At 36.7% G+C, this 72,089-nt stretch overlaps 3 protein-coding genes and 1 long non-coding RNA gene across 6 annotated transcripts; 3 read left to right on the plus strand and 1 right to left on the minus strand.

The window, feature by feature from the left end:
- The first annotated feature begins 25,317 nt into the window (after window positions 1-25,317).
- LOC113360393 lies at window positions 25,318-25,845 on the plus strand. Its single transcript, XM_026603905.1, has one exon. It carries the CDS (start codon window positions 25,318-25,320, stop codon window positions 25,843-25,845), a length of 528 nt encoding a protein of 175 aa, XP_026459690.1.
- A 1,563-nt stretch (window positions 25,846-27,408) lies between these two features.
- On the plus strand, window positions 27,409-30,858 carry LOC113358183 (ATP-dependent DNA helicase Q-like 1). Of its 2 annotated transcripts, none has more exons than XR_003364247.1 (10): window positions 27,409-27,579; window positions 27,846-28,249; window positions 28,348-28,608; window positions 28,799-28,962; window positions 29,161-29,257; window positions 29,349-29,392; window positions 29,531-29,645; window positions 29,720-30,073; window positions 30,212-30,473; window positions 30,654-30,785. XR_003364247.1 is itself a non-coding variant. In XM_026601716.1 (10 exons), the coding sequence occupies exons 1-10, from the start codon at window positions 27,468-27,470 to the stop codon at window positions 30,756-30,758; spliced, it is 1,881 nt and encodes a 626-aa protein (XP_026457501.1). In that variant the 5' UTR covers window positions 27,409-27,467; the 3' UTR covers window positions 30,759-30,858. The 2 variants fall into 2 exon arrangements, 1 of the variants encoding a protein (XP_026457501.1); XM_026601716.1 differs by having other exon boundaries at window positions 30,249-30,473; window positions 30,654-30,858.
- A 501-nt stretch (window positions 30,859-31,359) lies between these two features.
- LOC113360394 lies at window positions 31,360-31,953 on the minus strand. The gene has a single exon (XM_026603906.1). The coding sequence runs from the start codon at window positions 31,951-31,953 to the stop codon at window positions 31,360-31,362; it is 594 nt and encodes a 197-aa protein (XP_026459691.1).
- Window positions 31,954-39,128: 7,175 nt separating this feature from the next.
- Window positions 39,129-40,352, plus strand: LOC113361938. 2 transcript variants are annotated; one of them, XR_003365423.1, is made up of 3 exons: window positions 39,129-39,277; window positions 39,367-39,522; window positions 39,915-40,352. It is a non-coding gene; the product is annotated as an uncharacterized LOC113361938 (long non-coding RNA). The 2 variants fall into 2 exon arrangements; XR_003365422.1 differs by having other exon boundaries at window positions 39,370-39,522.
- The last annotated feature ends 31,737 nt before the right edge of the window (window positions 40,353-72,089 follow it).

Raw genomic sequence — 72,089 nt, forward strand, 5'->3', positions numbered from 1 at the left:
CTCAACCGTTGGATCGAAAGCTTAGCTTGTTACACACAAACGAAATGTCCAGTTTTGAATTTACGAACCGTTCCCAAACATTAACATTTGTTGGTTCAAAAATAGTTAACCAAATGGTTACCCATATGATTACTTTCATATCAACCATATTCTTCTTCACCATAACTAGTTCAAATGACTCAAATGAACTAGTTAGAGAGTTTTTCAATTGCTTAGATCTTATGTAACTACACAAGACATAATCGAAGCAAAAACGGTTTGATTCACTCGAATCGGTTCATGAACTTTATAGCACGGTTTGCAAAAGCATCCCTTAGTTTAAATAAACATGAGTTCAAGAACAACCGATTTTAGCTATAACCTGCTCAAGTTCGCGGACTGGGTTCGCGGACTTAAGCTCATGGAAGGAGTTCACAAACTCCAGCAGAAATTTTCGGGTCGAGAACTTCCGCCAGTTCGCGGACTTAATTCGCGGACTTGGCTCACGCCACTTCCATTTATCTTGATCAACAAAGTTTGCAAAATTTGGTTCAAGGAATAAGGACTTATACATATATGTGTTTCCACAACAATGTTTATATCCTACCAATGGTTATGTAATCTAAACTCTCATTTCAATCATTGAAACATTCTCAGAGGACGGATATAGCCGTTATTCACAGACCAATTTTCGTCGGAGCGATTTTCAAAGTGATTGAAACATAACATGACTTTCGTCACTAGGTAAAGTTGAATTCGGCTAATGCGAAAGCTTACCAACACATATTTCGAGAAATAGATATGCGAGATAAACTCGGCTCGAAATAGCAAATGTGCATAATGATAGTCTATATATCAAAACGAATTTTGTCTCAAGAGTAGGAGATATAATAGATAAACTTTTGAGTGACAAATAAGTTCAAGTCTCCACATACCTTTTAGTCGATGAAGATCCACTAGTTCCTTGAGTAGTCCTTCGTCTTGTGTGATGATTGCCATGGAGTTCTTGAGCTCAACTACACTTTTTATCCTAGTCCGAGACCTTTATCTATGTAGGCTAGAAATCAAGACTTATAGTTTTGATCACTAACATTGACAAACATGCTTGAGATAGCAACGCATGCGAGTTCGACCGAGCAATGCTATAACAATCTCCCCCTTTGTCAATTTTAGTGGCAAAACTATTAATACATATGGAATACAAAAAATAAATAAATTAACTTTTGTATCTCCTATTCCACATGCCTAATCTTCAACACTACTCGAAATCTTCGTCACTTCCAAGTACTCCAATGATCCCAAAGGTTGTAAGTTTAGCATCATCGTTGTTAAAAATCCGTAGCTATAGCAATAAGAAAACAATAGTTCTCAATTATTGTTATAAAGTGTCATAGTATCATTACACAGCGTCAAAGTCCAATTGTATCACAACTTCAACAACAATACTATGGTGATATGTATCACTCCCCCTTAGTCAATACTCCATCTCACATGGAAACCACTCCCCCTTACATAATGATCCGAAAACATATGTCTTTGTAGTGTGAACTACATATTAATTCTCCCCCTTTTTGTCAATAAAATTGGCAAAGGTACAAGAACGGGATCCTAATGAAATTTTCGAAAGAGACATTTCTTGACCAAAATAAAGAAAAAATATCAACTTGTTCTTTAGATGCAATCATAAAGCCGAAGCTAAATGCATTCGTCAAGGAGTTTATAAAGATACATGATAACCCCTATTATATTCCACAGCCGCATTCCCCACAAAGATATGGTAATTAAGCGCAAGTTCAAAAGAACTCTCCCCCATTAAATGTCATTCCCGAAAGAACAACAAGAGCGACCTTAATTTCGAAAGAAAAGAAGGATTTCTTTGGACATAACAGATCACATACAAGTATGAATTTGAATCCAAAAAGTTCAATTAAATTAACCACAAGAGAACCCATGATTAATTTAATCGACAAATGCTCAAACATAAGTTAACTTATGGAGACTTAAAAAATACAATTAGAGTAATTACAAGAGAACCCATAATTAATATAATTGAAATACACCAAACTAATCACAAAAGTAATCAATTTAATTGGTCATGCTCGATATAAGAAAACTTACGGAGCAACAACTAAATAACCAAACAAGATGATTAACTTAGTTGAAAATGCTCGACATAAAGTACCTCACGGAACAACAACATAGCTAATAAAAAAATAATAAACTTGGTTGTTTAATGATCAACATAAGACACTTTACGGAGCCTCACAGTAATACATAAAATATGGATCAGGGAAGATCAATTACTGCGGAATACACAAGGATTCATTCTATTTTCCATCACTATTTGCACAATGACATACAATAGACATAATCCTTGCAAACAAAAGATTTTAACCTATCTTCCATCAAAGATTGACAATATAGGCTTAACTTTTGTATTTGTCAAAAGTCCATTCATTCTTTTATCAATACATGCATATCGACATACGAAAGACTTTACTTTTGACAAGATATGGGACGATCAAGTTCGCGGGCGTAAACACACACATCCCATAACAATATTGCAATATATAAAACCATAAAGATTAATACTGCAAACATCATCTTCCAAACAAGTTTAGAATTTAAACCAATAAATCTAAAAACATGAAGATGAAAACGTTGGACATAACTATGTGTAATCACAATAATGGCTATTCCAAACTCTAGTTATTCGTCTAATAAAAACAGAAAAATAGAAGATTTACTAGAAATTAACAAGCTAAGGAACAAAATCAGACTCCAGTGCCATGTCCGAACACGAACTAAGGTCAAATAGACGGTTCAGGATCCTCACGAGTCTTGGAGTCTTTGAGCTTGTGATTAGCAGCATCCGTTGCATCTTCAGAGAAGAGATTCTCTTTATGAAGATCATTGATGTGAGATTTTATGAGACCAAGGTAATTTGAAACCTTTTTCAACTCAGTTTTCAATACATCAAGATTTTTCAGAGTATCAACGAGTTGCAGTTTTGCTTCCTCAAAATACTTAAGAAAGTCATGGACCACTTCAGTAGAAATCATATCATCCTTTTCAACATTCTCATGAGTGTATGCATAGTAGCACGAGGCATTATGATGATCTTTATCTACAAGGGTTCTTTTCTTCCTCCATTCGGATTCAAAACCAATACCTTTATCAAGAAAGCCTTTAGAAAAACCACACGTTTGTGAAGAGGACGACATTCTTGATAAACCAAAATAACCTAGAGTATGTAAACGTTACTCATAGGTTTGGTATTTATATGGTTTCTTAGGGAAGAAGACCTTTAGGGTTTACAAACCGTTGACTCGTGATGGTAACCCGTGTACACATACGAATACAACATGGCCCATAAAGACTAAAACAACAAAAGAACTTTTGCTACATGAGAAATGGCTCAACAAATTCCTTACCATAGGAGAAATTTAGAGCACACTTGTAGAAGCTCACAAAGATGCAAAAGAAATGCGAAGAGAAAAATGATAAAACAAAAATACATCCTAGGCAATATTGTCTGCAGGCACTAGTTTAGTTATAAACGATAAGAGGATAACTCAACTAAGCAGAACACCAAATTACCATAGTATACCTGATTTTTACACATCTTTCTCAACAGGATTTTTATGAGAAAGTTCTTAACCCTTGTGATTAATTAGCACAAGTATGAGCTCCGAGCTCATTAAAAGAACTGTGTTTATGATCGAGTCTCTTTTTCCTTATGAATCTAGAGAGAGATTCCCTTTTAAGTGAGAAATTATCATAAAACTTACTGTCATCAAAATACGAGACATAGTTAGAGTCCTTACCAGAAGAATTTTGACTTGCGGAGGATGATAACATGTTGACAATTTCTTTATATCCTTCCATTATCTCCATCAGGTTATCATCAATTTTTCTTCTTTCTCCTGGAATCTCGTTCACATTAAGGGAAATGTTATTTCCAGAGGAAACGATTTGATCCTTCCTTGGACGATTCTTTTTAAGACTACTATTCTGCTTTAGAGCATTTGAGGAACTCATTGACCTGACCTTCCTGGTAACATACACAGGGTAAGTACGAAAACCAACTGGTTTAGACATACGAATGTCAGTTACACCTTTGAGAATTAAGTCTAAGGTGTGTTGAAGTTGAACCAAGGAGGTTTTATTCAACCTAGAGTTTCTCTTTTGTTTAGCAGAGCCTTTTACATTGCAAAAGAGGCATACTTTATGATCACAAAAGTGATTAGACAAAGCAGTCTTAACAACCTCGTTAGGAGATTTCTTCCTTCCATGTGATGTGGAACATCCTTGATCAATAGGTAATTCAGACACATTTTTTGCAACAGGAAGGGACTCCAATTTTACTTCTGGAGCAGGAACGTTTTTAGGCTTGGCAGAAGTACTTGGTATATTAGACTGCTTAGAGCATCCTTTAATAGAGAGTTTACTCAACCGATGTTCAATTTCCAAAGCATCCTTTTTGAGGCTAGCCTCAAGAGTCATACGTGAAGAATGATCTTCAGTATTTTCTATGAAATTGCAGTCTCTAATTACACCAAGTAGAACATCGACATTATGTTTTAACCGATTAAATCTATCAGCTTGGATTATAGCAAGATTTAGAATCAAGACACTCTCTTTAGTTGTTTCCCGTTCATCTATAGAAATAAACTCTTTTGAAGGGTAATCGGAAATACTCATGTCGGAGCCTGTTTGTCCTGTTGGAATACATGGTTCGTCTATATTCGAGATTGAGAAATCTTTCTCTTTAATAGAATTAGACAAGACAGAGCCTTTATTTCTGGTGACGCATTTATCAGAGATACTATCGTCCATCCTCAGATCGCTACAAACACGGACTTGTAAGGTCTTAAACGTGTTTGCCTACTCTGATACCAATAGAAAAAGCGGGGGTACAACAACCACACCCAAAAATTCGATAAGCAATATGTATGGACAAACTCCAATATACTTTATAGAGAATCAACTAGACAGTCAGACTCAATCTAGATAAAAGTATATCAAAGAGTTTATATCTCAATCTCTCGATTTGATCTTTACTCAAGCAAATAGAAATCTGCGAGTCTTTATCAAAGAGAGATAACTTGGATGGTACCAAAGACCAATATCCAAGTGTTAATCAATTTAAATCAACAACCAAAAGGTCGGATATTCTAATTGATTGAACAACACACAACCTGTGATATTTCAATTATATGACAAAATATAATGCGGAAAAGAAATAACACAGACACCATAATTTTTTTAACGAGGAAACCACAAATGCAGAAAAACCCCGGGACCTAGTCCAGATTAAGCCGCTACAGACACTAGCCTACTCCAAATTAACTTCGTCTGGACTGTAGTTGAACCCCAATCAATCTCACACTGATCCAAGGTACAGTTATGCTCCCGCGCCTCTGATCCCAACATGATGCTACATACTTGATTCCCTTAGCTGATCTCACCCACAACTAAGAGTTGCTATGACCCAAAGTCGAAGACTTTAATAAATCTGTATCACACAGAAAAGTCTACGATAATAGATAAATCCGTCTCCCACGAATATACATACGAGTTTTGTTCCGTCTTTTGATAAATCAAGGTGAACATGAACCAATCAATAAACCGGTCTTATATTCCCGAAGAACAACCTGGTATTATTGATCACCTCACAATAGTCTTAATCGACGTAGCGAAAAAAGATATTGTGGAATCAGAAACGATGAGACGAAGTGTTTGTGATTACTTTTCTATCTTTCCTATCGGAGATATAAAATCTCTAGCCAATTATTATAATCGTACTCGTAACGATAGAAGATGCAAGATCAGATCTCACAACTACAAGAAAAGTAGTATCGGTCTGGCTTCACAATCCCAATGAAGTCTTTAAGTCGTTAACCTGGTTTAGAAGAAGAACCCAAAGGCTAAAGGAGAATCGACTCTAGCTATGCAACTAGTATCACACGTAAGGTGTGGGGATTAGGTTTCCCAGTTGCTAGAGTTCTCCCTTATATAGTTTTCAAATAAGGGTTTGCAATCAATGTTAGCTTGGTAACAAAGCATTCAATATTCACCGTTAGATGAAAACATGATTAGATTCAAGCTAATATTTCTCAACCGTTGGATACAAAGCTTAGCTTGTTACACATAAATGAAATGTCCAATTTTGGGTTTACGAACCGTTCCCAAACATTAACATTCGTTGGTTCAACAATAGTTAACCAAATGGTTAGCCATATGATTACTTTCATATCAACCATATTCTTCTTCACCATAACTAGTTCAAATAATTCAAATGAACTAGTTAGAGACTTCAAATGTTCAATTGCTTAGATCTTATGTAACTACACAAGACACAATCGAGGCAAAAACGGTTTGATTCACTCGAATCGGTTCATGAACTTTATAGCCACGGTTTGCAAAAGCATCCCTTAGTTTAAATAAACATGAGTTCAAGAACAACCGGTTTTATATATAACCCGCTCAAGTTCGCGGAATGGGTTCGCGGACTTAAGCTCATGGAAGGAGTTCACAAACTCCAGCAGAAATTCTCGGGTCGAGAACTTCCTCCAGTTCGCGGACTTGTCTCACGCTACTTTCATTTCTCTTGATCAACAAAGTTCGCAAACTTTGGTTCAAGGAATAAGGACTTATACATATATGTGTTTCCATAACAGTGCTTATATCCTACCAATGGTTATGTAATCTAAACTCTCATTTCAATCATTTAAACATTCTAAGAGGACGGATACAGTCGCTTTTCACAGACCATTTTTCGTCAGAGCAATTTTCAAAGTGATTGAAACATAACATGACTTCCGTCACTAGGTAAAGATGAATTTGCCAACACATATTTCGAGAAATAGATAAGCGAGATAAACTCGGCTCGAAATAGCAAATGTGCATGATGATAGTCTATATATCAAAACGACTTTTATCTCAAGAGTAGGAGATAGAATAAATAGACTTTTGAGTGACAGATAAGTTCAAGTCTCCACATACCTTTTAGTCGATGAAGATTCACCAGTTCCTTGAGTAGTCCTTCGTCTTGTATGATGATTTCCATGGAGTTCTTGAGCTGAACTACACTTTCTATCCTAAGCTGAGACCTTTAGCTATGTAGGCTAGAAATCAAGACTTATAGTTTTGATTACTAACACTGACAAACATGCTTGAGATAACAACGCATGCGAGTTCGACCGAGCAATGCTCTAACAGGCATTCCCTTCAAATACGGTTTCTAAGATATCCCGGTATCTTTAGACTTTAAGAATTTAGTCACATGATGCTGAAGATCTAGGGTAATAGCATGTATGATAGCATTTAATCCGTCAGAGTTTTGATTTGCAGCAAGGATTTCTTCTGGAGTATGTCTACCAATATCCTTAGGTCTAGACATATCGCCTTTTGTATCAACAGGAGGAGTATAGCCATTAACAACACGTACCCATGTTTGAAAATCACGAGCTTGAAGAAAAGCACGCATATCAATTTTCCACCACAAGTAGTTTGAGCCATTGAAGGCTGGCGGTACGTTTATGGAGATAGAATTTCTGTCCATAGAGTCAGATCGCTGCGAACACAGACTTAGGAGGTCAATAAACGTGTTTGCCTGCTCTGATACCAATTGAAAAAGTAGCGGTACAACAACCTCACCCAATAATTCGCTTAGCAATCTGTATGGACTAACTCCAATATACTTTTAAGAGAACCAACTAGACAGTCATACTCAATCTTAATAAAAAGTATATCAAAGAGTTATATCGCAATTTCTCGATTTAATACTTACTCAAGCAAATAAAAATCTTCGAGTCTAATTGAATATAAGAGAAATTCACTTGAACGGTACCAAAGACCAATGTTCAAGGATCAAGCAATTTCAATCAACAACCAAAGGTCGGATTTCCCAATTGACCGATTCAACGCACAACCTGTGATATTTCAATTATATAACAAAATATAATGCATAAAAGAAATAACACAGACACCAGAAGCTTTGTTAACGAGGAAACCGCAAATGCAGAAAAACCCCGGGACCTAGTCCAGATTGAACACACACTGTATTAAGCCACTACAAACACTAGCCTACTACAAACTAACTTCGGTCTGGACTGTAGTTGAACCCCAATCAATCTCACACTGATCCAAGGTACAGTTGCGCTCCTTACGTCTCTGATCCCAGTAGGATACTACGCACTTGATTACCTTAGCTGATCTCACCTACAACTAATAGTTGCTACGACCCAAAGTCGAAGACTGTAATAAAAAAATCTGTATCACACAGAAAAGTCTAAAGGAATAGATAAATCTGTCTCCCACAGAAATACCTACGAGTTTTGTTCCATATTTTGATAAATCAAGGTGAACAAGAACCAATTGATATACCGGACTTATATTCCCGAAGAACAACCTAGAAATATCAATCACCTCACAATAATCTTAATCGACTAGCGAAACAAGATATCGTGGAATCACAAACGATGAGACGAAGATGTTTGTGACTACTTTTTATCTTGCCTATCAGAGATATTAATCTCGAGCCAATTATTCAAATTGCACTCAACACGATAGAAACAACAAGATCATATCACACAACTACAGAGAAGATAGTTGGGTCTGGCTTCACAATCTCAATGAAGTCTTCAAGTCGTTAACCTACAGGGTCTCGGTAGAAACATAAGGTTAAAGGAGAATCGAATCTAGCTTATAAAACTAGTATCACACATGAGGTGTGGGTATTAGGTTTCCCAGTTGCTAGAGTTCTCCTTTATATAGTCTCCAAATCAGGGTTTGCAATCTAAGTTACCTTGGTAACAAAGCATTCAATATTCACCGTTAGATGAAAACCTGATTAGATTCAAGCTAATATCTTTTAACCGTTAGATCGAACTTAGCTTGTTATATACAAATGAAATGCACGTTCATTTAGGTTTGTGTAACCGTACCTAAACGTGTACACTTAGTTGGTTCAACAGTAGTTAACCAAATGGTTAGCCATATGAGCACTTTCATATCAACCATATTTATCTTCACCATAACTAGTTCAAATGACTCAAAATAACTAGTTAGAGAGTTTTTCAATTGCTTAGGTCTCATAGAAGTATGCAAGACACAATTTAATCAAAAACGATTTTGATTCACTCGAATCGATTCATGAATATTATAGCCACGGTTTGAAAATATGCATTCCTTAGTTTATATATGTCTTAGTTCACGAATAAACCGTTTTTAGGAAATAACCCACTCAAGTATGCATACCGGTACACATACTTAAGTACCCAGATTGAGTTTGTTTTCAGTTCACAAACTCCAACAGAAATTTACGGGATGTGAACTTCTGACAGTACGCGTACAGGTACGCGGACTTTAGTTCCGGTTATCCTAAGCAGCAAAGTAAGCATACTTTGGTTCAAGGATTTTGGACTTGCACAAGTAAGAGTTCACATACAATGTTTATATCTATTAAAGGTTATATATTCTAAACTCTCATTTCAATCATTCAAACATTCTTAGAGGATGTTAAATAGAGGTTATTCACACACTATTTTCATCAAAGCGATTTGCAAGATATTGAAATAATCAACATGACTTTCGTCACTTGTAAAGATGAACTTGGCCAAAGCGAAAGCTTACTAACACATATTTCGAGAAATATATAAGCGGGATGAACTCGGCTCGAAATAGCAAATGTGCATAATCGAAGTCTATATAGCAATACGACTTTTGTCTCAAGATAGGAGATAGAGTAGATAGACTTTTGAGTGATAGATAAGTTCAAGTCTCCACATACTTTTTAGTCGATGAAGTTCCACCAATTTCCTGAGTAGTTCTTCGTCTTTGTATGATGAACGCCGTGGATTCTAGAGCTCAATTCAACTTTGTATCTTAGTCCGAGACTTAGCTATTAGTAGACTAGAAATCAAGACTTATAGTTTTGGCAACTAAACTTGACAAACAAGCTTGAGATAGCAATGGTTGCGAGTTTGACCGAGGAATGCTCTAACATATGCATATAATGGGATCACACTTTCATCGCAAGGACTCTGATGAGAACGTGATAAATCCCACGAGTCTTATTTCTGAGTTTGAGAAAACATCTCTTGATCTTCATGAGCAGAAAAGTTAGGTTGGCGGTTACCTTTCCGTTTAGTGTGAGTATAGACTTCATCTTCCTTGTCGGGAATATGAATCTTGGAAGAAGGATTACTACCATCAGTATCGATCCAAATTAATTGTTGATAGCGTTTCCCTCAGAATGAATACATGTTGGTTCCTTTGATAGTTGATCCGTGAGGACTTTCAGAAGTGTGACTACTTCGTCCCGCGTCTTGACAATAATAGCTTGATGCTTAACAATATTATTCAGGATTTTCATCAAATCGTGAATGGTTGTTAAATATTAAGAATCCATAGCCTCAACAAGGGTTTTAAATGAAAGAACGGATTCAGGAATAATATGTGAGGTAATGTCGGTGTTGGGAGAAGTAAAATTGGGATTGAGAGTTTCTGAATTATTCCTAAGATCAACCATCTTAAGAAATTGATAAAATCGATAATGAAGTTAAGAAATTGATTTTGCAACCGAGAGATTAATCTCCCACCGTGGTCGCCAATTTGTAGTAGGGTAAAAACTGATTCTGCTGAAAGTAGTAAATTAGGTGTGTCGATGAGAAACAAACCTAAACCCTAAACAAATATTCTGCACATGAGTACTTTAGATTCGAGAGATCAATATGTATAATTCTGGCCTAAACCAAGAAATGGTTGTTCCAGTCTTGCTTCGGTCACAAAATGAAGGGGAAGGGTTGGTCTTAGGGAGGGAAGCAGAGGATGTGTTGAGACCAGGATGATGAACTCCGCGAGGTATGATTGTTTATGACTGAATTTCAGAAAAAATGGAACTTGCTTGCCGGGCGAAAGCGATATTCTCTGTATTCTCTAAATACTTGTCTGTTCTGTCCCAAAAAAATAAATTGAAAATATATTTTTATATCAAGTTATGATCGATCACCCTGATCTCTTAGGAAGTGGGAGTTGTGAAGTAGTGGATATCATGGGTGAATGGTGAAAACCGTGTTTTATGGTTATGGAAAGACTAGACGGTTTGTGCTCCCACTACTCCTCTACCTGTCACCTGTCCGCTATTCCAGACACTTTCTCTTAATGGTCTATGGGTCGACTGATCCACATGATTTATATGGTTTGAATGGATTAAAATGCCCGTTTCACTAGATTTTATTTATTGGAAAAGGTACTCCCAACTAGCTCAAACCTAAACTAAGTTTCAGTAGACATTTCAAGGTAACCGACAGGCGCATTGCACGTCGCAATGCTGTAAACCGCCATACCAATACCCTAATGATCATCCCCATTTGTGATATGTTTGATGTCTCGAGTATTTTGGTTGAAAATAGCACTTACTCATAACTGACATGATTTATATTACTAAGGATGCCAGGTAAAATCCTACTCATATAATTTGGTTTATCTGGATGAGGCCCATATGTCTCGAGTAAGTAAAGTCATAAGAATGGGACTTGTCGCGAATGATACTCAAAAATAGAACACAATGATCGTAACCAGACAGCTCAAAAACATTCGAGCAAGGCATCATTGTATATAACCTGTCAGGCTCAGTCATGAATATTTTAATTATTTTTGAAAAAATGCCTAGCACATGCGACCCACATGGTCGGTCGCATGTGCAATTGCCACGCTTTTAGGGCAGCTCGACCAGCGTCCTCTGATCGACCATGGTTGGTTTCACAGGACGACTATGGACAATGTGATTAGTCCATGAGGAAGAAGTACGACTTGGTAGCAAACATGGGACCTCCTTGTTCGCCCAGGTCTTAATCTAGATCAGACAAATTGGCCATCCAAGTTGGGTGGTTGAGATCGAATTGCGACAATCAAGGGTTGTCGTTGACCTAATTAAGACGCCTCTATGATGCTCGACCATCCCACTTTGGTTGATGATCCAGGGCAAAGTACATATGTTGCAGGCGTTCTGACTGGCTGAAATGGTAGTACGGCGACATGTCAACGCCCTGACACTTGTTTGGTTGCGCTAGGATGAATTTAGACCTGCTAACTCAACCGACTAAGTTGGAAAGTCATGCATATATAGCAAGACATATGGTCTCATAATCACATTAACTCACCTCTTGAATGAAAGAGTGAATGGAAGTTTATGTTAATATATGAAGAAATTCGTGAAATTCCATAGTCAGAAAATTCAGATGTGAGACCCTTCACTAAAACTAATGTTGAATTCTCATACGAACTCGTATTTTGATGATCCACACCTCCATTCTTATCAGAAAAGAATTTCATATCTTCCTTAGTGGGAATATTTAGGTTTTGATCTCGTTTAGGAGGTGTAAACTTCCCGACAGTAAAAACTCAGGAAGAATTTAGGAGGAATTCTGTCAGTGTTCAGCCATGACCTGGCTCGCCTATTAAGCTGTATCTTTTAGCTATATAATCCTATTGATGTGATTTTTTAGTATGTTATACTAGACATCTATACGAAACTTTGGAACATAGCTCATACTCAAATTATTTACAAATTGCTCTCATTTGTTCGTCTACTCTTTGGTGACCTTTTGGATATCGTCCGACCAAGTTGAAGAGATATGATTGGTCGGTGTGAATCCAAGTTGTCAGGTCAAATTCAAGTGTTCTGATTGGTCAGAATGGAAGAGGGGTGACATGTGAGCACCATGAGACATGCTTGTTGGGTCATGGGAGGAGCTAGACTAGTTAGATTGGCCGGATTGGAGCAGGTAGGATGTAAGCGATCTGATTGGATGAAATAATAGAGGGCCCGTCAATAGCTAATATGGAGCTTGCTTCTTAGAAGAAATGTGATTGTCCGATGGAAAAAGGGCCGACGGACAATAAATTGGAGCAAGTTCAGTCGGTTAGGGAGGCGCAAGTTAGGGCAAATTGGACGGACAAGTGACGCGCGGCTATGCCCTCTTTGCTACCGTCCATATTAGTCACGGTTTCCCTTTTCTTCCTATTTTCCCACTTTTGGTAGGATTTACTCCTACTAGCTCCATGATGAACCAATTTCATATCTTGCCTAGGTTTAGTCTCGACCAATAGGGATTGAGATATCGTGCAGGCTCCAGTTTTAAGCAAAACCCTTTTTTTTTGCAGGTTGGCACAAAATTAGGTTAAAAATTGAAAATTTTCAAATTGATGCAAAATCAATCAATTTAGGTATTTTGTATACTATCATAAAATTATTAATTTTTTTACTCTTACGAGCAGCGCAGCTCACAGCTTGCACGTTGATCAGGTACCTCCATGCATATCTCAATTTAGACACTTCGGGAAATTAATTTTACTCAGCTAAGAATGAACATTAATCGTCGTATCATGTCAAAATTGAGAGTTCATCTAAGAACACAGCTTATAATAGATACTCAGCAGGCTCCGACATTAGTAAATAATGCATCTAGGAGCTTATTATGCAGCAGGCTCCGACACTAGTGAATAATGCAGGTAGGAGCTTATTATGCAGCAGGCTCCGACATTAGTGAATAATGCAGCTAGGAGTTTAAATACTCATTAGGCTCTATACTATTAAAAAATTAGTACGATATGAAGATAGGCATAGGAACTCATCAGATTTTGGCATATTATTCAAATTCCTTGCGGAATATAGACACGTCAAGGTCTACTACTTCTGATGCCGAGTTAGGTAGACAGACTTTTACAGTTTTCGCCCTAAACTAAAAACCACCATCAACACCACCCCACAAGCACATTCTGAAGGATTGATCGTCATGTTGTACTTTCCAAGGACAGTAAAGTTTAAAGCAAATCTTGTATGTGTTATTTAGGTTCTTTGTTTTTCACGACCATATCGTCTGTGTAGCATTCCGTCGTACTTCCGATAAGATCTTTAAACATCATGTTGACCAACTTTTGATAAGTTGATCCTGCATTCTTTAGACCAAAGGGCATTACCTTGAAATAATATCCATCGTTCGTGATAAATGCAGTATGTTCCTCATCCTTTGGATTCATGGGTATCTGATTGTACCCTGAATATCCATCTATAAAGGATAATCTTCTGTACCCTAAGACAACTTCTATTATTATGTCTACTTTAGGCAGAGGATAATTGTCTTTGGGGAAGGCTTTAACTTTGTGAAGTCTATGCATACTCTTACCTTGCCATTCTTTTTCATTAAAAGCACAATGTTCGATATCCATTCAGGTTATTTGTTTTATCTTATCATTTTTGCTTCTAGCATTCTCTGAACATCAGATTTTACTGCATCATACAACTTATCTTCATTTTTCTTTTGTTTCACTGGATCGAAGTCTGGACTGATATTCACTGAGTGCATGGAGATGCTTGGATCGATTCCCATCATATATGATATTTTCCAAGCAAAGAGTTCCATATTCTCTTTTAGAAATTGTTGTAAACCCCTCTCTCCTTCAGTAGTGATATCTTTTCCCAGATAGGTTATCTTTGGTTTGTTCTTTTAACCCAGGTTTACTTTTTCCAGTAGTTAAACTACTTCTTGTTTAAATTCTCTGTATGGTAAATTAACCAGATCCTTTTGTTCTCTAGGCGTTACAGTTATGGCGTGGTGACCATATTGTTGTTTGGCTACCAGGTAATAAAGTTCTGCTTCAGGTTTCAGGAGCTTTGAGATCCCCTGGCAAGTTTAATTCCTATATTCTAGAACCTCCATGTGGGTTTTCTCGTTGAATGAGAGAGAGGAAGGATAGTTCTTTTGACACAAATTGGTTACCTTTGATGACATACTCACCTTGGTTTGTCATAAAACTTTAGCTTCCGATGATATGTCGAAGGAACAGATTGCATCGCATGGATCCAATCTCTTTCCAGGATCTCATTCTATGAGACTTGGTGTTGAGAACCAAGAAAGCCACATTTTTTTAACATGTCAGCTTCGATTATGAGAGTTATCTCTCCCATATGATATGTCTTTGATTCATTAAAGCACACAATAACTAAGCCATTACTCTTTAGAACACTGTCACGTGTCAACTTCATCTAATCAACTTCTTGATGATAAATAATGTCACAGGTAAACCCCTAATTAATTAGGATCATACGACAATCCCAACCATCTGTAATGAGCTTGACCACCAGTGTATCTGAATATGGGAAAGTAATCCAACTGGATCCTCTTTAGTGAATCATATGTCATCCGGTGGGAGGATCAATCCTTCGCAGCTAGGATGAAGACCTGTAATATTTACCTCTAGATACTTTTGATTTCTATCAACGGGTCTAATGGTAGGTTTGTCTTGAATGTATCATATTAATACATCCCTCTTGACTTGTAGTCTTGGGGGTTTTCCACTTTTCTCTTGCTCTTGGAGTATGAACTCTGTCAGACGTCCTTCTCGTGCCATGCTTTCTATGAACCTTATCAGATTCTTACAATTGTTGGTTAGGTGTCCATTTGTTTCTTGATAGGAGAAATACGAATTTCCTTTTCCATCTGTCGTCAGCTTCCTAGGTGGAAAGAAGAATATTTGCCTTTCATATATTGTAGTATTACTTCGGGTGTGGCATTCATCTTTAAAAATTTCTTTGGCTCTTCTTTTCATTTTAGCTCAGACTTTTCTCTGAAGTTTTCCTCCTTTGAAATGGTGATTCGGCGACTTAGGTGAGAGAGATTTCTTTTCTCCTGAAGTCTGTCCAACTGAGTTTACTTTGTGGTCTAAGCTAGGAAAATTTAGGTTAACTTGTTCCCTTCTTACGAATTTCCCAACTCTGGTATAGACTTCATCTAGAGACTCGAGAATATGACTTGTGAAGGAATCTCGAAATTTTCCTTGATGACGGGCATTCATGAATAATCTGCGTAATACCTTTTCACGTGCTTTATCAATTGGCGCAGCTGGTGCTTGAACTGTCTTAGGAAACCAGTGAAACTTTTGTCACTTCCTTGACTGATATTACATATACCATCTATAACATCCCCTTGTTTAATGTTACAGGAGTAATTCTGAATAAATAATGATTTCACCTTCTCGAATGTTTTGATTGAGTTCGATGGGAGGCATCTGAACCATGCTAAGACATCTTCTTGTAAACTGCTTGGAAAAAATCTTACCGTTATCCAAGTATTTTCCAGGTACAGAGTCATATTCCTCGAAGTTAAATATGTGTTCATTCGGGTCTGAATCTCCATTGAAACCTCTAAAAAAGTCGGTGAATAAAATTTTGGATAACTGAAAATGAAAAATCTCTTTTGATAACGGACTTCCTTGAACATATATGTTGGGTCAGTTCTTGATTTGATAACCATCAATTTGATCCTTTCTTCCTGAGATTTTATCATCTTATCAATTTTTGAATCTATAGACTCATGAACCAAGTCAACTGGTGAAGATTCATAAATTATGTATCTCGAATTTTGCAACTGATTAACGAGGTGTAATTCTTGATCTCTTATCCGAGGTTCCTCTGTTGTTGACTCGGTAATTGGTTCAATATGGATGTCTGAGTTGGCAGAGGTAGGATATTTAGATGTAAGTCTGACTGTTCCAGCTGCGTACCCTGTTTTTGCACAACTGATGCGGTAGTGCTCTGATTTGGTGAGGTGTCAGTTGATTGAATTCCTCAACTAAGGTATTGATAAAATATCATCAAGTCTTGTAGCATATCACCTGGCATTTGTACCACATGATTTGTATTAAGAGTTGGTGGTCTTGGTGGCCTCATGTATTGCTCAGGTGTTACAGTTGGACCAACTAGAATAACTTGTGGTTGACCACCTGCCCTCTCTATTGATGTTTTAATTGTCGGTGGAACAACTGTTACTATTAGTGTAGATGTTGTTGTGTTTCTAGCTTGTATTGTGCGCTTGATGGTGATAAGCTTATTGTTGGCACTTCCGGTGTGCTTACACTTAGGTGATTCACCATTGGTGTGGTTGGTGTTTATCGCAAAGGTGAGGTTACTCCTATTCTAGGTGGTAACAGTATTTGTTGGTGTTCCGTTGTATAACTTCATGATCACATAAATCTTAAGATGAGTATCTGCGAATTGTACGTTTTTAGTCAAGAAAAAAATCATTGACTAGATCCGACTGTTGAAAGATCACCTCCTTTCATTTAAGCGGAAAAACTTTTAATTTGGTTTATTTCATGACTTGATAATCATTGATTAAGCATTAAGTCGGATCTATAGGAAGAGGAGAGAGACGCTCTCCAACCGTCATCAGACGTCACCCAAACATTTCTTTCAAAAAAAACAAAAAACAAAAAAAAAAACCCTTTCCTTTAACCTCTTCTAATCCTTGTTATCTACCATATCGAATATGAGCTAAATCTCCTTACTTGATTCTCCTCGGCAGCATCCGTCACCGGAGTATCCCTGAAGGTAAGCACGCTAAAATTTGAGTTCCCTTTTTCTTCTAAATTTTCTCTGGTGTTTTACAGGTATTACTATTGGCACCCAGTTCTCTAATCTCGCCTGGTGCCTTGCCCACCTTGTTTCCTTATCTCTTCTGCTTCTCCCAATTTTAGCAGCCCTTTTCCTCGTCTGTCAGATCCTGTTTGTTTCCCTTTCTCTCGTCGTGTCGCTCTCTTATTCTCTGTTATTCCTCCTTACCTTATCTTATCTTCTCCCCCCGTTTTTTTCGCTCTTCCCTTTGTCATCATGAAACACAGTAAAAAAATCTTGGCAATGTTTAATGCCCCCAACAACCGTAATTACTGAGATCAAATTAGCTCAAAAATTTAAGAAGTGGTTATCTAGGCTTTGGTTATTTGAATTCACGGCTAGACTGTATGCGAAACTATTCAATATTTTCAAAAAATCCTCTGAACGTTTGGTCTGCCTGAATAACTCCACCATGATCAATGCCTCCTCCCAAACTTCAAATGCATCTCGCGAATCTGAAATGGTAGACAGAATGAATACCCAACTCTCGATCTCCCGATCCCTAGTCCTAAAGCCGGAAACAATTTTAAAGTGCAAAAACAACACGGATTGTATGATGCTGCAAGGATATTCTGCCCGTTTAAGCTGAACATCAAGAAAATGATGGAAATGCTCCAGTTTTTATTGGTGCTGGCTTATCAACCAATTGCAACTCTGGTCAACGGATCAACTGATGCAAACAAGTTCACCATTGAGCTACAATCACGTGTTAATTTCCAAAGAGCAATTCGATACTCACGAACAAAGTATGATGCATGGTTATTAGTAGTCAAGGCCTATCAATTTGTAATCCCACCGTCACTGATTAATATGACTCTGGTCAATTTCTGGGTTAGCTATCTGAATCTTCCGGTTGAGTTCTTTGGAGAAGGAATACCAGAAATGGTAGCAAACAGGATTGGAACTTTCATCAAAAAAGAACTTCCACAAGACTGTAACCATGCTCGACCGTTCATTCGATGCTTAGTCCAAATGGATCTCAATGAACGCTTCGATCCAACCTTCCAACTTATATTGGGATAAAATGATTGGCTGGATGTCATGCTGTATTATGAGCTACTGCCAAGATCTTTCTGTAAAATCTGCCGGAAAATAAACCACCCAAAAGAAAAATGTAGAGATCCGAGCAGTGATTACTCCACAAATATCTTGCTAGAACCAGAACATCAGGAAGAAGTGGACTTAAACTTTGTCAATGATCAAATGCAAAACTTTGATTATGGAGTCATGGGGTCAACATATGCACAACCAGCACCACAGAGAGTTTACGATGCAAGAGATCTGATAAGTCCTGAGCTCATCACTCCTCAAAAGTTTGGTGGCTCCTGCAATACCACCGAGTTTCAGTATGAATATCTCAGATGCTGATTTGAACTGCGCCTTTATAAGTCCCCAAATGAGCATAGCATCAATGAGCAGCTCGCATTCATCCAAGAGATTTTGGGAGGACAATATGGATAACTCTTCAAACAAATTCCAGAGGTGGGACATACCAATCGAAGAAAGTGATGCTTCAAATGGCTCTTACAACTTTATTCATGGACCACCACCAGACCAGAGCATGATTTGGACACCTGAGGAATCTTTTGCGGTGCCCAACGCAGGGTCTTTTGCCGAAAATAACCAGCTAGTGATATATTCCTATGACTGGCTACCACAAATGGTGCCTTTATCAAATTGCCTAGCTATAAGTGAAGACCCACCAGTGGAGCTAATCTCAAACACCAACAAAGGGAAATCGGCAATGACTCAAGAAGATGAATATGATGAGTCTAAAAGACTACAGTCTGAAAGGAAATCGGAAAAAGCTGAAGACATCATTCAGATATCAAATCCTCTGAAATCTTTGGAAGGTGGAGTGAAAAATCAATTAAACAAAGGGAAAATCCTCAAACTGCTGAGAGAGGAAGAAATGTCAGGGTATCGAATGGATCTAAACAAATCTCCTTTAGTGGTCTTAGAAGAAATCACAAACCATATCTCAGTCATATATTCAAAAGGAGTGGTCATAAATCAGATGGATAAACCAGCGAAAACCCAAGCAGAAAAAGGGAAATCAAATTTTGCAAAGGCTAGAAAGAATTGACTGGAGGAAATTTTGCTGAGGAAAATTATCCAAAATCTGATGGGAGCACAAAAAACTTAAAAGAAAAAGGGAGTTGGGAAAGGGAAAACAAAATCCAAGATGCAGAAGCATCAACCAATGGATTGCTTAATTCCTCCTCACCAATATTTTGGCAAGCCGGTGATGAATTGTTCCCAAAACCATTCTTCTTCTACTCATCAACCTCAGTTCTCCTTCCTTACCCAAAATCTCTCGGATAACAGTGTTGTTTCAACTTTTCACGGCCAACCCCAAAACCAAAAAGATATCTTTGTCCCACCTTTCATTATCTCTGCCCCTTTCAATGTTGTACCATGGCCAGAACACCAACCCCCTCAACTACCAACTTCCCTCTTCCACCCTTTTGTTAATGAGAATCCAGTGGTGTCAACTGGTGATACCGATACATCTGCTGGAGCAAATGGTGAAGGAAAAGGAGCTCATAACATGGAAAGAAAGAGCACTCAAGATACTAATAACATTGGTGATGATGATGCCTCTGCTGGGGGGGATCAGGTACTCTCAAAATCTCTAAACTATTTACAAATTAATCAGTTCATACCTCTGCATAAACATCTACAAAATAGGCATAAACCATCTCAAACACCACTGTATCTTATTTGGAAGATAAATTGTACTTCTAGAAAGCCCAAGTAAATCTACATTTGTGAAGTTGTTAGGCAGTTTACTGGGAATGATTCTGTTTTAGTCTGTAGCTTTATAGTGATTGTTAGTGCCCTGAGCATAACATCTAAGAATAATATGAATTTGAGCAGACTTGTTAACTTCAAGGTTTTATTCTTCTCTCATTACCATTTTCCTAGTTTGCATCTCGCTTTTGGTAGGAAGATCCTCAGTCTCCCACCTCCTAATAAGGAAATGTCTCTCAACATCCTCTCCTGGAATGTCCAAGCTCTAGGGAAACCCTTTACAAAAACTCACCTCTCTAATCTTGTGAAAGAATACCAACCAGATATTCTTTTCATCTCTGAAACTAAACATGATAGTACTCGTGTGAATAAGACTCTAAAAGGATTGAAATTCCCCAATGCTGAGATAGTGAATCCAAAAGGAGTCATTGGTACTGCTGGTGGATTAATCCTAGCCTGGAGTGACAAAATTAAAATTGACATTCTAAGGGCCAATGATAACCAAATCGACGCCATAGTTCATGAGGTAGCTACCTCTCACCAGTGGATGCTATCCTGTGTTTATGGAAATCCGCACAAGAAAAAAAGATCCAATCTTGGGAACCTTTCCATGAGTTAGCCAAGAGTGTAGATATTCCATGGATTATCATGGGAGATCTAAATTTTGTGTTAAACTCTGAAGAGAAAAGAGGAGGGAGCCAGATAAACCAAAATGAGTGTTTCTTTTTTAACTCCTTGATAAAATCTGCTAATCTGATAGACATAGGCTTTGTTGGCTACCCATTCAGTTGGTCAAACAAGAGATCAAGAAACCAATTTATTGAAGCAAGACTAGACAGAGATCTTGCAAATGATCTTTGGCTAAATTGTTTACCTTCTGCCAACCTTCATCATCTCCCTCCCATTACTTTTGACCATAACCCTATTCTTTTAAAAACCTCCCCAATTTGGAAAGATGGATCAAAACCCTTTAAATTTTTTGGCTTCTTTCTTGAAGATCCCAAGTGTTTTTAAGTTATAGAACAAGCTTGGAATATAGAAATACATGGGATTCCTGCTTTTGCTTTGATGTCTAAACTGAAGCATGTTAAAAATATGGTTAAAAATGGAATAAGGATTACTTTGGGAACATACAACATCATATCAAGAAAACCACAAAAAACATTGAGTTTGCAAAGAATATTAGGAAATTACCAGACAACTCTCACACACTGATCAACCTAAATTCTGAACTAGAAAAATTGTGTCATTTTGAAGAAGCAATGTGCAAACTCAAGGCTACTGAAAACTCTTTAAAACTAGGGGATCGAATACCGCTGCTAAACAAAATTACAGGAGATTAAGGATTGACTCCTTAAAGGATAAGAGTGAAAATTGGTGCAGTGATAGACTAGCTATTTTCGATGTCCTGTTCTCTCATTTCTCTGAGCTAGCGACCTCTGAGGACAACCCTATACCATCCCATATTCTTGATCTCATCCCTAGTTGCATCTCGGAAGAGGAAAATGCGGCTATGATAGCACACACACCCCAGCCCCCCAGCGAGGAGGAAATCAAGTTTGTGCTCTTTGGAATGCACCCAAATAAAGCACCAGGACCTGAAGGTTTCCCGGCTATCTTTTTTCAAAAAAACTGGAATCTAATGAAAAATGAAATTGTCTCCACCATAGATGATTTTCTTGAAAATAGGACCATTCTCAAAGAGCTAAATGCTACTTTCATTACCTTAATCCCTAAAATCAAATTTCCTACCTGTCCAGGAGACTTCCGGCCAATCTCGTTGTGCAGTACTATCTACAAGATCATCTCTAAGACCTTAGAAAATAGATTGAAACCCCTCCTAGATAAGTTAATCTCACCTTTCCAATAGGCTTTTGTCTCTGGGAGACAAATTGCTGATAATGTTATAATTGCCCGTGAGATAATACACACTATGAGAAGTAGGAAGAAACTGAAGAAAGGATATATGGGGTTGAAGATAGACATGTCGAAAGCTTTCGACAGAGTGGAATGGAATTTTCTAGACCAGTCTCTCAAAAAACTAGGATTCAGTGATCATTGGTGCTCCCTCATCTCTCAATGCATTGGTACCACCTCTGCGGCAGTGCTCCTTAATGGCTCTCCTACTTTTTTTTTAAACTTTCTAGATGGCTTCTTCAAGGTGACCCTCTGTCGCCCTACCTTTTCATTCTTTGTATGGAAGGGTTATCGAGAGTGCTAAAAAGTGAGGAAGATAAGGGTAATATCCATGGTATCAAAGTGGATAGAGGGGCTCCCTCTATTTCTCATCTCCTATTCGCGGATAATTGCCTAATCTTTGCTAGATCCACTAAAAAGAAATGTAAAAAATTAATCTTCATACTTGAATCCTTTAGCAGTGGATCAGGACAACTGATCAACTACCACAAATCTGGCATCTTCTTTGGAAAGAGTGTAGGAAACAGGGAGGCGAGGAAAATAGTTGACATCATGAAATTAGGAAGAATTAAGCTTGAGGATAAGTACTTAGGCTTACCGTTGTTCACCCATAGATACAAGACTCTGTGTTTTGGTTCTATTCTTGAAAGCATAAAAGGTAGATTGCCAAGATGGAAGGGTAAACATCTTACCCCTGCTGGGAAAGCTGTCATGATTAAACATGTTACAGATTTTTTAGCAACCTACCAAATGACATGTTTTTTCATTCCAAAAAATATCACCAAGAAAATGGATTCCCTGAATAGAGCTTTCTTTTGGGGTCACAAGGAAGGAAAACTAAAGGTCTCTGCCCAAAAAAAAAATGGTCGCATCTCTGCCTCACTAAGGAATTAGGGGGCCTGGGTTTTAAAAAGTATGATGAATTTAATTTAGCCATGATTACTAAAGCGGTGTGGCGCCTAATCCATAACCAAAACTGTCTGTGTGGAAGAATAATGAAGCTAGGTATTTCAAAAACTTACCGCCTCTTCTCTTAACAAAGGATAATCCTCCCCCAAATAGTTCCTGGCTATGGAAATGTCTTTGGAAAGGTCTAAAGTTAATCCAAAAACATGTTGTTTGGAGAATAGGGAATGGTGAATCCATCAACTTATGAGGAAACAATTGGATCCCCATAAACCATCCAAATAGCATCACTAGAGAAGATATTAAACCCAAAATCCAAAACTCTTTGACTAAAGTTAGTGAACTAATCTCTCAAGAGACAGGAGAATGGAACTTTGATTTCGGTCTTTGAACAAGCTGTGGCAGAAAATGTAAAACACACTCCCTTAGATGAATGTAGGGATGAAAATGATAAACTTGTGTGGTTAACAAATTCTAAAGGGTAAATTTCTGTGAAAAAGGTGTATAACCTTCTGGTGACATCTACCGACAATAAACAATTATTAGAAATAATCCCAATACTTGGAAAAAGGTTTGGAATCTTAAAACAGTTCCCACAATACAAATGTTCATGTGGAAAGTCATTCACGACATCCTTCCAGTGAATAAAAACCTAAACCAAAAAGTCAAAGACATAGCTTCCATCTGTTTGATGTGCAGAATTGAGGAGGAAACAGTTAAACACACTCTTTTTGGTTGTAATTTTAGTAGAGCTATTTGGTTTGGATTGGGCATAAACCATAATATCAACCAATTGGCTAGTAGGACTCTAGAAGAATGTTTCCTCTCTTGGTACGATAACCATTTATAAGATGAATTCCCGGAAAAATGTGCAACAACGTGCTGGCATATCTGGAAAACTCGATGCCAAAACTGTTTTGAAGGAATTGTCCCAAACCCACAGACCACCATCACCCTCACCAAGCAACATCTCAAAAATCAAAAAAACTCTCTGGTAAAGGTGATTCTCTTGAGAAACTTAAATTTGTCCCAAAGAGATGCTATGCAACTTTGTCTACCTGATGAGAAGTGCTACATTTCAATACAGTCTGTCCTAAACAAAGAAAAAGGAACTGCGACTAAGGTTCTCATTTTTACTAACACAAATGAAACCATTTCAGAAAGTGCAGGAATTCTCACCACTACCAGGAACCGAAACACAACCAAATCAGTAGGGGTGGTCGCTGCGCTAGTGAAAGCTCAGAGAAGTCATCGGAAGGAGCTCCAAATCACGGTGGAAGACAACAAAGTTAGAAGCCAACTAATCAAACATCTGCAGAAGAACAATCAAGACTCTAGAAATCTTATTTTCAATTCTATAAAAAAATTAATTATGTATTTTAGTTTAATAATAAGTAATCGTACTAATAAGCGATCTAGGCAAGTCTTACCTAACAGTGCTCAAATGTTCCTAGAATCCCATGAACTGGGAGCAAATTGGAATACTTTGATGCATGGGAGCTCGTTTATGTCTAACTGTAATGCTAGGTGGGAGGATCTTCCTCTCACTTAGCTTTTCTCCTAATCTAGTTGCTTTTCAAAAAATAAATAAATTGTTAAGCATTATAGACATTAGTACGAATAAACTACTAAAATTGCGACTAACAATCATATTAACAGAGTATTTCATTCTTGGATAAAGAAAAATTTCGAGATTTAAACAAATCAAGCATTTTATATTGAATTAAATTAACAGCTAGCATGCGTTTCACACCTTTTCTATTCAGAATAGTTTACCATCAAATATTTGTTGGTGAAACCTAACAACGGATGAATTTTGTATCTTAACTGATTTATAAGCATATAGAACATAGATCCGAGTAAATCATACGTAATACCGTCACGATACAGTCGAAATGAATCTAATGCCTTTATAGATTCTTAATCAACAATATAATTGTATATTGATTTCATCAAAATATCTATTTAATCTAATCTGAGATTATTGTCTAAAGATCATGAGACAAGTAAGGTTTAGAACATGAAATTATTAGGAATGTAGAAGATTCTAAATCTATATCTAGAATTTTAAATTTCTTTTTTATCAAAATTTTTACTATTGATCTTTAGATATGATCATGAAGATTATGTTTATAAGATCAAATTCTTCAAAAGCATCAATTTAAAGTTCGATCTTATTCAAAATCATCATATTATGAGGTGACAAGTATTCTTTGTAAAATTGATATGGAAAAAGCTTTTGATAACACTATTTGGGAAACACTTTTTTGTATTCTTCATAAACATGATTCTGGAGAAAAATGGATGGACGGATTAAATGGTGTTTTGCTTCAACTCGGTTATATGTACTTGTAAATGGTGGGTCTACTAAGAAATTCCAACCATCAAAAGGTTTAAGACAAGGTGACTCATTGTCACCCAATTTGTTTTTGTTGGTAGTTGTTATTCTTTCTAAATTAATGGATGATGCTGTTGAAAGGGATCAGATTCAAGGTTTGAAAGTGGCTGATACTGAAAGCATGATCTCTTATATACAATTTGCAGATGATACTCTTATATTATTAAATGCTTCTTCTGATGAAGTTACAAGATTATTCATTATTCTCTCTATCTTTGAAGTTCTTACTGTCATGAAGTTAAATCTGGAGAAGAGTACAATTTTTAGTGTAGGAGCTGATGAAATCATTGATATTCTAGCAAAGGAATTGGGCTGTAAAACTGAGACTTTACCCATAAAATATCTTGGGTTACCAATTGGTGCTAGTTCTAGGTGCATTTCCATTTGGGATTCTGTCTTGGAAAGAATTGAGCAAAATTTGGCTACTTGAAAGAGGAAGTACTTAAATAAGGCAGGAAGAATAGTTCATATCAAACATTGCCTTTCAAGTTTACCAATCTATTATCTTTCTCTCTTTAACCTTCCAGTTTGTATGGAGAAGAAGATAGTGGCTCTTATAAGAAATTTTCCGTGGGGATCTACTCAGGAAAAGAGGAAGATGGCATGGGTAGGATGGCCTAAGATTTGTAGATCAAAATAGTGTGGTGGTTTGGGTGTGAGGAGCTTAAGACTTTCTAACAAAGCACTTTTGATTAAATGGGTTTGGAGATATTCTAGACAGAAGAAGGCTCTTTGGAGAAGAATTGTTCAGCAAAAGATGAAAAAAAAAGAAAATTTTATCAGCAAATGAAAATTCAACTCAATACAGGAGTCTTTGGAAAAATGTCTCAAGAATGGTTCCACAGATTCAAAATTTTACAAGCTTCAAGTTGAGGAATGGAAAATGAGTTAGATTTTGGCATGGCAAGTGGCTCACTAATGGCTGTCTGAAGGATTTGTTTCCAGTTATATTTTCTGCATTATCAAAGATGGAAGATGGTTTAATCAGTTTAAATCACCATTAAATGCAAATGAGAAACTTGAATGGGATCTGCTAAGAAGGGACTTGGGTTTTATACCGCTTTTGACAGATGGGGAAGATGAAGTTGACAATCTAGATAGTTTTTCAACCAAAAACTGTTATATTGATTTTTCAGGTAATGAGGAGGAATGTTCTTTCAGCAAGTTTTTTGGCAAAAGGATATTCCATCCAAAGTTAATTTCATGCTTTAGGCAGTGTTTAACAGCTCTCTTCCAACTCGAGATATGTTAAGGCATAGAGGGGTGATGACTGACAGTACTGTTTGTCCTATGTGTAATCTGGTAGATGAATCAACTGATCATCTTTTCCTGCACTGTCAAACAACTTTTGAAGTCTGGGACTACTTCATTAAAGCATTTCATATCGCTTGGCAACTACTACTGTATTGCAGCTTTTTGAAGCATGGAAATGGAATGTGCTAACTGGCAGATGCAAAAAGGTGTGGAATATTCTGCACTATGCTCTTTTATGGAACATTTGGAAGGAGAGGAGCAATAGAGTTTTTGGAGGAAGGCATAAATCTGTGTATGAAATGATTATATACATCAAACAAACTATTATCCCGTGGAACTGTGAGTTAGAAACATTTAGGTTTGTAGATAATACACAGATTCTGCAAAACTAGAAAACAATTATGCATATATAACTAAGACTTTAAGTCTTTTGCTTTAAGACGGTGATGGCAATCTGAGTTTGTAGTGTTGAGTCTCATATTTCATTCTACGTGGATTAGGTGGAGTCTAAATTATTGTAACATCGAGTTTATAAATTAGATTCACATCAATTAACCTAAACACATGATATTGCCCAAAATATCTTTTCAATGTAACCTTCTTAATTCAAAAAAAAAAAATCCTCCTTTTTGCATCAAAAAAATAAAAATAAAATAAAATACTCGAGCATCCCACGAGTAACGACCATTTCATTCTTCACCTAAAACGAAGGAGTTTTCAGTCATTTGCTCAAACCAGGTTTTGTATACAAGCACTTCTTAGCGCGGGAGATTTTCAGTTTCTCCGTGATTCTCAAAAATGGGCCGCGATTTAGATGCAGAAAAACTTCGTCTAATCACTTTAGCTCTGGATTTTGGTTTCGATGAAGATTCTTCTAAAAAATGCTTAGATCGGCTCATAGATCTATACGGTATATCCTCATACTCTTTTCCCTCTTTCTTTTCAAATTTCCCCCCAAAAATCACGCCCAAATCTTAAACTTGTCTTCGCGAATCCGATTTCATGAACATTAATGTTTTTATCAATTGAACACAATTAATTAGTTCTATTTGTATGAATTAAATTGCATTCGGCTGACTCAGATTTTTATGTAGAATTAGTGGTTAGGGTTTTAATTCGGGAATTTCGTTTATGAAATTTACTTGTATAGGTCGGTCTGTTTTTTCTTGTATGTAGGCGAAGATGGGAAAGATTTTGTTACCGTGGAGCATTGTGGTGATGATTATCTTACAGAATTGGCTGAGTTTATGCAAGATAGTGAAGATTGGGATGATTTACAAGCGGTGGAAACTGAAGCATGTGGGGTTTTAAGTGAGATGCTTGAGACTGAAGTTGATGCTCGTGATTACGTACCAGAAGAAGATAACGCCACAAGGGATTATATCGACGTTATTGAGGATTCACCTGAGCCGAAGAAGAAAAAGCAATTGTTAAGGGTAGATTCTTCTAGTGAGGATGAAGACTTGGATTTTGAGATTTCCACAAGGTTGGGTTGTAAAGCCAATCCTTCGATATCTCTTGATAAAAAGAGCTCGCATAACAACACGGGAAGCTCGGCGAACCGTTCTTCAACATCTACTGTAAGTTGTTTGTCATCAAAGTTTTTCTACTACTAAGGCTTGTTTGTTGATGTGAGTAACATAATGAGACGTTTGTTTCTTATGTGTAATACTTCTAGACGTGCAGAAGCAGTATTTTTAAAGATTCAGGCTCTTCAATATCCAGCTTGAAAAATTGTCCAAGAGTATCAGATCAAGACCAAGTAACTCTGGGATATGAAGATTTACGAGCTCTTGATGATATTGAATTAGCTAATGTGGTCATATTTGGTAATAAATCATTTCGCCCTCTGCAACATCAGGCTTGTAAGGCATCCCTGGAGAAGAGAGATTGCTTTATTCTTATGCCTACGGGTGGTGGCAAAAGTTTATGTTACCAGGTTAATCCCTATCCTTTTTATACAAGTGTTTTTTGTGTGGCAGCATAGTGAATGTGTAAGGTTATCATTCGCAATTTTGATGCTGCGGTTTTGTTGCAGTTAAAATTTATTAGCAGTTGAAGTTGGAGAATTCTTGTGTTCTTAAACTATCACATCCCTTCGAAATTTATCAACTTTGTTTTCTGTGCAGCTCCCAGCAACTCTACAGACCGGGGTTACTATTGTTGTGTCCCCTCTGCTTTCCCTTATTCAAGATCAGATTGTTACATTGAACCTCAAATATGGCATCCCGGCAACATTTTTAAATTCCCAACAAACTTCTACACAGGCAGCAGCAGTCTTTCGAGAGTTGAGGCAAGCACTCCTTTTTTTATTTTATTTTTTATACCCTTGTGATTTTCTTGCGGTTGTATCCTCTTTCTTAAAAATAACTCTTCCAGCTGGTATCTTGCATTCCATAATTCTTACATTCAGCATGTGATTATATGATCTTTCCGTAGGTCTTTCACCATCCTATTGACCCTTGCTGCTATTTCCTTTTCTGGGTTCTAGGTCAAATAAACCGTCATGCAAGCTTCTATATGTCACTCCTGAAAGGATTGCTGGAAATGCATCTTTTCTTGATATATTACGATGCCTGCGTCAGAAGGTTGGCTTTTCAATTATGAATTCAAATTACTAATCAATTCCGACTGGGGATGAGTGCTGTATACATGAGGCTGACCATTATATCATAACAGGGGCAACTAGCAGGATTTGTCGTTGATGAAGCACATTGCGTAAGGTATGTCTTCCTTCTTCTTTATGGATAACTGTTTGCGTGTGTTTAGTTTTAGAACTACTTAATATTACTCTGCATTCTTTTAAAATGTTGTTGATGCCTAACCAAAAAGACTCCTCTTTATGTTGCTGGTGTTTCCAGCCAATGGGGATATGATTTTCGTCCAGACTACAGAGCATTAGGATGCCTTAAACAGAATTTCCCAGATGTTCCGGTGATGGCATTAACTGCAACTGCCACCAAGTCAGTCCGAAAGGTGATAAACTTTGTAGCACTCAGTCAGTTGTCGTTTTCATTTTAGGTTGTCTAACTTCATTTTATGTTACGCAGGATATACTAAATGCTCTTAGGATCCCTTATGCCCTTGTTCTTGAGACAAGCTTTGACAGACCAAATTTGAAGTATGAAGTGATCGTAAAAACTAAGGATCCATTGAAGCAGGTCGGTCAATTATTAGAAGACCGTTTCCATAATATGTCTGGAATTGTTTATTGTCTTTCGAAAAATGAGTGTGAGGATGTTTCCAAATATTTAAACGAAAAATGTAAGATAAAGACGGTGTATTACCATGCTGGTTTAACTGCTCGCCAAAGAATGGAAGCTCAGAAGAAATGGCACACAGGACAAGTCCGTGTTGTGTGTGCTACCATTGCCTTCGGGATGGGGATAGACAAGCCTGATGTTGTAAGTTCAAACCTCTAATTATGATTACAGGCTTTCCGTTTGATTTTCCATCCTGCAACAAATATCTTATCGAGCACATGTTACTAGTTCTTGGTGCACGATCTTTTGTAACATGAAATTCTCTGAATTGTTATCCAGATCATAACCTCACTTTGCACTGTTCACAATCTTCCAGCGTTTTGTTGTGCACAACACCATGTCCAAATCGATAGAAAGCTATTATCAGGAATCAGGGAGGGCAGGAAGAGATTGTCAGCCAGCTGTGTGCATTGCCCTTTATCAGAAGAAGGATTTCAGCCGCGTTGTGTGTATGTTACGAAATGGACAACGAGGAAAATCTGAAAGCTTCAAAGCTAGCATGGATCAAGCACAGAAAATGAAGTTTTACTGTGAATTGAAGGTACTTTATTTTATCAAATTTTTCTTTTACAATTCCTATTCGCATAATCTGTTTCAAGTATAACCTCAAAATTCATTTTGCTGTTACTAGTTTGCATCTTTGTTTCCATTGGTACATCAGTGTGAACAGGAAATATGGAGGTTACTGATAACAAACCTAACTTCTTGTAAACTTTTTTAGACTGAATGCAGGAGGCAAACACTTCTCGAACATTTCGGCGAATCCTTTGATAGAAATCGTTGTCAGAATGGTCCGAATCCTTGTGATACTTGCATTAAGGAATGAGCATCACTTTGTTTGTACCCTGATATATACTGAATCAAATCAAAAGCCATGAGCCTACCGACAGAGCACCTGGTGCTGAACATCCAAGCCTAATGCAAATTGCCTGAATGTTTCCTATACTATAGATACAAACATAAGGCCATTTTTCTTTTAGCATGTAATTTGATGAGTTGTGATCTTGTTTATGTACTTGTTGAGGGAAACTTTTGAAAAGAAAAATGATAAACATTTAAGGGGAAATCTTAAGTTATTTGTGACATGAATAGTTTTATCAACATTTGAACTGCAAAAACGTGAAAAAAAGAAGAAAGAAGAAATAACAAAATACTTGATAGTGGCGGAGGCCTAACCCAATCTAGGGGAGTACCTGTTGTGACAAGTTCTATAGCCAATGTCTTCGTTCTTTGCCTGGTGCAGTGACGAAAAACCAATTAACAACCGTAGTGAAAAAGCAAGAGCATGGTGGTTCATGCAAATTGTTTTGAACCAAAGATTTAACAGCGATCGTAATACAGACATTTGGCACCTAAGTCCTAATATAATTCTTTCGGTTAACACACCTCACAGATATTTAATTAAATCCCACATACTACTTAGTAGTTCAAAATTCATGAAGCGAAAATCTTATGCTATGATCATCAAGAGATTTTGATCTTTGAAGCCTCATTTGCTCGTAAAAAAGTGCGATGAATTCCTCAGCTCTAGCATCAATCATAACGTCTCCATCTTCATCTATATATATCTCATCATTACTGCTGTATTCTGCACCACCACGCTCGCTATTATCAAGCTCTTGCAAGTTCTGGGCGGAAGCATATTGGCTCGTGCAACTTGGTGATTTTGGCGAATTCGAAGATGAAGAATCAGATGTCACTACAGGCTTGACAACAACATCCGCTCCTGCCATCTTTATTGAAAAACGAGGATGGTAGTCGCGACTTTCATCAAAATGCAGTTGATCATTGTGAAATGACTTCACTGCGCTCACAATTCTTTTCCATAAACTAGTCTCTTTTGAAGTAGTTGACGTCTGCCTTAACATGAAAATTGCAACTTTGATCATCTTTAACAAACTCCTTTTCTTCTTCTTCTTTTTTGAATTTGTAGTATTCCTGAAAACATCCCGGTGTTCGGGTAGGGGTGGTGGTGATGGTATAATTGGTTCAACCTTTTCAGTTTGGGTTTCTTTCTCCATGTCAATGGTGTACCTCTCTTTTCCACCTCCAAACAAAAAGTGAGAGACACAGAGAGAAAAACAAAGGTTATATTGAGAAAGAAGAACAATATATTGGAATCTATTTAGAGGATGGGTGGTAACTAAAACTCACTAAAAATGTATTAACATAAATGCTATGAATGTTCAAATGAAATATGTAGGACTGTAGGAGGTGTTGCATAAAACACGGGCCCTAAAGTAACGCTTCGTCTCTCGTCTTGCCTAGATTTATTTCCAATTTGATGTCTCTAAATTTATGGGAACTAATTGTACTTAACGTGGAAAGGAATTCAGGGCTTTGAACTAATGTTTAATGGTATTGTATTTTCTGCATTTGTAAGAAGCTACGGTATCTTGTTGTCGGCAATAACATCTTAAAATAGTAGGGTTTTGATTTATTTCTATGATGTGGTGGGGAGTAGTTAGAACATCGGGTACATATTTAGTCTCGGTACCAGATTTAGTTAGTTTTGGTTGGATTGAATGATTTGAATCCCTTGTTCATATATTTCCTACCCCTTAGTGTCGAACAAATAAAAGAGTAATACCTGTTATTTTGTAGTATGTCCTTAGGTTAGTCATTTCCCAAATTTAAGCTTAGAAAAATTCAAACCGAAAAGGTTCCACCTATTTGCCACCCACACTTTTTCTAATTGTCACCTTGATTACTTGTCACCCCCACTTATCCTATTGACTTTATGTTTACACCCAATAATAAATCATTGCTCACTAGTAGAATTTCTTGACCATATAAACATTTCCTTTTTAATTGAAATACCACCTGAAACGTCTATATTGGAAAAGAAAAATATATAAGAACATCCATATTTGAACTGATCATATAAAATCGATTGGTGGAAATACTGAGTGATCATATATATCAGAGTTTATCGTTTTTAGTGGGTTTTTATCGAGAACATGGAGAAGAAGACAAACTAATAGTGGGATAATTCTGGTTAAATTCAATTTGACTTTTGTAGGTGATAAGTAGGAAAATGTAAAATTGAAAAGTAGAATTACTTTTAACATTTTGAAGGAGGTGGCAAATAGGAAAATCGTGGGTGGAAAATAGGTGAAACCGTAAATAGGACATAAGGTAAAATATACAAGGTGTTAAAGTAGAAACAAAATACGGAAGAACAGGAGAAGAAAAACTACATAGGTTTAAGCCTCTATACATGGGCTATGAGGTAAACCCTGGTTACATCTATATGGGCCGCACACACATAAGCCCAAAGTCCTACAACACTCCCCTTGTGCGGTTTGATAGTATTATTCACATATAGTTTTTTCCTTGATGACCAATGTGTCTAAGTCTATTGCCTTAATTAAAACTTCACCAGGAAAACCCAAAGGGATAAAGTCTGAACTGACAAAAAAGAGTACTAAACTAAGAAAACTTAGGACAGAGTTGGACTCGCATATGTTTCATCGTTAAAACCTTGACAAGGGAAAAGTCCAGTGGGATAAAACCTTGATGAAGCGAAAAGAGTACAACGCAATAGTTCAGAAGTATGCCTTTGTCGAATACCAATATATATAGTATCCTTTCTACGTCTCGTGAGTGACTAGTGAAAAGGCAACATTGATGTGTAGTAGTAATATCACTATTACTAGTTGACTTGTGTTGGAAACTGTTGTGATACTCCGTGCTTTGTTGTTACGATTCTAAAAGTGGTTTCGCTTGAAAAATTATTGCAGTTCATTATTGATTCTGATATTGTTTAGTAATATCAATGTGATCTGCAGGTCTTCAACATTCGGCATGTACCTAGTGTAGATGTTGTCGTCCACTAAAAACCTTATCGAGTAACAAAAATCATGTGGGAAAGATTAATCTCGATCGAAGGAAAAAATAGTACGACACAACTTCACATTTTGAAGTAAAATATGTTGACATCATATCCTTGATCCTCCCCCTGATGTCAGCATCTCCCCCTAATTCCATACAGAGGAGTTTCTAGACAGTTTCTTTAGGCATGTACTTTCCGAAAGTGAATAAAGGTAATGACTTAGTAAATAAGTTAGTTATGTCTCCCTCATTACTTTCGTGGGAGAAAAATTTATTTTATTTGGATTGCATTTCCTTTAGAAATCATCTTTATGTCTTGGCATGGATTAGAAAACAAAAAAAAAACTTAGTCAATGGTTCCTTTTAAGTATATGGTTACATTCATTATACTGTTCCAAGGAAGCTGCATCAGCGCTAAGCTATATCTAGCTAACAAGTTTACTGAGGATGAAATATTTGGTCGAGTACATTATGCTAAGTACAACAACGCTCTATTACACTTAGATAGGGGATTTCATCTCCCAACACATCTTCGTCATCTTCCTTTATACGAAATGGTCATTTACTTACATTTGAGCCTCAACTAATCATGGAATGCTAGCAGTATGCATGTCCTTGTTAAATTGCCTAATAACTTTGGGCATATGCAAACTGGTGGAGTAATATATACCACAAGATCGGTGTCCGATTGAGCTTTTCTCAGATTTTCATCTCAAATTCGAATTTCAAACAGCTTGTAAAATCTCTTTCCGGTATCACTCTAGTACAATGGTAAAGTCATTGGGAGATGATACAAGTGACCTGAGTTCCAAACTCGTCAGCACCAAAAATTTCTACCGATAAAAAAAAAAGAAGAAGTAAAATCTCTTATTTCATTAATAGTATATACTATGTCCATACCATCGACATAGGTAGCTATAATTCCAATTAAATAACTTCTTTTTGACGCAGGGCAAAATATCTTACTTGTTTATTCTTTTCCCAATTAAATAGACACTTGGACAGTTATACCAAATCCACTGATTGTTTCAACCCATAAGTGAGCATTAACGCACTCCATGGTTAGTTATTTGATTTGGGCGACAAAAAGGCTATTATAAACTTTTGTAAATATGTTTATATCCTACAAAGATAATTAAGAACCACATAAACAAGCTGCATTTCAAGTACTTTTTAAACCACCAAGCTAACTAAGCATAAAAATGTTATAGCGTTCATTACAAGAGAGTAAAAAATTCTAGGGCTTTGTGAGAAACCCCGCGTCACAAGACGAGTCTTTGTACTTGGATACTTCATTCTTCGTACTACGCTTTTGATGAATAATCATGTATGTCCCATAGGGTTTACACTTGGTTGGTTAACACTACCACAACAAATACCAGTATATTTGTCAAAGAACCAAGTTCTACCTGGATTTTATAGACCAAATATGCTTTGGTTGATATAAAACAATAAAAAGCATGGTTTGATCTCATCGTGCTCTATTTCCTTAAGCAACTTTTTATGAAAATAATAATCTTCAGTATACTCGCATGATCTTTCGATTGACTAGTTGTGTTACCATAATCCTATAAGATTTCATTTTTCTATGGGATCATTAAACTTCGGAGGGTCCTCCAGTTTGATTTATGAACATTAGTATAACACGCACGGCGATGCGCCTTCCAATCCATTAAAAACAAAAATTCAAACTATTTATTTCAGATAATTTTCTAGTCCAGGTGAAAAGAAACATAAAAGAAAATCAACCATGTTCTACCATGTTCCTTTCACACACCCAAAGGTCTGACATCAGTTAAACTAGTGCAAGAATTTGATATTTATATCAATTACTACAGACACAGGGCATCCAAAAGATAACAGGAACTGCACAGAAAAATTCTTTCGCCTTTTTAAGTTCATATCGATTGCCAAGCTGGTACTCTCAATGTATGTTGCCATTTATTTTCATCTTGAATGCGACAGCATAGTCATCCCATCTTGGATACCTTCACGCTCTGCTCTGAGCTCATTTCCAAAAGACACTACGAATAAATACCAATACAAACAACATCAGCGCAAGTTAGAAGTATAATCAAGGAAAAAGAAGTAGTGAGAAACTAACACTAAATAGCAGAGAGTAACATACCTGCAGATAACCCTCACTAATCAACCACACATTGACCCACAAAAACAAATACAACATTAGAAGGAGCACAAATATTCTACGTTTTGTCAAAACGGAATTTTACTTCCACCTTGCGGTGAAGGCAGAAATGGGCAGTCGACTACACGTTCATCTTGGCACGCATCCTGGACCCTCGAACAGAAGTGAAACCACCTCCTTTCTTCACCCAGCAGTTTTCTGCAGCGACTTGGATCTCAGGACGCAGTGAAATTTTTACCGAGGTAAGGGACACAAATGGAGCAGGGACAAATTTTGTACAAAATATATTCCAAGTCCCAACCACATTCGAGTAACTTTAGTATTTAATATGCATGCAACTGCAGCACCATTTAGTGTGTCAACCATTTTGTTCGCTTAGTCCTTTCTTCCACTACGAAACTCCACAATTACATAATTGTGAATTTACAATTGTTCAGAAAATCCCAAGAATTAATTGCTCTACTAAAATGTCACATCCATATTGATCAACCAAATAATAAATATATAGTGATATAAATTTTTCTGTCTACTACACTGATGCAAGCCACGCCACACATTAGTTTCTATGACTTATGCACATGATACTTAAAAACTTAAAGATAACAACTGCGAGACAACCAAAATATCATAATAACATGAGTAAGTAATATCACTTTATAATTTGAGGCATTGCTCAATGCTTCTATTTTTTCAGATTATAGAGCTACTATGATGCCGCACACCTGCATTTTAAAGTCAACATTTTGGAAAGCATTAAATATATAAGATTTATTACTCTTTAGACACATATTGTTACTTATTTGTCATTTCTAATCTTGTGTAGTTAGTTGAAATTCATTGAACCTATTTTTTGTTATACATAGGTCCTGACATTCTCCCCAAAATGTTTATAACATAACCAAGCACTCCCCTACTGCACATATAAATTGTATAAAAAGCATCTTTCCGAATAGATGTACAAACATGTCTAATAATAATAATAATAATAATATATGTGTAACTTGGATTTTGAAATCGAAAAAAATACATCAAACACAGAATTGTAATATCAGTTTGATGGTGTCTTCTACAACCCATTACAGTTTGCAATCCAAAAATCGATAAAAATGAACTGATTAGGGCGTATTAAATGTTACCAAGAAACAATCAAATTCCACAAAACTCGCATAAAAATAAGAAACAGATTTCATATTGCATCTACTCATAACTTAATTATATCGTAAACCCAAGACACAACTCAAAATCCAAACTACCAAACTATCAAAAATCCGAAAATAGTTTAAAATTACCTTCAAAGGCCGGAATTATTGTTAACTACCAGATCTTTTTACAAACTGAAATTAAAACCAAAAAAATAAAAAAAATCAGAAACTTTAATAAAAATCATTAAAAAATAACTAATTTGTAAGCAAGATATTAAACTCATTATCTAGGCACGAATTCTCCCACTTTCTTTCAGAGCCAAGACTTTTTCCTCTTTCTTTTGGTCCCACCACTTAAGCTCGCCTCACCTAACTGAATAAGCAAGTTGGGTATAATATGGAGCAATTTATACTTCCTTAAGCTATTATTTCTTTTCAGTATGCACATTCTCTTGGAAGAATCCAAATGCTCAATCAACTTCAAATATTTTTTAGACTCACAATTGTTAGCAATTTTGCTATTTTTCATCAACAATGAACTGGTCCAAGCTCTCTGGTCCGCAACATCAAGAAATTTTGCATAAAGTATATCATATAGATATTGCATATATTGTTAAGCATTAACCGTAGAAAACACGACCAATATGAAGATGACTAATGGCCTAAAATTACGAAAAAGTTCATCATGGATTTACATATTGATAAGGCAATGTAATCTTCTGTGACAGTCAAGTAGAGGTAATCATATACTATTAGTGGATTCAAGCATAGGTTATTGAAATATTGATAGTGGTTTCGTATGCTAGTTTTCTTATCCATTTCATTTTTGCTTTATATCATGAGTTCTTATCCAGTCTCTGATAGAACGTATATTGTAGACCAAATTTTCTCTTATTTTCTCTCTACTTTTTTGAAACCCATCACTGTTTTGAGGGTAATTAACTTCATATCACAAATTGCAGAGCTATGGAGCATAACAATGACTAATCCATATTGTAATTGAAATTGTAAACAACAAAGAAGGAATAAGTTTAGCATCTTCAACAATTGGCCCTAAACTAACCCTAGAATTTGAAATTACACAATCAAAAGAAACTTTCAGCGACAAACTGGCCTTAAACTAACACTAGAATTTGAAATTAAATAATCAAAAGAAATTTTCAGCCACAAGTTGGCCCTAGATCATGTCTAACACTTACTTGGGAAGTCTCTTCGAAGTTTCGTCGTTTTTTCTTGTTCATCTGCTACCACCTTTGTCATGGATGATTGGTGAGGGGGGAAAAACCCAAATATTTGTTTTGCTGTATTTTTGTTTTGGTGATACGAAGAAGATGCTTTCAACTCACTAATCTCCGAATGAAGATGAAAAAGTTTTTCTTTACTTTAGATACGAAAGAAAAAAAGTGAAAATTGTATAAATATCCCTTGTTTTGATGGGCTTCACAAATACCCTTATCATACAACAAATATACCCTTCCCCATCTATAAGCCCATTTGGGTCCACTAATGTTTTTCTTCTTTTCATTTTTACCCTTCATCTTTTAACCTTCGTTTAGATCGAAGCACTTCTTGAAAATTTTATTTCTTATTGTTTATCTCCTTCCCTTTCCACCACCACCACCTCCGCTGCCCCCACCACCACGTCCTCTGTTGTTAGCAACAGATCTATTAATGTGTTTGTGTTCTATGTCAACTGATTTGAACCTGTTATTTATTGTTCTTCATCTATTGATTTTCCAGATTCAGAGATCGATAAATTTGATTTTTGATTTCATAGTTTTATCTCTATCTTTGTGTTCGATTTTAACCTATTTCAACTTCTTATGAATCGTTCTTCATTTTTCAAGGTTAAGGATTGAATAATTTTGATGATCTGTTTATGAATTTATTGAATAATTACTATTAAATATCATCAATTAAAGAGAAGAATTGATGATTTCAATGTAATTTGAAGTATTCATTTTCAATAACGATTGAACTGAAAGTTTCAATTGATCGAAATTACTGAAACCTAATTTTAGGTTTTTAAAAAATTTATGATTGAAGGTCGTTGACTGGTGGTGGTGGCGGAGGATATTAACTTTTTGTTCATTTAGTAGATGATGATGGTAGTGGTGGTGGTGGCGGTGGTTGAGGAGGATATCCATTTTTTTTACTAGTTGATGGTAGTGGTGGTGGAGGAGAAAAAAATTAGTGAAGATGTACCAATATTATTCTTATCAGGTATGCATTTTGATTTAGATTTACATTTTAATTTAATGATATTTATAGAGACTGTTGATATTTAATTTGTAATCTTGCTCTTGTGGTAGTAGTGGTGGTGGAATGTGTTGTTGTAGCGCTGGTGGTGGATATTGCAGCAATACTACTGGTGAATGTCGTTCTTATTCTGGTCGTGGTGGATGCTTGTTGCACGGCGGTACATTTTCTGGTGGTGGTGAATGTAATTGAAACCCAACTCACAATAGGTAATTTCATTTGTCGTGTCCTCGTGTTTGTGAACGGTAGTAGTTATAATTGATACTAAAAAATAATATTGAGTTAATGGCATGAACTGATATATGGGTGCATAGACATCAAATTATTGTTTCCATTTTTTTCATTTTGTGCACTAGTACTATGGTACGATTAGCGCTAGTTTTTTCTACATCCATTAAGATTCATTTCTAGTTGTCACAGTTCTGATGTTGAACTATTAATAATGAAATCTATTTGATAGCTTCTAAACTTTTTAGATTGATGACCTGCACTGTATTAAAGTCTTTTTTTTTTTAGTTTTATGTCTGTATTTCTTCCACCAACGTATTTCTCATTTATGTCGGTCTTGTATCATTTAACTTAGTTAGGTTCTTGTTTTTAGTTTATGGATGCACAAAACAAAGGTGAGAAAAGTTAGTGGTGTTGGAGGTAGTGAAATGGAGATATCAAGAACTTTTGTGTGATGGAGATCCTTGTACGTCTCCTCAACCTTCTGGTATCAAGGAGGGAAGCCAAGACAGAAACAAGTACTATTGATGCTTACACAGAAATCTACATCTGGGGTAAAGGCTTTAATGTTGTTCTAATGTTGTGTGAATTGTTATTTCTTAGAACTCAATAATGTTTATGGCTCGATGCATGTTGTGATAATTGTTCTTATGGGTATAGTGATTTGCTTCCTAGTCTACCCTAGAAATAACACTATTGATAACATAGCTTAGTTCAAAATAGAAAAAGAAAATTGTACTCATGCTCTGATGAATTCGTTGGACTAGGAAAACCATTGTCTTGTTTATCATAAGTTTCTTATATTTTTAAATGTGTTTCCTCGTACAGTTCATGATCTTTTGATGCACCTGTTGTATTATATCTTCAATTTCCAGTTTAAGAATTTAGTCATTGTTTAATGCATCTTGTATAGTTCAGGAAGTATGAGTATGCCTTTTCATTTTGGGACTTTTAAAGTTTGTCCACTTTAAATATATAGGTGATGCTTTGTATGCTAATTGATCAGTTTGTTTAATATACTTTAGTTGAACTCAGGTTGTAGAGTCTACCTGCCTTTTGAGTATTTTTATTTGGATATTAAATGCTCGATGTCTGATGAGATATTTTATTATACCGCAAGAGCACGCTTGTCTATTGGACAGTATGCAAGTACGATTCGTTCCACATGGACTAAATTTGTTACCTTCAATTTCTAATTAAATAAAGTGAGAAAGAAAATGATATAAGATAAAAAATAGTTAAAACTAAAAGATAAATAAAGAAAAACCTAGGGTTCCAGCAATCCACCACTATTATGTGTAAATCATTCAACATTTCTCTATAATCTTTCTCATTAACACAAGACGATTTAGGAAACGGGTACGTCTCGGATGATAAAGCTTTATAATCAATAAATTCTCAAAATACTAATAATTCTACCCATTTAGGTGCTGGTCTCTAATTAGAAAATGATTACAAAAAAACAAGCACAAGGACATATGAATAAAACTATTATCGTTAACGCACGAGAATATAGGACCAAAGATAAAGTATTATTAAAAATGAGTTGAAATCTCTAACACATAATAGGGTTTCATGAGTGACCCTAGTGGAGAGATTACTCCATTACAAAAGAAAAGAAGAATAAAAAAAGAAAAAAATGAAAACTCTATTATTTTTGCTCTGGACTACGGGCAACGGACCTCCCTATTCCATCTGCTTCAACCAGTATTTATAGTTTTCAAAGGAAACCACTTTCCTTCATCATATCCATTACCACATCATCATCAAATGAAAGTATGCCACGTGTCAAATAATATAAAAATCCTCCAATCAGAATGTGCCATGTGCCAAATACTGCAATCAATATCTTAATTATTATTTTCAATCATAAAGAATAATATTCTTTCCCAAATCTTCATATATTCAATTACTCCACATCATAAGGAAATATTTTCTTCAATAAACAAAATATCTTCAGATATCCTTTATCATAATTAATATCTTTCACATGGTTTCCACACTTCTACACACTCAGTGGAATTCTTACCACACTCCCATTTTCACATAATTTGACTTAATAAAATGATTCTCCATGTAATTCCTTTGGGCTTGGCCCAGTTAATCATAAATCACTTCATTTCCTCCATTTTACCCGCAGATTTCCGTATTTTAGTCCATCGAGCTTTATTTCCTTCAAAACACTTAAAACAAGATTATTAGCAATAAAATGAGTCATACCTAATGTAATTATGGGTGAAAAAGCGCCGCACTTATATTTTGCTAGTCCTCGAGCAAAACAGAAAATAAATATCCGCTTAACAGCTGGGTAAAGGGTGATGTCTGTTAAACAACTAGACGAAACCACTAAACAGTGGTATAAAGATGTTTGCTAAACAGCGAGACAGATCCGCTAAACAGCTAGATCGAGAGATGTCTGCTAAACAGCGAGACGGATCTGCTAAACAGCTATATTGAGAGATGTCTGCTAAACATCTAGACAGAAAGACCCGCTAAACAGCTGGTCATATTATGATTTATTTTTTTTTTCTTATTATATATATATTTTTTAGAACCGCTCAACAACTGATCATATAATTTTTTTTACGTGCAAAAATGCCTTACAATAGACCCGCTTAATTGCTAGTTATAATATGCAAGAAAATAAAATAGACCCGCTCAACAGCTGGTCATAGTATGCAAGGAAATACCAAAAAGGTAACCGCTCCCCCGCACTTAAATCTAACATTGTCCTCAATGTTTCTAATGAAAGCATAGTACCAAAATCATGAGGAATCCGTCAAGAGAGATGTGAGAAACATAGTACCTGGATGAAGCATAGCAATCCTTCCATGGGGAACAATAAATAACAGAATTCCACTAATGTACAACAACACCAGGGTTTCCTCCCTAAAGCGCTAAGTTTATTGTCTTCATCCAGACTTCGGTAGAATTATTAGTCACCACATAAAATCATAAAGTAGTAGTCGGAACATATGTGGGTCATCAAAACTAAATAAAGCTACCGCAAATAAAAGGAATGCCAATAAAATGAACAAATAAAGCACACCCTTATCTAGTTTCCTTTTTAAGACAACTATATCTAGCTATGGTTCGGGCTCAGGTTCTATGAAAGGGTCTGAATAAAATATTTTCATGGACCAGGTTTCCTCATTGGTAGGATCCGGAGGATCAGATTGCAGAGTCTGGAAAAACACAAATAAGAACTTAGAAGCACATATTAATAATCTGAACAATTGTGGATCCTCAAAGTCAACAAGATTTGGCTTACATAGTTGACCATAATGGTGGTGGTCATTCTTAAGAAGATGTCTCAAAATTTTTAATTTCCTAAAATAATTAGGTTTAGTTCTCAAAACTATATAATGACACATTTCAAAATGAGATACTCCCACATTTGGTAAATAAAATCTTGGTGGGACAACAAAATCAATTATGGTATCATGGACCGGATTAACCACATCAATTAGAGGATGGGTTTCTATCAACTGAGTTTCTTTTTGTACATAACCAGGTTCAGGAAAACGTGCATGAAGATAGTCTCTTAAGATGGTAGAGGCACAAACGTCAAGTCCCAAATTAGGGACCTTCGTAAGAGTCAAAGGTAAACCATGGGGAGAATGATATTCACCCCCAAACTTAGAATTGTCAATATCCTTGGATAAACTAGTCACAATTTCCTTAATTTCTAAATTATCAAATTTAGGAAAATGGTCTTTCATTTATTCTAGGTTGTAATTGTGTGGTTCTATATTTCTATAATCCTCAGAAGGGACTATTGTTTCCAAATCACTAGACTCTAAAACACTAGTCTCAGGATAGACTCTTTCCTCTAAGCCGTCCTCGGCTTCATAATCACAATGATATACTACACCATCTAAAAAAATGGTATCCCTAGTCAAATCCTCATCCTTCTGAATAGGTGAATAATTATCAACATTATTAGGATTTGAACTAGAAACAACATTATAATCATAAGGCTCAATTGGTGTAACAACTTCCCCATCTTTATGACTACATATTTCAAATTCTTCATTAACAAGGTTTTCATTCTTATCTAAACGTGTAGTAAGTTCACTGACTGCCACACTTAACCCTGCAATTCTTTTGTTCTTTTCTAAGGCATATCTTTGTTCGATTTCAATTGATTGATCAAGCCTTTCAATTAGTTGATCGAGCCTATCATTCAAAGAATTAATCGAAGAATTGATAACAGTTTCATTAATTTGTGCAGTTTCAATAAAATGCCGGAGCATATCTTCTAGAGAAATAATTTTGTCATAAGAAGAATTAGGTTGCAAAGAGCATTCATTATGACCATTATAATATTGCTCAGTTTCTCGTTCATATGATTGACGCACGTGTGAATAATAATTGGGATCACCATGGTATGAACCATAACCTTCAGAAGGTCGGTAGTGTTCCCAAGTATTATCCACACTATGGTAATGTCCATTTTGAAATTCAGTCGGGTATTCATTGTATTGGTCCTCATAATACCATGTCGACATTTTTTTTTTGTGTGTGCACGTGCAAATGCAGGGTCGACTAAAATTGGTAGGCTCAGGTTACCTCAGCAAAATATACCTACAGGTACGAGGCTGAGGCTTGTGGAATTTCGGCTGGTAACTCCCATAAGTCCCAAGGCACGGGTTCAGCGTACTTTTCCACGGGTTTTCCTAAAATCGTTTGTCTGACGATGCAATTGGTGTGTGCAACGTGTTTTTTATATAAAAAGAAAACAAAAAAATTTACAAATAAATAAAATATCTAAAGAATCAAAATATTTCCTAAAATAAATATTTACAAAAATAAATAAAAATTACAAATCAAACTTGGATACTTACCTGTTTGGTGCACAAACTTATTTTCACTTTAGATCTTCAATTATCCTGCACACCAAAAATAAAAATATACCCAAGTAAAATCTAGAAAGAAAAAAAATTAAATAAAAAAAAAAATTAAACTATCCTAATATTTACAAATTTAAAAATAACAACTATTAGTCCCCGACAGCGACGCAAAAAACTTGATGAGTTATTTTATTATACCGCAAGAGCACGGTTGTCTATTGGACAATACGCAAGTACGGTTCGTTCCACGGGGACTAAATTTGTTACCTTCAATTTCTACTTAAATAAAGTGAGAAAGAAAATGATATAAGATAAAAAAATAGTTAAAACTAAAAGATAAATAAAGAAAAACTTAGGGTTCCAGCAATCCACCACTATTACGTGTAAATCATTCAACATTTCTCTATAATACTTTTCTCATTAACACAAGACGATTTAGGATACGTGTACGTCTCGGATGATAAAGCTTTATAATCAATAAAATTCTCAAAATACTAATAATTCTACCCATTTAGGTGCTGGTCTCTAATTAGAAAATGATTACAAAAAAACAAGCACAAGGACATATGAATAAAACTATTATCGTTAACGCACGAGAATATAGGACCAAAGATAAAGTATTATTAAAAATGAGTTGAAATCTCTAACACATAATAGGGTTTCATGAGTGACCCTAGTGGAGAGATTACTCCATTACAAAAGAAAAGAAGAATAAAAAAAGAAAAAAATGAAAACTCTATTATTTTTGCTCTGGACTACGGGCAACGGACCTCCCTATTCCATCTGCTTCAACCAGTATTTATAGTTTTCAAAGGAAACCACTTTCCTTCATCATATCCATTACCACATCATCATCAAATGAAAGTATGCCACGTGTCAAATAATATAAAAATCCTCCAATCAGAATGCGCCATGTGCCAAATACTGCAATCAATATCTTAATTATTATTTTCAACCATAAAAAATAATATTCTTTCCCAAATCTTCATATATTCCATTACTCCACATCATAAGGAAAGATTTTCTTCATTAAACAAAATATCTTCAGATATCCTTTATCATAATTAATATCTTTCACATGGTTTCCACACTTCTACACACTCAGTGGAATTCTTACCACACTCCCATTTCCACATAATTGTACTTAATAAAATGATTCTCCATGTAATTCCTTTGGGCTTAGTCCATTTAATCATAAATCACTTCATTTCTTCCATTTTACCCGCATATTTCCGTATTTTAGTCCATCGAGCTTTATTTCCTTCAAAACACTTAAAACAAGATTATTAGCAATAAAATGAGTCCTATCTAATGTAATAATGGGTGAAAAAGCGTCGCACTTACTTGCCTATCAGTGTCGTAAAGGATCATAATCTGATAAAGGATCATTATTCATGTTTACTTGTAGTGATCTATGTATGTTATTTAGATGCTAAAGTAGGGATCAACTTTGGTTGTTGACTCCGTTCACTGTGATCAATTTCCATTGTTGATACAAAAAGGCTAGAGAATTTTTCAGTTACTGTGTTAACTTGTCAACTTTGGTTGCTGACTCCGTTCACTGAGATCAACTTCCATTGTTGATGCAGAAAAGCTGGAGTGTTTTTCAGTTATTGTGTCAGTTTTGGTTGTTGACTCGATTTTCTGGGATCAACTTCCTTTGTTGATACAACTGAACTGGAATATTTTTCAGTTATTTGTGTTCACTCACTGGGATATAGGATGTGAGGTTTTGATTGAGTTAGTTTAGTGCTTCATTTTTGAGGTTGTTGTGATTCTAGATGGTCGTTATAATCAGTATGTTATATGAAGAAAATGATATTTATTTATTTGTTTCTCTAATATTGCTGTTGATATCAAATTTTCCTCTCTTTTACAAACTTATTAGTTCTCACCATCTATCAACTTATTAAATAACAGTTGAATTTGACTTGCATTTCTTAAGTCAGGCACATGTGACATGTCTCCTATTGTTGTTATATTTTTGTTCTGTCGCATGCCACAGTAGTAATTGAACCTAACATGTCAAATACTTTTTTCTTTTGCTTGGAATAAAGTATAAGTTCATGTGGTTGTTTCTCGTGGTGATCTATGTAATGACATATGCAACAAGCTTATCCAACTTTCTGGTGACCAGTGCTACTTTGTTGGTTGGAATCTCTTATATATTTCAGGTATACCCTCTCTCGATGCATTTATTATATTTTATTTTATTGAATAGTGTGAAATTGAACTGTACAAACACCTAGTAGCTATATTAGACGAACTTATGGTGCAACGGAAGCACAACTGACTCCATGTCAGAAAATGCATGTTCGATTCACGTCGGGTTCAATAATTTTAGTACATCATTTTTGGGGATCAACTTCTGTTGTTGACACCAGATTTTGGGATCAACTTCGGTTGTTGATCACACCATATTATTTTTTCTTGTTTTCTGCTTTTTGTTTTGGGAATCAATTTCAGTTGTCGACATCGCACTATTATATATTTTTTTCTTCTGATTTTTGTTTTGGGGATCAACTTCGGTCACCATATTTTTTTTCTTCCTATATCTGAATTTTGTTTATGGGATCAACTTCGGTTTTTGACATCATATTATTTTTTTTTTATTTTTTTTTCTGATTTTTGTTTTAGGAATCAACTTCGGTTGTTGACACCGCAGCCACCGGTGGCGGTGGTGGCGGCGGTGTCGGGGTGGTGTTCTGGTGGTGGTGGAATATTAGTGGTGGTGGCGGTTGGTAGGTGGTGGTGGAATGGCAGTTGAATGGTGGTGGTGGATACGTGGTGATGCTAGTGGTGGTGGAATGGTGGTGGTGGCGGTGGTGAAGTGGTGGTGATGCTAGTGGTGGCGGTTGGTAGGTGGTGGTGGAATGGAAGTTGAATGGTGGTGGTGGATACGTGGTGATGCTAGTGGTGGTGGAATGGTGGTGGTGAAGTGGTGGTGATGCTAGTCGTGGTGGTGGTGGCGGCGGTGAAGTGGTAGAGAAAAAAATTTGATGTTTTTTAAATTGTAGGGATATATTTATTGTTGTATAAGGATATATTTTTTTGGGTGTCAAAATTAGGGTATATAATTAATGTACTAAAAAAAGATGAAAAAAAAAGAAACGAAAAAACGGAAGTTAAAATGTGGATAGCAGGATTCAAACTCGGAATCGTTAAGTCGACGTTTTACATAACTGACCTCTCTGTATTTTTTTTACGTAACATTTAGGAAGAAAAACAAAAACCCGGAGGGGCATTTTTTAAAAGAACGAGGGTACAAAAACCACACCCAATATTTCGCTTAGCAATCTGTATGGACAAACTCCAATATACTTTCTAGAGAATCAACTAGACAGTCAGACTCAATCTAGATAAAATTATATCAAAGAGTTTATATCTCAATCTCTCGATTTGATATATACTCAAGCAAATATAAATCTGCGAGTCTTTATCAAATACTAGAGAGATAACTTGGATGGTACCAAAGACCAATATCCAAGTGTCAATCAATTTAAATCAACAACCAAAATGTCGGATATTCTAATTGATTGAACAACGCACAACCTGTGATATTTCAATTATATAACAAAATATAATGCGGAAAAGAAATAACACAGACACCAGAATTTTGTTAACGAGTAAACCTCAAATGCAGAAAAACCCCGGGAGCTAGTCCAGATTGAATACACACAGTATTAAGCCGCTACAGACATAGCCTACTTCAAACTAACTTCGGTCTGGACTGTAGTTGAACCCTAATCAATCTCACACTGATCCAAGGTACAATTATGCTCCTACGTCTCTGATCCCAGCAGGATGCTACGTACTTGATTCCCTTAGCTGATCTCACCCACAACTAAGAGTTGTTACGACCCAAAGTCGAAGACTTTAATAAACAAATATGTATCACACAGAAAAGTCTACAATATAGATAAATCCGTCTCCCACGAATATACCTACGAGTTGTTGTTCCGTCTTTTGATAAATCAAGGTGAACATGAACCAATTAATAAACCGGACTTATATTCCCGAAGAACGGCCTAGTATTATCAATCATCTCACAATAGTCTTAATCGACGCAGCACAAAAAAATATTGTGGAATCACAAACGATGAGACGAAGATGTTTGTGATTACTTTTCTATCTTGCCTATCGAAGATAAAGATCTCAATCCAATCGTTACGATTGTACTCAACACGATAGAATCAGCAAGATCATATCACACAACTAAGAGAAAGTAGTATTGGTCTGGATTCACAATCCCAATGAAATCTTTAAGTCGTTAACCTGGTTTAGAGAGGAAACCAAAGGTTAAAGGAGAATTGACTCTAGATAATACAATTAGTATCACACGTAATATGTGGGGATTAGGTTTCCCAGTTGCTATAGTTCTCCCTTATATAATCTTTCAAATCAGGGTTTGCAATCAATGTTAGCTTGGTAACAAAGCATTCAATATTCACCGTTGGATGAAAAACTGATTAGATTCAAGCTAATATTTCTCAACCGTTAGGTCGAAAACTTAGCTTGTTACACACAAATGAAATGTACTATTTTGGGTTTATGTAACAGTACCCAAACATGAACGTTTGTTGGTTCAACAATAGTTAACCAATGGTTAGCCATATGATAACTTTCATATCAACCATGTTCTTCTTCACCATAACTAGTTCAAATGACTCAAATGAACTAGTTAGAGAGTTGTTCAATTGCAAGGAAATCTTATGTAACAACACAAGACACAATTGAAGCAAAAACGATTTGATTCGCTCGAATCGGTTCATGAACTATATATCCACGGTTTGCATTTAGCATTCTTTAGTTAATATGAATAAGTTCACAAAAAATCGTTTTTAGATACAACCAACTCAAGTTCGCGGATTGGGTTCGCAGACTTAAGTTCCCGGAAGGAGTTCACAAACTCCAGCAGATTTACTCGGGTCGAGAACTTCCGCCAGTTCGCGGACTGGGTTCGCGGACTGAGTTCGCATACTTAGCTCACACCACTATTCCGGTTCTCTTGATCAACAAAGTTCGCAAACTTCGGTTCAAGGAATAAAGACTTATACATATATGTGTTTCCACAACAATGCTTATATCCACCAATGGTTATATAATCTAAACTCTCATTTCAATCATTGAAACATTCTCAGAGGACGTTATATAGTTGTTATTCACAAACCATTTTTCGTCAGAGCAATTCTCAAAGTGATTGAAACATAACATGACTTTCGTCACTAGGTAAAGATGAACTTGGCCAAAGCAAAAGCTTACCAACATATATTTCGAGAAATATATAGGCGGGATAAACTCGTCTCGAAATAGCAAATGTGTTTAATCAAAGTCTATATACCAAAACGACTTTTGTCTCAAGAATAGGAGATAAAGTAGATAGACTTTTGAGTGATAGATAAGTTCAAGTCTCCACATACCTTTTAGTCGATGAAGATCCAGCAGTTCCTTGAGTAGTCCTTCGTCTTGTATGATGATTGCAATGGAGTTCTTGAGCTCAACTACACTTTCTATCCTAGTCCGAGACCTTAGCTATAGTAGGCTAGAAATCAAGACTTATAGTTTTGATCACTAACATTGACAAACATGCTTGAGATAGCAATGCATGCGAGTTTGACCGAGCAATGCTCTAATAATCTCCCCCTTTGTCAATTTTAGTGAAAAAACTATTAATACATATGAAATACAAAAAATAAATAAATTAACTTTTGTAGCTCCTATTCCACATGTCTAATCTTCAACATTACTCGAAATCTTCGTCACTTCCAAGTTATCCAATGATCCCAAAGGTTGTAAGTTCAGCATCATCGTTGTTGAAAATCCGTAGCTATAACAATGAGAAAACATAATTCTCGATCAATGTTATACAGTGTCATAGTATCATTATACAACGTCAAAGTTCAATTGTATCACAACTTCAACAACAATACTATGGTGATATGTATCACTCCCTCTTAGTCAATACTCCATCTCACATGGAAATCACTTCCCCTTACATAATGATCCGAAAACCATATGTATTTGTAGTGTGAATTACATATTAATTCTCCCCCTTTTTGTCAATAAAATTGGCAAAGGTACAAGAACGGGATCCTAATGAAATTTCCGAAAGAGATATTTCATGACCAAAAGAAAGCATATATCAGCTTATTTAGATGCAATCATAAAGCCGAAGCTAAATGCATTCATCAAGGAGTTTAAATATACAAGATAACCCCTATAATATTCCACAGCCGCACTCCCCACAAAGATTTGGCAATTAAGCACAAGTTCAATTAAGAACTCTCCCCCATAATATGTCATTCCCGAAAGAACAACAAGAGCGACCTTAATTTCGAAAGAAAAGAAGGATTTCTTTTGACATAACAAATCACGTACAAGTATGAATTTGAATCCAAAATACTCAATTAAATTAACCACAAGAGAATTCATGATTAATTTAACCGGAAATGCTCAACATAAGTGAAATGGAGACTTAAAAATTCTCAATTAGATTAATCACAAGAGAACCCATAATTAATCTAATCGGAATACACAACCAAACTAATCAAAAAACATAATCAATTTAATTAGTCATGCTCGACGTAAGAAAACTTACAGAGCAACAACTAAATAACCAAATAAGATGATTAACTTAGTTGAAAATGCTCGACATAAAGTACCTCATGGAACAACAACTAAGCCAAAACAATAACTCAGTCGATAGAGCTCAACATAAGACATCTTATGGAACAACACAGTATATACACAAAAATTGTGGATCGAAGATCGACCTAATACCGTGGAATAAGTAAGGACTCATTCTATTTTCCATCACCATTTTCACAATGACATACAATAGACATAATCCTTGAAAACAAAAGATTTTAACCTATCTTCCATCAATAATTGACATAATAGGATTAACTTTTGTATTTTTCAAAAGTCCATTCATTCTTTTATCAATACATGCATATCGACTTACGAAAGACTTTACTTTTGACAAGGTATATCTGTACTTCTCATGGATTCAACACAAATAGCACTTTTAATTGAAAAACATAATCATCCAAGACTATTGTGCCATAAAAAGTTATTACATCACAAAGACAAACTTTAAATCCAAAAACAGAAGTTTAAACAAATAATAACAAAACAGAAATTAAAGTTACTAGATATCAGTCACTCTATCCATAATGATCTCTTTCAATCTCATAGTATTTCTCTAAAAACTTTGGGACAACATTCCCAGCAAATTTTACCTGCTCTCTAAGGACCACAATTTCCTCCCGAAGTTCAACAAGTTCTCCTCGAAGACGAGACAGTTTCTCAGTTACTGGAGTATTCCGGGTTCTTGGGGTGGCTCTGATTGTAGAGGGTCTCATTTTCTCAATGCTTGACATGCTCAGCTCAGCTGGTCCTCCAAGATCAGAACCAAAAACAGGAATATTAAAGTTATCTCAAATTCTTGAGATGAGACAAGGAAAACCTGGTGTCTTTCCTGTGCTGTGTCTGACACTTATCATTTGATCAATGATAATTCCACATAAGTCAATCTTTCTCTCTTCAACAATGTAGTAGATGAACTCAGTAAGTCCCTTGTTCCATGAATTGTTGTCACAAGTGCTAGGCATCATATTTGCCACAATAAGTTTAGCATCAACTTTGAGAAACAATCCTGCTCCTCTTACATAAACCTTACCATCATTACGTGAGAGGTCTTTGTCAAACAGCCTGTTAGACAATACTTCTAGTGGTAGTCTCCCAAACTCTGGAGGAGGATATCTTTCACCACCAATAGGCACATCAAGCATGTAGGAAATAACAGAATGATCCACGGTAAAAATGGTTCCACCTACTATGGTCTTGAAAGAACAGAGAGCAGTGTTCTCATCATGAATGTTAGCATAAAACTGAGCAACCATATCAATACGCACACTCCCTAAAGGTCTATGAATAATTACACAAGCATGGCTATTGAAGAATCCAACCAATCCTGGAACATCTATTTTAGTCGCATCATAGAACCGTTCACAAATGGGTGTTTTGTTTTTTTAACACTAGGTACAGTTCGTGAGCAGCAGGGTTGAAAAACCTAGCACCAATAGTAGAGTCAAGGAAGGATTCATCTCTAATTTGTTGGCTTGAGCTTCCTACTTGCCTATTTCTTCTTCTACTCATGATTTCAAAAGTTACAAAAAAAAAAGGATTGGAACACTTACTTGGTTCGCGAATTGTTTCTAATGGTAGAGATGCAAACTGTTGACAACCACAAAAACCATTCGTAACCCAAAGTACATGAGCTTCTCCTGAGTTCAATGATGCAAACCAATATCAATTTGGTTAAGAATAGAAGAATCGATGAAGTCAGAGGAGATAACAGTTTGGTTTCTTCTTCGTTTGCGAACTGAAGAGGAGAGGAAGAAGGGTGAAAGAATCGAAGTGATTCTTTTTCTCTTTTTATGTATCGAGTGAACCAAGTTGATACGTTGGGGAACTGGATTAGCTCATGAAACGGTTTTGGTTCGAAGTGTGCGAACTACTCATGTGTAAGCCAAGGGTTCGTTTGGTACAAAAAGGGAGCAATAGCTCAACATTCGTTTGTTAATAATTTTTGTAGAATAGAAATTATTATTGCACATCATGACACCAAGAAAGAGCTTCTGTCCAAGAGTTTTTACAACTCATAGTGTTGAGAGACACCCAAGGAACTGTTTCTATAGGATTTTCAAAAATTATCCAGAGAACATAGAAAGAAATGTGTTTCTGATTTCTCATTTTACACCTTACAAAGAACAGTTTTTGCAGGTAACTTTTGGTATTGCACCGGGAAATTCTTTTGATAAAAAGAGACATCCTGATTTCTTTAGTGAAGATAATACCATTATCATGACAGAAGGTGTCAGGATTTGAGCAATTAAGTAATTCAACTATTATGGTGATGTACTCAGATAACTGAGATTTAAACTCCTCATGCAATATGTTCAGTTTGTTAAAGCCAGACGTATTACACATAGGAGGAGTATTACACTCACTGATTAGAAAATCAATATCAACCTAAACATGAATATTATTCATCATGACTTGATTTAGCATGTCAAGATATTCTTGTTCTTTCTGGAGAAATAAATCAACATCAGAAGTTAAGCTTTCAAGTTTCTTTTCAATTCCTGAAAAAACTCCAAGGGATTTTAAACCTGGTGGAGGTTTAGCCAAAATTTCTTCTACAAATTTAATTAAATCAGTCATGGAAGAGAATTCTGGAATCCCTGGATCTGGAGGTGCATTTATTGAGATAATACTTCTGTCCATAGAGTCAGATCGCTACAAACACAAACTTGTAAGGTCTTAAACGTGTTTGCCTGCTCTGATACCAATTGAAAAAGCGGGGGTACAACAACCACACCCAATATTTCGCTTAGCAATCTGTATGGACAAACTCCAATATACTTTCTAGAGAATCAACTAGACAGTCAGATCAATCTAGATAAAAGTATATCAAAGAGTTTATATCTCAATCTCTCGATTTGATATATACTCAAGCAAATAGAAATCTGCGAGTCTTTATCAAATACTAGAGAGATAACTTGGATGGTACCAAAGACCAATATCCAAGTGTCAATCAATTTAAATCAACAACCAAAAGGTCGGATATTATAATTGATTGAACAACGCACAACCTGTGATATTTCAATTATATAACAAAATATAATGCGGAAAAGAAATAACACAGACACCAGAATTTTGTTAACGAGGAAACTGCAAATGCAGAAAAACCCCGGGACCTAGTCCAGGTTGAATATACACAGTATTAAGCCGCTACAGACATAGCCTAGTTCAAACTAACTTCGGTCTGGACTGTAGTTGAACGACAATCAATCTCACACTGATCCAAGGTACAGTTATGCTCCTACGTCTCTGATCCCAGCAGGATGCTACGTACTTGATTCCCTTAGCTGATCTCACCCACAACTAAGAGTTGCTACGACCCAAAGTCGAAGATTTTAATAAACAAATCTGCATCCCACAGAAAAGTCTACATAATAGATAAATCCGTCTCCCACGAATATACCTACGAGTTTTTGTTCCGTCTTTTGATAAATCAAGGTGAACAGGAACCAATTGATAAACCGGACTTATATTCCCGAAGAACGGCCTAGTATTATCAATCACCTCACAATAGTCTTAATCGACACAGCACAAAAAGATATTGTGGAATCACAAACGATGAGACGAAGATGTTTGTGATTACTTTTCTATCTTGCCTATCGAAGATAAAGATCTCAAGCCAATCGTTACGATTGTACTCAACCTGATACAATCATAAAGATCAGATCACACAACTATGAGAAAGTAGTATCGGTCTGGCTTCACAATTTCAATGAAGTTTTTAAGTCGTTAATCTGGTTTAGAGAAGAAACCAAAGGTTAAAGGAGAATCGACTCTAGCTAATACAATTAGTATCACACGTAAGATGTGGGGATTAGGTTTCCCAGTTGCTAGAGTTCTCCCTTATATAGTCTTTCAAATCAGGGTTTGCAATCAATGTTAGCTTGGTAACAAAGCATTCAATATTCACCGTTGGATGAAAACCTGATTAGATTCAAGCTAATATTTCTCAACTGTTAGGTCGAAAACTTAGCTTGTTACACACAAAAGAAATGTACTATTTTGGGTTTATGTAACAGTACCCAAACATGAACGTTTGTTGGTTCAACAATAGTTAACCAATGGTTAGACATATGAGAACTTTCATATCAACCATATTCTTCTTCACCATAACTAGTTCAAATGACTCAAATGAACTAGTTAGAGAGTTGTTCAATTGCAAGGAAATCTTATGTAACAACACAAGACACAATTGAAGAAAAACGATTTGATTCACTCGAATCAGTTCATGAACTATATATCCACGGTTTGCATTTAGCATTATTTAGTTAATATGAATAAGTTCACAAACAATCGTTTTTAGATATAGCCAACTCAAGTTCGTGTACTGGGTTCGCAGACTTAAGTTCCCGGAAGGAGTTCACAAACTCCAGCAGATTTACTCGGGTCGAGAACTTCCGCCAGTTCGCGGACTGAGTTCGCGTACTTAGCTCACGCCACTATTCCGGTTCTCTTGATCAACAAATTTCGCAAACTTCGGTTCAAGGAATAAGGACTTATACATATATGTGTTTCCACAACAATGCTTATATCCACCAATGGTTATATAATCTAAACTCTCATTTCAATCATTGAAACATTCTCAGAGGACGCTATATAGTTGTTTCACAAACCATTTTTCGTCAGAGCAATTTTCAAAGTGATTGAAACATAACATGACTTTCGTCACTAGGTAAAGATGAACTTGGCCAAAGCAAAAGCTTACCAACACATATTTCGAGAAATAGATAGGCGAGATAAACTCGGCTCGAAATAGCAAATGTGTATAATTAAAGTCTATATACCAAAACGACTTTTGTCTCAAGAATAAGAGATAAATTAGATAGACTTTCGAGTGATAGATAAGTTCAAGTCTCCACATACCTTTTAGTCGATGAAAATCCGCCAGTTCCTTGAGTAGTCCTTCGTCTTGTATGATGATTGACATGGAGTTCTTGAGCTCAACTACACTTTCTATCCTAGTCCGAGACCTTAGCTATAGCAGTCTAGAAATCAAGACTTATAGTTTTGATCACTAACATTGACAAACATGCTTGAGATAGCAACGCATGCGAGTTTGACCGAGCAATGCTCTAACATTTTTGTCACACTAAAAAGCTTCACCAAATCAGGCTTCACCAAACAATGAGGTCTTTTCTTTATATTAGGAAGATAATCAGAGACAATTCAATGAGATGACTTTGTTGATGATATGAATTAGGTTGTCCCTTATTCACATACTTCCTATCTAGGTGAGTATTCATTGAAACTGGTGGTCTTTCCATCTTATTTTATGGAGCCACGAGCTCAACTACACTTCCACCAAGTGTAGTTGCAACACCTTAGTCTATGGTGTACCATTATTGAGGATTTCTAACCTCCCATGCACATTTGCATCTGACACGTGTGATCTTGTCACTTTACCGATATTAGTGCAATTTCTGAAAATCAATTATTATTTTCGCTTCTCATTTACATTTGTGGAGTACAAGAATCTGTATGAGATAAGGCGAGAATACACCACGACAATTCCCATTGTTCCTTTAGAAAATCCTTTATCTTATCTCCCCTAGCGACGGGAGACTGTCTCATCAAAGCGACGATCCAGTAGTCTACTAGTTAAGGGATCGCCTGCCAAAAGGTTTCAAATTCGGATAGTTATTGGGAATCCATATCCAACATTACTTTTTAATCGTTTTAATGACCTAGTCGTAATGACACATATACAACACAACAAAAAATGCGTATGAATATAAATATTAAGATTATATCCAGTTAGTAACTTGTATGCAGAAATGGTTGACTAATTGTGGGTTCTAAAACGAATAATTGAAGATGCCTATAAAGTTGCATATCTCACAAGCATTAACCTATGTGTTATACACCATCTATAACCTTTGTTAGTGGCCTCTTCGAGACCGTGTAGTATAAGAAGTTTTATACTGATCTTATTAAACATGCAATAATCATCAAATTCTTTTGATGTAAACTCTATAACATATCAAGGGTGGTGAGCCCTTAAATTATGTAATACGTTCTAGAATTGTTTCAAAAGCGCATATTTCTTGTGAAAAATACTTAACTCTACGCTTCGAATCATCTACCAGAGCCATAAATCACTTGAATGATCCGCATTCTACATGGATATGTTCACATATATCATCTTGTTTCTTTTGAAAGAATGGGTTGTTTAGCATTTGCATCCTAGATGGTCTTAATCCCATTTACTAAAGAAAGACTTTATAAAGTGAGTGACATGTTTTATTACTTTAAAAGCATAATAGAAGGGGTGGTAGTATTTCTAGTACTTTTGAAATCTTTGATTGTGAGAGATGTCGTCACTTTACATTATTTCAGTCTCTGTAATTCCCATTTTCTTGTTCATTCAAATAAAGGGATGTCAATTGAGTTCTTTCAAAATAGAACATCATGTCAAAACAGACGGGTCTTTATGTTTATGAAAAAACCTGAATGAGTCAATCCCAACATTACATTATCGGTGACGATAGATATAGATTCAATTTTCCAAGTATGAGTGACTTACAATTCACTAGACTAATTGGCTCACTATTTTCTATGAAAGTTGATCATTTCACATTCATGAGAGGAATTTTTAGATGTATTTCCATTATCGTCATGATTCCCGTTTAACAACTGTTTGAACGGATTTCGTGGGAACTTAAGTGTGATTAGATCTTGGTTCTTACATAGCTCATGTAACTTTTAATCTTTATACCCATTAGGCACCAAAGATTGAGTATTGCTTTGCTCGACTATTATTTGTGATGATCCAATCATCGCATAATACTGTATAAGGAAACAATTCAACAAATAGTTGTATTTTTCCTTACGAGCTTCATTTTATAACTGGTGTGATCTTATTAAATAACAAATGAAAATTCATCTCATTCACTTTAGAGTATTACAGTTCATGAAGATGATATACTTTTCATCATAATGTATGAATGATCCTTATAACTCAAGTGTTTTAGAGTATATCTCAAGTGCTTCAAAGTATTTAGACTCGTGGAAATGATATAATTTTAATTCCATAAGAGCATACAACGGATGTAAGTTTTTGCAAAAAGAAATTTCTTTATTTAGATAATGAAATATCGATTAAATTATCATGTAACTAATAGTTTAGATTTAAATCATACAAAATCTAAGACCCCAAGCATATAAAATTCGGTCGAGTATAAAGAGTAAAACACTTGAATTGGGTAAGTTCATTGAATATGCAAGGTTCTTGTTGCTATTAGAGTTGACGGCTAGGGTATGGCATTCACCAAGAATATAGTGAGTTTGTTTTCCTTTTAATCTCACATATCTCTTTTATTTGACTACTAATATATGATACTCTTATTACAGTGCTCGTACCATTCTCAGTAAAATGCTTATACCAAGATTTTCAACTCTCATTTACATGAACCAGAATTACTGTCCCATGCTTGATAGATACATTTACTTAGTATCATTACTACTGGAACCAGAATTGCATCTCTGACCCTATTCTAGAAGAATTATTTATATTTGAGTGTGTTTTTTAACATGTTCCAGTAACAACGTGGATATGATGTAGCACATAAGACCAATGGGTTTTTGCATGAAAGTGCAAGAACGTCCTGCGATTTTGTCGCAATGACAAGAGGTGGCATAATAAGACCTTTAATTAGGAAGGCAAAATAAGACCACATAGGAATGGGATTTTGAAAAGAATCGAAATTCACTTCGCATAAGATTGCGAAATAATAAATAAACAACTGCAAAAATGAGGCACAAAACAAGAAAGATCTACAAAGTCTCTCATTTGGATACAAATAAAAGATGCAAGTATGGGAATGAATGAAATTAGAAAATATTATTTGTCTCCACATGATAGATTTACGCAAAAATTAAAAAATTAATGATTATATTGATTAACCATATTGCAAGGAAGAATTGTTTTAATGAATGCAGGTCAAAACGAAAGAAACTCATATATTAAAGAATATGGAAAACCAAAAGAATTTGCAAATATACAGAAAGGAGGAATAAATGTACAAGTATTACAGAAGATTGAAGAAAGAAACAAAGACTACTTCTTAGTTGATCCTTCATCATCTTTATCAGACTTGTTCCCTTCTTCGTTTGTATCAGAATTTTCATCTCCATCAGAACCTTCATCACCATCAGAACCTTCATCACTATCAGATTCTTCATCATCAGCTTCGTTATCAGAAATAATCAGACTGGGAATGTTCTGTGGGATCTCCTCCAAGAGACAAGGATAATCAGAATGAGGAATACTATGGTCATCGCAAACTATTTGAATAGTTTGATTGCGAAAATGCATAGCATCATTCTTAAAGTTCGCAATAGTGATCTTGATTTGATTCTTTAATCTAGAATATTTTTCGTTGCAAGAAGAAAGATTCTTTGCGAGTTCCACTTTTTCAGCTTCAAGTTCCTCAATCCTTTTGCGATATCTACTTTCACAATCTGCGAGCAAAAGGCAATCAATTAATAAGTTGATGAAAATTCATAAGAAACAAAAGATTAGTATTGGAGAACAGTTAATAACCTCTCTGTCAGAAATCATATCTCTAATCAAGGCTGTATGCTCAACTTAGAGACTAACATTTACACCTAAATCTTTTCTGGCATCATCTAAGATTTTCGCAGCCCAAGCGAATTCATCCTCATTACTTATAAGAAGGCGAGAACGAATTTGGTTTTCTCCGTCACAGAGCTCAGTATTCTTGCGGTTAGCTTCATCTCATTCAAGTTGAACTTAAAGAACGGTCTCTTGGAATTTGGCACCTTGATCAGAGATGCGATCCTTATCATCTATGAGACTGCTAATTTTGGTTCTCGAATCATTGATTTTCTCTTTAGAATTAATAAAGAGACGCTTAAATCGGTTGGCTAAACCTAAACTAGATCTATGGTCAATTTCTAAGAGGCAAAATTTGGATCTTAGTTCATTCAGGGAAAGAGATGAAATTTTATCATTTGAGAAACTATTTAAAGATTTATTAAGACGCTCAAGAAGGGTATCATTATCCAAGGCATTAGGAAATGAACGAAGAATGGTAGCTTCATCAGAAAGACCATAAATGTCTGCAAAAAGGATCAATTAAATAAGATAAAACAACAGGATGAATGAATGAAAGGAAAGGAGAAAAGTAACATACCATAGAGCGAATTATTAGCTTGCTGAAGACTAGAGATTTTGTTCTTATACGAAGAAAAATCAATTTCTAGTTGTATGTTTTTCTCGCGAAGACATTTGACTTCATCCTCCAATTTCCCATTCTTTGTGAGAAATTGAAGATTCTTCTTTCTAAGATTTTCGCATCTCCTCTCTAGATATGAAGCAACAGCGAAAGAAGCTTTTCCAGCCTGCGAGAAAATATAAGAAGTATTAAAATAGAGAGAGATTTTGAATTACAACAATGAAGATATAAAAGGATGAAAGCATACCAAACTATTAAGAGAATGCAGGAAATTGGGAGTCACTGATCTAGAAACTCCGCGAAGAGAATTATCACCATCCAGCAAAGGAACATCGCAAATTGTAGCGAGAGCTTTACAGGTGTTAGCAAATTGACTATCTCTTATTCCTTTCAAAGAATCAGAAAAGAGACCAGAGAGCTTAGCCATAGAAGATTCAGATGGAGAATCTTCATTTGTAGCAGGGTCATCATTATCTTCATCATCCTCATCATTCTCGGAATTTTCATGAGAAGGAATATTTGAAGGAGAGGAAGAACGAACTTTTCTTTTCTTTGAAGGAGGAGAAGTTGGTCTTTCCCTGCGAAGATCACCTTTGCCTTTATCACCAATCTTCGCAACATTGGCAAACTCTTCTATTTCAGCAATAATCTTCACACAACATATAGAAATAAGATATAGAGGCAACAATATACTGTTCAAAATCATAAGAGAATATTTCTTACCTCATCTGTGTACGAGCGAAGAGCTAATAGGGTACTAGCTTTCCCAGTCCTGTTATAACTATCTTTCAGTTTTTGGATCTGTAGAATGTCGCAAGAGTCAGCGAACAAAAGAATAAAGACAAATAAAGAAATATAAAGTGAGCGAAGATGGAAGAAACATAGTTCTTTATCCTTCTAGGTCCAAGAGAATACCCAAGGTTGATAGGCAACGAGATTCTCAGGAAGAACATTTGACCCAGCAATGTAAGGTCCTTTTAGCATCAGAGGAAAAACACACCATTTATCATCTTTGGATTGGCGAGGAGTTGTGTTCTTACCAGAATGCCAATCAATATCTTGCATGAGTATTTTAGCTTCATCAATGTTATCTTTCCTTTTCAAACGAATACCCCAGCGAGTATTCTCTTTCTTCATGGAGATCAATTCATAATTCTCAAATAAACTCGCTACCGTGTATTTCTCAGCAATTATCTCCAGGTATGCGAATTTAGGATCCTTAAGTTCTTTGGAATACAGAGATCCTTTACCAGCACCACGGTTAGCAAACTCTAGCATCAGACGGATACAATCCCCACTTAGTTGGAAGATAGCTCGCGAAAATCCCGAGCGAGCGAGAATTTCATAGAACATAGGAATATCCGGGTCATAAAGAGGAATGGGGAGACCTGCGAGAATCTGACCTAGCGAAATTATGATTGATTGATCATCACAATATTGATCAGAGAAAAGTTTGATAGAAAGAATTGACTTGGCACTTTCACCAGGAATGGTAGAAAGTGTGAAACCTTTCTCAGCAAGATCTTTTTGGACGTCTCTTAAATTTTTCTCTTGTCTATGGCCACTTGGAGGCATATTTGAATATAGAGTATGGGAATGAATAAAAAGTAAGAAGATTTAAGAGGGAAGAATTACAGTAGCAGAACTTGCAGAAGAACAACAGAGTTGCAGAGATGAGAGAATAAAAAGAGAAGAGAAAGTAGAAAGAAAGTGGAAAGAAGAGTATATAAAGGAGATTTTTTACTCGAAGAAATAAACACCATTAAGACGAAAAGACGTGAGCGGTTGAAAAGCAGCGGTTACAGAAGACGTGTCAAGAAACAGATGGCAGAAAGAATACGTGTGATAAATGCGGAATATGAAGAAATGAACAGCTGCGGCATTCCTCACATCATTCTCTACTTTGCAGAGAAAATATGAGAAGAGGCAAGATGTAGGATCAGAATCTCGTAGCAATAATGCCTCAGCGAAATTATCAACAACACAACACAACAGCGTCGCAGAACAATTCCAGAAATGACATAATAAATGACGTCAGCTAAAATCATGAGAAAAATGTGATGATTCTGCGAAAATAAGAGAGTTTGCGAGATTAACATTCGTAAGGTTGCGAGAATGTCGCAAGCCATATCCGAAAATAAAAGACAAATTAGCTGTCATCCACTATGTATTTCCCTATAAATAGTCGTTCAGTTGTAAAGGAAAAGGGGAATCTTTTTCTGAGTGAGAAGTAAGTAATGAGGAGAGAGAAAATCTAGAGCAGTGGTTATTCTCGATTCCTTTATCTTTTCTTGTAAAATTGTTCAAAGATTCATCGATAAAATTAAGATTTTTGATCTAGAATGAGTTGAATGTTAATAAAATCTTTTGAGGGGTGTAGTGTAGGATTTCCTGCAACTACAGGATAGATATTCAGAAATATCATGATGGATCATGTTCCATAAATTCTGAGCTATCATTAGCTCACACCAACAACTTATGTTGGCCTATGGAATTTACCTAGATGTGCTCAGTCCAAATAAAAAGGGAAATTCTTAAAAAAAGCACAAGAATTTAAAGAACGTATAATTTTATACTCTTGAATATCTAAGGTATTTTTATATAATACATGGAATATCTTTCTATCTTTGGGAAGTCCCTGACAAAAGTTTTTGAATTTTTTTCATAACCTCTTGGTCATACTGTTTCGGTAAAACTCTTATGTTGTTTCCAAAAGTGTATATTTTCAAAAATAAAATACCGCGATTAGGTATTTCATCCTTGGAAATCAAGTTTGAATTATTATATAAACCATCTTTTGGACCGATACTCCTCTATGTTTTGTTTGCGGTCAAAGATGGGTGAAAATACTATTGACATTGAATCTCAACTTCGAAAACTTGAGACCTTTCCAGTTGAGTTCAAGTGTTATTTCTCAAGCAAAAATAAAAAGAATCATATTTCTTTTGAGTTTATGCTTATGTTAATGGGAGATTTTGAAGTCGCTCGTGAGTTTTTGGAAACTGCAGTAGTGCATGAAAAACTGCTCAAGTCAAACCTCTTGAAGTCGATTGTGGAATTGAATCTTCTGAAACAAAGACTCAATCATCTGAAAGAGAAGAGAAGATCCAAGAATCAAAACACCGAAGAATCTTCGGTAAATAATGGAAAATATTCTAGAGATTAAGTTATATGCTATAATACTTAATCTAGATTAATAGACATCAATTTTTGATTTCTTTCATTGATTGTATTGGTCTATTATGAATAAAAACTATTATGAATAAAATTATTTGATTGATACTTTTTCTTGTGATAGTTTTCGGTTTACATAGCTTGTGCTTGAATGATTTTATCTTATTGTTATGCATGTTTATGGGATGTTTGATTTCGGTTTTACTACCTTAGTATGCGATCTCATATATTATGAACCCTTGTGGTTTGGGTAACTTTTTGATTTAGCAGGATTAAGTTCTAGCCCATGTTGGTAGGCTTTATCAAAGAATCATGAGGGGTTCTAGTAGAAACAATATGTGAAAAAGTCACAATATGTTGAATCGGTTTTTATTTAGCATAAAAGCATATGTGTTTCGACGGTTTTCAACTTTTGCTTGCAATTGTTAAAACCGATTTTCAACCTTTCTCTGGTAAAGGTTGGTTGTTGTTATTCTTTTGTTTTTGCATAAGGATGATAACATGATGATATTTCGATACCAATTCTCCCTGGACGAAGATGCAAACATATTGGAGAAGTGGATGCGAAATTTGAGGTAACAATCTTGTTAGTTAATTTTTTTCCAGTTTAAGAAAAGCCTGAGTTTATTTCATTTATATTTATTTCTTTTGCTTAATAAAATTTCGGTTCAATTGATGTTTATTCCATGATGTGTGTGATTCAATTGGTTCCGGTTAAGAAAAACTATTGTTATCGTGCTTTATTGTGTGCTATCAATTTTTTAGGCTTACAAAACTTCGGTGCAATTGCGGTGCTTTTAATGTCTATGTTGTTTCAATTACTTCCGGTTGAGGTGAATAATTATGCAAGTTGGTTTATGTTGATTTGTATGAATTATTTATGGCTTAACGAAATAAAAGGAGTACGGGATGAGTTGTTTAGTCCAATTCGAATCTGGGTAAGAGAAACTAAGTTAATTCTGATCTTAGTTAGACTTATCGAAGTGAGGTTTCGGTTATTCAATCGAATGCCTTAACAAGAAATGCTAGTTAACTAACCTAGTACTTGTCTTGTTTAAAATTGGAAGGTCTAAGTTTATGGATAATTAGAACCTGATGAGAAAAATAGAGTTATCTTTATTTTGGTCTTATCGAATTAAGCGATTGTTTTTGTACAATCGGTTTAGCAAAGGGACTAAGGTGCTTAGTTGATTTTTTTTTTTGCTAAAGTAAATTGGAAAAAAAATTTCGGACAATTGTTTCCTTGGTAACATATCAAAATAAAACTACTTGTAGTTTCGGTTATGATATTGGTTATCAGAACATGACGTGTGGAACCCTCGTGCCTAACTCTACAGGTTGCAAGTCTATTTTGAGATTTGTAAGATTCTTTTCGTGTTGTCCTTTATTTTTTCGTTTCTTTGTCATTTTGTGACAAAAAGGGGGAGAAATATATGGAGTAAACAAGTGATACTGGTATTGATTTTATATTGATTGGTATCGCTAAGGAAAAGAACATTGGTGCTTGAACGTTTATCTAACGAAAGAGTGAAAGCACAGACTAAGGGGGAGTAACATGTCATATAAATTGGTATAACAAAGACGTGCGGATTGAATATCTACTTATATTCCTTAGGGGGAGTATTTGCTTTGTTATTATAATGTCAACAACGACACTTTCAAGGATTGAATGTAAGCCGTTTACTGTGCTGTTGAATTCGGGAATCAAGCGTATGCGTAATGAATTCTTATAATTTGTTTATCCATATGATGTAAGAGTTTTGCCACTAAAATTGACAAAGGGGGAGATTGTTAGAGCATAGCTCGGTTGAACCCACCAAGCTTTGGTATGTCAAGTTTGGTTGTCATATTTTAGTGAATCAAAACTCATGTTAAGAGTCGCTTGATTATGTACCAGAGTCAACTTCGTATAGGTTAGCTTGAAATTATTAGGATATGAGACATTACAAGTATTGCGAAGTCTTGAAGATGTGATGAAGCAAGGAGCTACAACGACAACAATCATCCTTCCACTTGAGGTTAGTGATATTTGACTTGATTGTTTCATTCCCTAACGTATCTTTCAAGTCGTGCATATTGAAAACAAAACTGCGAAGCATATTTGAACTCTAGATAGACATAGTATTAAGGAATACAATACGAGGTTTTGTTGCTTAACCATTAAACTTTATAGATAAGACATCACCATAATCATTTTAATTCTATTGTGATTATGTATGGGTATGAGGTGAGTATTTTATCCTAGGGAACAATGTTCTACATGTGTTCTAAGGAAGTAAGTTCATAAACTTGTTTGTGAACCGAAAAGGAAATTGCCAGATGTTATTGGTTTTGTTATTCATTGCATATCTTATGAACAACCAATATGTGTGATTGAGTATAACCACTCACAACTTGTTTCTGTTCTTGGTAGAACTATTCACAAAGGCTTGACTTATGTATTGGTATGACTTTTATTAGTGAAACCGATCTTAAGTAATCACCTGAGATGGTATGATCGGGTTTGTGATTTTATGTCTGACCAAATATGGGAAAGGGGAACTGATCCTAGTAAGAGGTGCAGTACATCACAAAGGGGAACCGATCCTTGTATGGGGTGCATCAAGGTTTATAGCAGAAAGGGGAACCGATCCTATGGACATGTGCAACACGTTTTTAGGCAAGGGAACCGATCCTATGGACATGTGCAACACATATAAGTTAGATACCATATATATCTATGGGGAACCGATCCTAGTACCTAGTCAACCGAATTTTGTAAAGCTAGTGTGATTATGCACAATACTCACATGGAAGGTAGAACCGAAACTTGTTTTGGTAGAACCGTTAAACCCATGATTACGATTGAATGTTTGTTTGATCAATCGCATAGTTCTTGAAAGTCAGATGAACCAATTCTAAACTTGTTTGGAAGTGTGGAAAATCGGTTTCAAGGTTGTAAGTGTGAAAGAGAACTTACAAAGTAAGGATGTCGACATACTTTGAACACGTGCTATGAATGTTTATTTCTTTAATTGTTCAAAGTTATTCCTTAATAGCTAAAGGAAGAGAATCCCAGGATTGAAACATAAGTAAGTTAAGAATCTTTTAATTAAGGTTATTAATTTTATTTTGCAGGGAAATATAAGAATTAGTAATATGCATTTACTAATTAGATTTTCCAAGATATTTCGATCATTATTTTTGGACAGAGCATTTCCAGCAATTATGGAAACCAAATTTTTGCTTTAAATATCTTGAGAATATTTTCGGTTTTGGAAATTCCTTGGTGTCCATACTTCCTTGTCTATAAATACTTGAAGTTTTCCTTTCTAGCAAACTAATCCTTCGTAACAACAGACTTCCTCTTTTATTGTTGTTACTGGTGTAGCCGCCTATTCGGAGAGGAGAGTAACCTAATTAGGCGAAATCTCTTACGGCGCTCATGTTGATGGTGGATTTTCATTTAAGGCTAAACTTGTAAAAAGCCAAAAAATTATGCGCTGTTATCCTGCAAAGGATAGAGCCACTGATAAGTGATGAATACTTCTCCACTTTACTAATTCATCCAGGTTGGAGCATGTAGCAACAATCTCTTATACCCTGTGAATTTATAGCGTTATCAATTAATACATGACTAGCCTTGTATTTCCTGTTCCGCTGAACTCTCATTATTAGTGCGGCATGACGACTGAGTGCTGCTCTCAGCAGAATAACATGAATCTCCAAATGTTGATAATGAGGTATGCACGAAATACTCGTACAAGCTACATCTCTCGGTGTGTTATACTAGTCCGATTAAACATATTTGAATATGGACTGTCCATATCAGTCTCAGAAACAATCACGTCCACACAAGTCGGCCGCATGATTTAACCAGCCTAAACGATCCTCAGCAGGAGCAGGCTACACCCTTAATGACCACCAGCGGGACCACTTACGCCCTGGTCGGTCGAATATCTACCATGCCACCCAAACTACCACCGAACACCAGCCTTAAGTTGGATGTCCAGGCTGGTATGGAGCGGCTTGGAGGAGACGTGCGAACAAGGCCGCCTATGGCAGTCTCAAAATCATCACTTCCGTCCAACATCACCAGCATGGTTGGACGGCATAGATCGTCCCATGACCGGATGGACAAGCGTTTCCTGCACACCGGCGGGCCCCCTTCACGGCTGCATAATATATCCTCCCATGACCTAGCCACAGAACCATGTACGGTTGCCTGAAGTTGGGCTGGCTTGAAAGCTTAAAGGGTCGCAGGAAATTCCACTAAAGGTCTCAAATTGATCACGACCATCCAACTTCACCGGCATGAGTGGATGGCTTAGATCGGACCCATAGCCACCAGGAAGGTATTGGGGCGTTCACCACCGGCCCAACATAGGCCCCACATGGTCGGCCTCCCCAAAAGAGAAGCGTGGCTTGCCAATTCGTCCAGCAAACGCAGCGTGGACGTGAAACCCTAATTAGGGTTTGCGGCACATTACATGTGTCACAAATCAGTCTCAACCATCCATCTTCGCAGGCATAGATGGAGGGTGTAGATGTAGATTCAAAGGGCCCAGAGCATGTCAACACAATCACCATGGACCCGCTTACATACATGACCCAAACTAGGAATGGCCACGAGTTTTCAACTGCAAATCGATCTCGACCACTCAAATTTTCCGGACAATTGAGTGGCTTAGATCACATCTTCACGGGACAGTAATGTACAGACGTGTACACTGGCCTGCCGACTGCACGCCTGACTGATCGGCCAAGACCGACCATGGTTGGTCGTCTCAAAACGCGCGCCCGAAGTAAGCACGACGTGCGGTCTTCAATTCCTTTGCGGCATGGGATTTCTGTCGCAAATCAATCTCAGCCACTCCTCTTTGACAGACAAATTGAGTGGCTTAGATCGCATCTCCATGGGACAGTGAGGTACAAACACCTACACCGGCATGCCGTCTACACGCATGCCCAATCAGCCCTGCCAAAAACGTGTCCCATGCTTGGATTCGACCAAGATAAAGGTTGGTGTTCGAGCACCTCCTAAACCCTAATCCGACGGTCGCAGATGTGGGTCGCAAGCCATCTCGTCCGTCCAACTTCACCAGCTTGGACGGACATCCTAAGACAGGAGTTAGGATACCAGTGACGCATTACCACGATCATCGTCCACCACTCTTCAACACAAAGTGATCGGCCAAGTCAGGACTTACCTGTACAGCCTCTTCCGCGACTTACTCCGTTAAGCCTTAAAACAACGATGCTTCACACATGCTGAATATATGCGATGCATTACCTGCATAAAATATACACGATACTTCACAAGTATCGACTTCCTAAATAACTTAGTGATTTAATCTAGCATCACATGTTACCTTTTGTGGGTCCCACGATCCACACATTCGAGACATCAAAGATGTCACAAACTGGGAATACTTATTGCGGCATTGGTCTGGCGGTTTACAGCGTGCAGCGCACAACGCGTCATCACAAGAACGTGTCAGGAAGACATGGACGGTTAGTGATGATGGGAGAAGTGGGCAAAGACTGATCGTGTGACACTAACACACGCAACTCCACTACTCCATCACTCCACTTCCTCCACTTCCCATGAGATACGTGGGTTAGGCTCAAAGACTTGTATAAATAGGTTCTCCTCACTATTTCCAAGACAGAAGAAGACAACAGAAACCAAGTGTTGATACAACCGTATCCAAACACCAGAACTGATAACTTACATTCTGCAAGCCAGTTCAGCTTTCTGATACAAGTCATACACAGCCAACACCTCCACAATCTCAACACCTTCTTCGCTTCCCTCCCTAAGATCAACCCCATCTCCTTCACTTTGTGACCTAAGCAAGTCTGGAACGACCATTTCTTGGTTTAGGCCGGAGTTATACAGATTGATTTCTCGAATCACAAGAACTCCCGTGCAGTGCATTTGTTTAGGGTTTAGATTCATTTCTCATCCACACACCCCAAATTACCAAAACCAGCAGAAATAGTTTTCACCCATAAACAATTGGCGACCACAGTGGGAGGTTAATCTCTCGGTTGTAAAGTCAATTTCTTCAATACCACTCGGTCGGTTTCAATATGGTTGGTCTTAGGACCGCCTCAACGGCCTCAAATCCTGGTGATTCCTCCAACGGAGACACCCCTCCTCCCAACAGCGTACCTGATGGTATAATCAGGAGACTTCCAACGTTGAGTGAACTAGCGCGGGTACAAGAGATTCATACGAATAATATGGAGCTAATCAAGGAAGCGATAAATGGCATACTTGATCTCCTCGTCAAGATCACATCAGAGATGAGCGTTCCGGAGACTTCTACACCGGGGACTGGTCCCTCTCAAATCAACAGCTTTACTACGAACCAGAGACCAGTGGATCAGAAAGTGGCATCTCTAGTGGAAAGTTTGTGTGAACTTTTACACCTCTCGAAGAATCAGCGGACGGAGACGTTTGCTGCAATTAACCAGATAGCCCTGGACGTACACCTGGATCCTTCACGTCCAGAAGTCCTAAAGGCATCAGAAACGTCTGTAAATAATGTCACATTTACAGAGGACGACATGATGGCGGCGGAAGGTCACAACCGGGCCCTGCATGTTACCGCACGCATCAAGGGTTCAGAGTTCAGGAGGGCCCTCATCGACACAGGAGCATCTTCGAATGTGATTACTCTCAAGTCTCTCAAGGCAGCCAAGGTTCGCCCATGCAAGATCGTACGACAGCCTACCACAATGAAAGACTTTGAAGGAAACCAGACCAGCGCATACGGGTATGTCAATCTGAATTTATCAGTAGGGCCCGTTCAGTCAAAAGTGAAATTTGAAGTCATAGAGAAGGAGCCGGACTATCATATGATACTAGGGAGACCGTGGCTTCATGACAATAGGGTCGTCCCTTCAACGTATCACCAGTGCCTGAAGACCATGCTGAATAAGGAAGTCATCCGTATTCCTGCATCATTGTCTCCTTACGCACCAATATGCGGAGTGGAACTATTTGAGCCAAGGGAAACTCCGCGGGAAGGATCAGACAAAGTCATGTGCACCCCACTCCCCACGTGGGCGTCAATCCAGGAGAGGGAACAACTTGCATCATTGAGGGATATCCACCAGGATGCATCGTTGCTGACCAGGAACTCTTCTTTATCCGGTGAAACCGCAACCCACGTACACACCAAGAGGGAACGAGCTTTCGAGGCAAGCCGTGATCAGAAGGGGAAAACGATATACCGACGCCGCTGTTAGCAATTAGCAGGGGAGACTGGTACCCAGTCTCTCCGCCAGTTGAGTGCTTCAAAAACGACGATCCACAAGAGGAGGTATTGGACGCTCCACGACAGCTACAAGATGGCACCAACTCCACAACTGACGAGCTCGATATTGTTAACATCGGGAATGAATAATCTCTCAGGCCTGTCTCTATCAGTTCGACTTTGTCCACGGACGAACGCGCGAATCTTGTCCAACTTCTCAGGGAGTATCAAGATGTATTTGCCTGGACATATAAGGAAATGCCTGGTCTGGATGAAAAATTGGTCACCCATCATCTACATGTCGTACCTCGATCCAAGCCGATCAAACAACCTCCGAGGCAATTTAGACACGAAGTGGAAGAGCAAATCAAAACCGAAATTCAGAAGTTGCTAGCTGCCGGCTTCATCAAACCTATTCATCATCCGACTTGGTTAGCTAATGTGGTTCCGGTAAAGAAGAAAAACGGACAGATCCGGTGCTGCGTGGATTTCAGAGACTTGAACAAGTGCTGCCCCAAGGACGATTTTCCTCTGCCCAACATTGACATGTTAGTGGACGCCACCAGTGGACACGGCATGTTCTCCTTCATGGATGGTTACTGTGGCTACAATCAGATAAGGATGTATGAGCACGATGCAAGTAAGACAACCTTTCGAACCCCTCTTGGAAATTTAGACTATATCGTTATGCCATTCGGTTTAAAGAACGTCGGTGCAACGTAACAACGCGCTATGACGGCAATCTTCCACGAAATGATGCATAAACAAGTAGAAGACTACGTGGATGATATTGTGGTCAAGTCAAGAGCTCGAGCAGACCACACATGAGTCTTACGGCAAGTGTTCGAAATGTTTCGTGAATACAAAATTGAAGATGAATTCTCTGAAATGCGCTTTCGGTGCCTCTTTAGGCAAATTTTTTGGATTCCAAGCGACTGCAGAAGGGATCAAGGTGGACCCGTCCAAGACTCAAGCCATCCTCACGATGCCGCCACCACAAACTGTGAAGGAACTCCAGATATTCCTGGGCAAGGTCAACTACATTCGAAGTTTTATACCTGGCCTGGCCCAGCTTGTTGCCTCATTCACCCCCTTGCTGAAGAAGGGAGCAAGCTTCGTTTGGACCGAAACTCAACAGGAAGCGTTCCGAAAGATTCAACGAATATTGTCATCTCCAGCCATCATGAAGTCTCCCGTCCAAGGGAAGCCGCTTTGTCTCTGCACCGCCTTCAGTGACACCGCCGTCGGGGCCTTGCTCGCTCAAGAAGACGATGAGGGAATCGAACGTCCCATATACTACTTCAGTCGAATATTAAGAGATGCTGAACTCAGATATCCCAAGGCGGAGAAAGCATGTTTAGCTCTAATCCATTCCATTCAGAAGTTCAGACATTACCTGTGGTCCAACAAGGTGGTACTCATATCTAAA

Source organism: Papaver somniferum, chromosome 3 (genome assembly GCF_003573695.1).
Source record: "Papaver somniferum cultivar HN1 chromosome 3, ASM357369v1, whole genome shotgun sequence".
NCBI classification, from domain to species: Eukaryota; Viridiplantae; Streptophyta; class Magnoliopsida; order Ranunculales; family Papaveraceae; genus Papaver; species Papaver somniferum.

What these genes read in the sequence shown, in the direction of transcription:
- LOC113358183 (XM_026601716.1), top strand. Translation starts at nt 27,468, where the DNA reads ATGGGCCGCGATTTAGATGCAGAAAAACTTCGTCTAATCACTTTAGCT. An exon ending in TCGGCTCATAGATCTATACG is followed by an intron (nt 27,580 to 27,845) that starts GTATATCCTCAT and finishes TCTTGTATGTAG; the next exon opens with GCGAAGATGGGAAAGATTTT. An exon ending in CCACCAAGTCAGTCCGAAAG is followed by an intron (nt 29,646 to 29,719) that starts GTGATAAACTTT and finishes TATGTTACGCAG; the next exon opens with GATATACTAAATGCTCTTAG.
- LOC113360393 (XM_026603905.1), top strand. Translation starts at nt 25,318, where the DNA reads ATGGATGGACGGATTAAATGGTGTTTTGCTTCAACTCGGTTATATGTA.
- LOC113360394 (XM_026603906.1), bottom strand. Translation starts at nt 31,953, where the DNA reads ATGGAGAAAGAAACCCAAACTGAAAAGGTTGAACCAATTATACCATCA.